Here is a 71,140-nt window from a genome sequence, read left to right as displayed (position 1 = left end):
GTATGAATGCATTTTTTGACTGATATGTGAACTCAAAAACCAGCTTAAAACTTTTTGTTGGACAATACAATGTCGCTTTAAAAGACAAAGTTGAAGAAGAGTCTGCAGTAGATTTTTTGTCACTTTCGTTTGAGCTTGAATGTGTGACTCCATTAGAAATTAAATTACAAATGAGTAGTATTTACACACCTGATAAATTTAAAGATTTCCAAAAAGAAATGATTGGAATGATGGCATGTTACGTGGAAGAAATTAAAGAATTTGGTGAAGAATTTGAATATGTAATTGTAGAATGGAAGAAGATTGGGGACTCTGAAATCAGAAAAAAGTTTGCTTACAATGTTTTGTATCATCCGCGTGAATGTGATGTAAGATGTCGATGTCATTCATTTGAGTTTAAGGGAATATTGTGTCGGCATTCACTTATGGTATTGTGTAGAAAATGAAATGAAGGTAATACCCGATAAATTCATCCTAAGAAGATGGAGAAAAGATGTGAAAAGATCTCACACCAAGATTAATGTTAATTATGGGGGTTGGGATACTACAACGCATCAGAAACGTTATGAGAGTTTATGTCAAGAGTTGACTGAAGTGGTCGATATCGCAATTGTGAACGAAAAACGTACAACTCATTTGCGACAATGGATGAAAGAATATAAGTTAAAAAATAATAAAGATGATGCATTGACAAGTAAACCTAGGGATTCAGGTTATACCGTCAACTGTGAAGGCAACGCTGGTGAAGACATTCGTGATCCAGATTTTTGTTAGTCAAAGGGGCGTCCTCGAGTGAACAGATTAGAAAATAAAACATACAAATCAAAGAAAAAGGTAAAGCCTTTGGTATACTTCATTTAGGTTGTGCTCATGCTTGTAGTAGCTTATATTTTATTTATTTTTGTAGTAACTAGTACTTCATTTATGTTTGCAGTGTACCACATCTCCAATTAATCTGATGTCAACCAGTAATATGACGCCAACACATTATTCAATGCCAGCATATGACCCTAGGCCACATATGATCCTATGGCAACACAAGAAAGTGGTTTACTTCGTCGTAATTTCACGCCAAATGATGCAAAAGTGATAATTTATATATTTTGAAATTCATGTTTTAACGCATCATGATTAAATAATGATTTTTATTTATGTTTCCATGTAGTCTAACATAGATCTGTTGATGGGAGTTCATCATTGTGATTACTATCTTCATGGAGCCTATAACGGAAACGATGGATCGGCAAGTACTTCAAATTATCAGTCGAGGAATGAGTAGAAATCCTTAGTTGAATACTTTGGATGAAGACTGCTTAATTTTGTGACTACTATATGTTTCAGACTATTAGTAGCTTATTTTAGTTCATACTATTATCAGTTTTAGACTATTTGCAGTTTAGGTTCATTTTGTTTCATACTATTTTTCATTTCAGTCTAATTGTTATTTAGATTTGTTTCAGTCTTAGTTGAATACTTTGGATGAAGACTATTTAATTTTGTGACTGTTATTTGTTTCAGACTATTAGTAGTCAAGATTATATGTATTTTGATGTCAAACAATTTTAGTTTCAAAGTATTTGCAATTTTTTTTGTTTCAACTCAAATCTTTCGAAAAATTTCTTTATTTTCCAAATCACCCACCATTCCAATTCGAGAAACTTAAAAATTCAAATAAAAACAAAACCTACGACCATATATGAAAATAAAAAGAGGAGTTGACTATTAGAGGTTCATACGAAAACCAATTTTGACTGGGGTTAAGACCTAGGCTCCCGTGATAAATCAACACTCAAGATTAATTATAAATATGAAGACTTGTTTGTAAATAAAGATATACTTTAGGAACCAGAAGTAGATAACTCAAAGAAACACGTACTAATCTCGTGGTTCCGTCTCTCATTGTGTTCCTTACCCCATGTTAATGACGTGGCAAAGCCACATAACTCTGTAAGTTTATACCTCTTGGTTGTTAAAATACCAAATTGCAATTATAAAATATATATACTTACAGAGTTATTATATCAATGTACCTTGGGTTACATTAAGTCATGATAATCTATATTATCTTGTTGTAAGTACATACATGTTGGCATAACTTCTCATCTGAAAGTCATCCTAGAAGTCCAAATTAATTTACTTATCGCGACTAATATGAGGTATTTTTTTTATATCATTCATGTTATAAGTTGACAATACTTGTGAAGTGAACACTACTTTCTCACATTTTAAATAAATATTAGATTGCGTAGTAACAATGTTTATTTACAAGAAAAGAAGACACATTTTTTATTTAACTTAAAATATATATCCTATGTAGTTTTATTCTTCTTTTTGTATTGTAATTTTGTCTTTCTCCAACAAAACGTCTCATAGAATGGTAAAGATGCAAATGTTTGATGTGAAGAAACATTTGAACTTGTATCTAGAATAGTAGGAATGACATAGTTTATATTTTTCTTACGATAAGCTTGTAGGTGTCTCGTTTTTCTTTCTTATATTGTCATTGTGTCTTTTTCAGATAAATCTTACACGTTATGAATAATTGATCATTTTCAGTTCATGTATATTATTTACCACTAAATGAATTATCTCCAACTAATATATTGAATTGTTAACTTTATATACATCTAAAGTGCATGTATTTGGGAATAAAGAGATCTCTTTTCTCACATCACAGTCGTTGCTTGTTGAGTTACATTTATTGCACTATTACTTCAACTATGTTCTTTGAAACTTTATACGATGATGATTTTAGATGTTAAATTCGTACCGAGTTTGAAATTCTATGTTTCATTATTTTCTCACTAACATATATAAAGTGAACTCTTGTTGAGTAAGATATTTTTTTACTTAATTACAGTATGTTATGATAATGTCAATGATTCCGTTTAATTGAATCTTATATATTATGTTTTGTTTCATTTCAGTGTGCTACATCGCTATACGAAGGGATACTAACTTTTGGTGATGGAGACACGAGTGAACGACACCACTTTTATTATATTATTTTTTTGTTTAATATACTTAGGTAATATTCTAGTTAGTTGATACCTGAATTGACTTCTGAAATAATAGATATTCGAAATTACTTGGAAATGTGTTCTCTTTTGATATGCAAAGGAAAGAGACCATAGTTTCAGGATTCACGGTTAAATATTATTTTACATTAGTTCTTTCTCACTGTAATGATAATCTTATATTGTTTCGTAAAGTTGATGTGGATTGGATTAGTGTAATTTTTTTAGTGTGTGTACAGGTACGATAATAGGCTTTAGCCTGGAAAACTAGTATATATACGAATATTAAACGATTTTTTTTGCAATTATAGTGACGTTGTCCTACAATTTGTCCCTAATACTTATTAGTAACAACTGTAAGCGTCTCTAACGTCCATCCGTGACAATAATCTGTGTTGATAAAATCGTCACAAATACTTTTGGTGGCAAATAGTTATTGTCCTATAATATATTAGTGACAAATAAATTCGTCCCTAAGGTTGCCCCTAATACTACCAGGAACACTGCTTTCTGGGACATTTCAAAAATTGTCCCAAAAAAGTATTCGGGTCGGTTTTTTGTGTATCAGGGACTCATGTCTGTCCCTAAAAGCTATATTTTTTGTAGTGAAACACAGAAAAACAAATCATTTGATTCTTGAATATGACGTTCTATTCTTCTTCATTTGTACTCATCCTACCATATTGCGTGAGAAGCAATAAAAGATGGTTTATGTGATTTGGGTAGATAAACTTAATATTGTCAAAGAAATCGCAGTTATTATGTTTTAGAAAATATAAGTGATGGCAACACTTGGTTCGATTTCGAGAGGAAGAATCCATGGTCGTTTTGTTAGATACACAGGTTAAATTATTACTGAAAAAAATGAAAAAAAGAATAATATTTCAAAAAGATAGTATGTATTAAAAAGGAATCATAGTCTAAAAGTCTATTTCGCCTCCATCTATATGGAATTAGACCAGGGAATGAAAAACAAATAGTTTCAGTCAATAATATCTTAAAAAGAACTTCTTCATCAAAAAAGAAATATCTCAAAAAGAACTCATAACATAAAGTCATTTTCTAGACATTCACACTCTTTCAAACTCTGTGAAATCTGGTATATATTATATCAACATTACGAACTACCACAATACACTACGAACTATCACAACACATTATTTTAATCACAATGCTTTATGACGATTCATAATGCAATATGAGTAATATTTTCAGATTTTATTTTGGGAATCTTTAGAAGGTTGCCACAATGCATTATGAACTGTCATATTTTCAGAACATTCTTTTGTAAATTTTTACAGTATATTATAAACTATCGTAACATATTATGATAAATTCTTATTTTGTTCTTAAATTTTAAATACAAAATTGTTTTTATTTCATAAACTAATTATTATTCTCAAAAATATTTCACCCCTAGTAGACTAAATAACTCTCTTGAAATTGCGGTTAAGTTTTTCTATAAATTCTCAAATATCTCTTGACTAAATTGTCATGGTCTCTTCCCTAGATTGAAATCTCTTCTATTTTGTGGACCTTTTAGGTGAATTAATTGTGAGTTATTAATTTATTAACCTCCTTCTTTATAAGTTGCACTTCTATCATCATATGATGTTCATCGATCTAGAGCAGTATATTCCATAAAAAAGTAAGAACAAAAGAAGTTAGACCTAGAAGAACAGGTCATAAAGGCATCCCTTCTCCAATAACCTATTGTAATTTTGGGAGTGTTAATTTTCCATTTATTGTGTAAGGAAATTTAGGCGCCCCAATAACCACAAAATCTTATTCCTTGGTAAAGGCAACCGCTTTCAACATGCACCCCGATAAAGTCTCACGTACGATTTTCATGAGAGGTGGAGTTCATGGTTACTGAATTTAGGTTATTACAAAGGTTCAAATAATAATAAGAGTTAATTCTTATTTGGCCCCCTACTTTGTGACCAACTTTCTTTATGGTCCCCTATTTTTCATAAATTCAAATATGACCTCCTTTTTGTGTAAATGTCATGACTACCCTTCCTATATATGTGTTTTTCAAAATAAAATTATTTCTAAAAAAGAAATTTCACCTCACATCTCTCTCCACCTCACATATTTCTCCACCTCACCTCTCTCTCTCCAACTCACCTTTATCTTCTCCGACGAGGTCACCGGGCGAAAATTTTTTCGGTCGGCGACCTAAACATTTAAAAAAAAAAACTCTTATCTCTCTGTCTCTAAACAACCCGGCAAAGGTCGCCGGTCAGAAAATTTTTCGGGCGGCAACCGAAACATTAAAAAAAAACCTCTATTCCTTTGTAAAGACAACCCCTTCGCTTGAGTGCTTAGAGAGAGAGACTTTTTTTAATGTTTAGGTTGCCGGAGTGTTTAGAGAGAGAGAGAGAGAGGAGAGGTCTTTTTTTTTAATGTTTAGGTAGCCGGCCGGAAATTTTTTCGGCCGGCGACCTTCGTTGGAGAAGATAAAGGTGAGTTGGAAAAAGAGGAGTGAGTTGGAGAGAAAGAGAGAGAGAGCTGAGGTTGAGAGATATGTGAGGTGGAATTTCTTTTTTGGAAATAATTTGATTTTGAAAAAACATATATAGGAAGGGTACTTATGACATTTACACACAAAAAAAGTCATATTTAAATTTATGAAAAGTAAGGGCCATAAAGGAAGTTGGTCACAAAGTAGGGGGCCAAATAGGAATGAACTCTAATAATAAATTTGTCTTATCATGTGATCTAGGGTTCGTGCAAAATTAAGACGGAGCTGCTTCTACAAAAGAAAAGTCTACATGGCTCGAAAATGTTACCAGACCTGAGTGATGATGTGGCATTTTGGCAAGTAAAAAATGACATATCACTTTGTCATCAATCTGGCCATGTTCAGACTATATATTTTTGGGCATGTGGCTCTATTGTTTTCCGAATTACAAACCACAAGCACGAGATTAAGTACGTCACCGGAAACCAGATCTCCTACAGAGTACTAAGTTTGAGATTAAGAAATATAATAACCCACAGTTTGTTTGTTTTTCCCAACTAAACTGACTCGAGTAAAGACTTTGAAATGTCCATTTTTGTCCTACTCACGATGCTTCTCTCATCTAAATTGTTAAATTTTATATCATTTGAATCAAATATTTAAGATTTAGTCATTTAGACAAATCAGATCAAAGACAATAAAAAAAGTACCTCTTGAAGGACGGAAATTGGTAAAAGAACTTAGTAGCAGATGCCCAGTGGTTCTTTTTTAGTTCTATTTGATCCCAGAGCATGAGACCAAATTACTGGATTAGGATAATCTCACCGACAGTGTCCACTCTTAATTTTTAATTAAAAAAGTTAAGATGCCTCTAACACATGGTCCCTAATTTAAAAAAAATACAAATTAACAGGTACCCACTAACCAATGGATCCATTTAATTATGTGGTGGTTTGAGATTTTATTTTATTTTTTCTCGTAGTTTAGATCTCATCATCTCAGTACGTAAAAAAAAAAAAAAAAACTCAACAATCGGACAAGAGACTAGCATGAACTCTACGAAAATCTCACGTGTAACTATTTGGCTTGACAACATTGTGCTCGCAAATAATGAGTTAGGTAATAAATCATTGTTACACTGTTACCATAAATGTACTTCTCTAATTGGGTTAATGCTCTAATTTCCTGTTACCTATTGAGTATAAGAAATTAACCTATAAGAAAAGAAAACTTACACGGAAGAATCATTTACAGAAGCTGAAATACCTGATTTTGCATTAATTGTTGGTTATACCTTTAAACTAAAGGGGTTTCCAAACATCATTATTTTTAAAATTTAATGGAGTAGTATTTGGTCGGTCTATCTACCATTCTATTATATTAATGAAATAAGAAATGCTTTTTTATACATCACCGACACACAAGACTGCACATTCATATCATGACAAAGTTATAGCGAGGTGTTTCGACCAATCGTTTTCCATCCACACTATGGAGTGGAATCTGATGCTTTCGCGGTTTTAGAATTTATCTCAACGCTATCCATCACTTAGACAACAAAGTGTTAGGACTCTCAACAAAAAAAAAAAAAAGTGTTGGACTTACATTTATGTGTCGAGGCTCTGATGTGTTTCATCATCAGCATGATAACATTTGAAACAGTCAAAAGTAATTTTCCTACTAGTCACTTATATCATTCTAATTAGAACATGTCATACATTCATCCTGAAATCAATCACAATTAGAGAAGAGATCTCAATTATTTTGTTATTGTTAAGTTTTTCTTTCTTCTTTTTTTGGTTATTTTTCGTTTGGGTACCTAAAGTCTGACCAACTTTCAATGTGGCCCCCAAGTTTACATATATGCGAGATGACCTCTTCTTGTGTTTTTATGCATCGACTTATCAGTCTAAATTACACTTTTAGAAATTGCTCTTCTTTATTTTTTTTTCTTCTCTATTTATGTTTTTATCTTTTATGTTTCTCTCTCTTTACCATGTCAGAAAATTAAAAGAAGAGAAATTTTGGGAGAGAAAATTTGACTCAGACGATTTTTTGACGGTAACGACAAAAAGAAAGTCATTTGAATATTTTCGATAAATTAAGAGACTACGCGGGAAGCTGTTCATAAATTAGGAGGCCATTTAAAAAATAACCCTTTTTTATCGATTTATGGTTGAACTATGTCATCACTAGTGAATACAACTCAAGTTAGTGGATTCAAGTCAATTTAATCTTTCATTTGTATGAATTTTGGTTCAAGACCACCAATTTTGAGATGTCTATAACCATAGACGGTCAAACTAGATTTATCAAGTCAAACACGGGATGGGCGCTCCGCAATTAATACTATCTGTAGGCACATTTTAAAACTTCCCATGCCCTAAATGTCTTATAAGTCATTTAAAGCGGTCCCCACCGTAGTCAAACTTTGAAAAAATCTTGTCTTTTAGTGATTCCACATCAGCTGGGCATTTTAATGGGATAAAAACTGGGCACTCTAGCATCTCCCATAAGTATGAACCACAATATTATTAGTAGGGCCCTAGAGTAAACTAACCCATTAACCAGGTGGAGACCACTGATCTCTTACTGTCAGAATAATAATTCTAATACAAATTGAGATCTCTGTTAAATCTACTTGCTAAAAACTATACTATAATTCTAGTGACATAAAGTGATGAATACTAGTCATGAACCTCATAATTTGCACAAAAGATTGATTAATATTGAAACTGATCAAACCAAAATAAAAATTATTAACACATGATCATAAGAAACAAAATTATCGAAAAGAAAATCACAATCAATTCATTATTGGGTAATTCATAATCAGTAAAGAAAACCCATAATCATCAACCAAATTCCTGCAAATCCACCCAACCCCATATTAATCTTCATGAAACTAGCTGAAGATGAGTCACTTTTCGCGGTGGCTGGTGCTGTAGCTGCTGGTGTTTTCTTGGTGGAAGGGGTGGTGGAAGGTGGTGGTGGTGGTGATGCTGGTGGCTTAGCTCCAAATAGGTCATACGGCAATAAAACCTTATCAACTTGATAAACTGCCAATGGAAATTCTTGTCTAAGTGCATTATTTAGTTGCAATTCGTTGATTCCGGTCGAAACATTGACTTGATTAGCAGTAGTAGTGAAGTTAAGACCAAATGCACCACCACCTTGACCAGTTGCTTGTGTTCTAACTGGATTACTAACAGTTTCAAACCCATCTAAACTATAGTACTTTGGTAAGATATGAAATAAAATAAGCTCAACTTGTTCTTGAGTTGATAGCCCATTTAAGGTTCCAGGCTTTAAGTTGTTGAAGGCATTATCGGTTGGGGCAAATACCGTTAACCCTTGATCGGACGAGTTGAGTTGGTTTTTGATCTGGTTATCAATCTGGGTAACACCCAAGAGACGGATTAACGTCGAGTACTGACTGCCTTTTTCAAGAATAGCAGTGAGGTTCAGCGGGCCAGACGAGCCTTTCGGAGATGCGGCAGCTGGTTGGGCTTGAACTTGGTGGATTAGTAAGAGAGATGAAGCTATAAGAGCAAGAATCAAGAAATGGGATTGAGAAGCCATGGAGTTTGGTGGTGGTGGTGGTGGTGTTTGAAGAGTAGTACTAGTAGTAAGTGCTTGAATCTGTGGAGGGTTGGGGTTGGTTTTAAGGGAGGGATTTGTGGGGTAAGAACATGTTGGAAGGAGCTGGCTTGAGGAATTGAATCAAACCAGATCTCAACAAAACCAATAAAATAAATTTGTTAAACAAAAGGGAAAATGTCTTTTAGGGTTATTTTACTAAACAGAGTTATGTTTTGTATTTATCTTAAATTATTATATATTATATTAGGTAGATTTAAAATGTTGCACTAGTTACTCTAGTTTGCAATTTGTTTGTTGATATAATAACTCTCTTTAATATCATATAGTATTAAAGATTATAAGACCCGCTTGATGAGCAAGGAGCACGTTATATGATCGTTCATCCTAACAAAATAGTCATTAAACAATTACAATGTATGTTATATTGTGTATAAGGCTTTCAAACTGAAAGTTTTCACATATATCAGGTATGAGCAGTTTTTTTCTTATTCAGAAGACAAATTTTATACAACTATATTTATAAATATCGAGAACGTAATGTAAGCCGTCAATTTCTGCAGTAAATAACACTGACGGGTATTAAAGAGTGGAGAGTCGATAATAGAAATAAAAATGTCCATAAACAAATTTACCCCTTAGGAATTGAGGTGCAGAGAGATACAGTATAAGCAGGGGCGGATCCATGGGGGTGCGAGGGGGTGCGGCCGCACCCCGTGGATCCACCCGAAAAAACATAACAATAATAGTAAATTTTATTTTTTATTTATATGGGTATATAAATTATATATCTTCTGATGAGTTATAGTGATAGAAAAGGCAACATGGCCTAGTGGTTAAAGTGTTGTCCGGATTGCTCTCAACCTTGAGGGTGTGAGTTTGAATCCCGCCACAACCATTTTAAGTGTTTTTTTGTATATTTCTATATCTGTCTATGACTTTAAACATTGAAATTATTCAATTCAACTATCCTAAACCTTATAAAATTCAATTCATCTATAAACCTTATAGGGAGATTTTATAGGGCCTCCCTATTTTTGTTAAAAGGCCCCCCCTCAATGATTATTTCTCAAGTGAAATAGTTCATGGGGAGGCTTTTAACAAAAATGGGGAGGCCCTATAAAACTTCCCAACCTTATAAATTTCAATTCATCTATCATAAATTTCTGTAAACTTCAATTCATCTACCATAAACCTTATAAAATTCAATTTATCTATCTTCAACTCTATAAAATTCAATTCATCTACCCTAAATCCTATAAACTTCAACCCGTCTACCATAAATCCTGTAGATTTTAAAAGAAAATTTTCTTTGGATTCATCAAGTTCATTACCAGAAGTCCCAGACTCGACTCCAACGTTATTTTTCATTCCAACACTGTCAACAACTCTAATTTATCATCTTTGCCAATTGATCATGGACTACCAATTTCAAATTATGAATCCAAATACATAGATGAAATTCGTAGATACTATTTACACAACGTTGTCCATTTCAACCAAAGGACCATATTTTTCCCAAAAAAATTTTTAGTGGAATTGAACTCTCATAGAAGTCAATGCGATTGTAATTGTTGATGTAATAATATAATTAATGAATATAAATATTTTGTTAATTATGTGTTTGAAAAAAAAAATTAAGTATACAAATCCGCACCCCCTAAATGAAAACTCGGGATCGGTCCGTGAGTATAAGTGTGCCCATAATTGTGTGAAAAGTTAGAATTTAAAACAATCTTTTCCTAATTGAGAAAACTGAGGTAGACATAAATGAAATTATTCTCTCACTCTATGTAAAAGTTTTTGAAAGGGTGGTATGTCACTGTTTATAGGCAGGCTGGCACCACGTGGCAAGTGGGTGGTGGGAGAGGACCCCACAAAACATATAAGGTAGTTTACTGGATACAACCAAATGTATAACAGCTAGGAGTGGAAGAGTAATAGACCCCACCACCATACTCTGTTTCTTTGATGATCCCACATTCTCTATACATAACTATGAGAGTGAAATGATGTAGCCACAAAAATTGCAGATATATTTGGGAGGAAAGTTAAAATAACGACTGAGGTAATTCCTCGACTGCTTCTCAATTTACCGTTTCAGAAGAAAAAAGAACTTCTTTTCAATTTGTGTATCAGATTGCGAAAAAATTTAAATCGTGTCTGAGTAGAGATTCCTTCCACATCTTGGGTAAGATTTCAATAGTTCTATAACTTTTATCACTATTTATTGTACTACAAAATAATTAATATGGCTTTCTTTACCTAATGCATGCCCCCGACACCTGCCTTGGTCTATACTTGGTATTATCCTCTTTTATTCTTTTCTCTATGTCTCTATTTATTCATAGGTTTTTTTTTCTCCCTTATTATATATTCTTTTCTCTATGAATCAATCTCTTTTGTCCTAAGAATTAGCATTTTTAGAATGAAAGAGTTGTTGTAGATGGTCCACATAATACAAGGAGGAGGATAATCTAGTTTTAGGGTTTATTACTAATATTGCTTTTTATCATGTAATTGATGTATCAACTACCAGTGCATAGTGTTATTTAGTGATTCTATCACCCAAATTAGTGGGATTCATATGGAGAGTTCTTACAAATCTATATAATAAGGAGAGGGATATCTTTCCCCCTCCTCCCAATGGTTTTTAATCTCCTATGTTTGTCTCTGACGATTGAGATTTACCCTCTCAAAATTTGAAGGTTCAGATTTGACCAAAATTCATCCGAGGGTTGAGATTATAAGAAACAGTTTTCTTTTCAAAGATCTCATTTTTCTTTGGAAAAACTTAAAGGTACCCATATTATTATTAAAGGCGCCTCATTAACATATGGATCCACTAAAACTTTAGTCTTTGAGGGGCGCCTATAGCTGCAATGTGGGGTCGTATAGATCAACCTCATTCTTTCTCACGCCCATTCCCTCATACATCTCATTCCCTTTCCTCCTTTGAATTGATGTTGTATCTTCCTATGTCTGTATTAAGTTATAGGGATTTTGAGTTAATCCAACAATGATCTTCAAGCCAACCTCACGTGACGCATTTGATAAAACTGTTTGTGTCCGACGGGCACGGGTTATACTATCGTCAAAATATATGGCACACATTGCATATGTTTCAAACCCATAAACTCAAAGCCAGGGCCGACCCTGAGATTTGGGAGGTCTTAAGCGAGTTTAAGAATGTTGACTACACTTGTTTCACAAGGAAAAAAAATTGTGTATCGAAACCTTCAATTTTTTACGCATAATGTGAGGTTTAGACATAACATTTATGTATACGTTGCAATCTAATCGAAGATCTGATTACTCGGAATGGGGCTCGGGTTCGGGGAGAGCCCTCGTCTGTCCTTCGCCGATCTCGCTATCAAGTGGTTCAACGAGTCCGAAACTCGGTTTGAGTCAGTAACTTGTTCGACGTTCTTTTTTTAACCGAAAAAAAATAATTAATAAAAATGATTCTTTGAAAAAAAGAACCCAACGAAATTTTAGTTTTTTTTGTGCTTATGGTGATAGTGTTGGTTGTGGTTTAATAGTGGTGGAAGTTTAGTAATGGTGGTGGTTGTGGTGTTGAGGTTTAGTAATGGTGGTGGTAGTGGGGGTATGGTGATAGAGGTTTAGTGATTGTGGTGGTGGTAGTGGAGGCACAATGGTGGAGGTTAAGTAATCGTGGTGGAGGTAGAAGTATCAACCAAAGTAATTAAAAAAATACAATTTAATGATGGTGGTTGTGATGTTGAAGTTTAGTAGTGCTGGTGGTGATGATGATGGTAGTGAGTGTATGATGGTAGAAGTTTAGTAATTGTGAAGGTGGTAGTGGAGGTTTTAGTAGTAACTAAAGAAAAAATAAAATTAAAGGAAAAAATACTTATGCTTGGGTTTGAACTTGAGTTGTTTAGACCCTCAAACATGTTTTTTACCAATTGAGCTAAAATAAGTTAATTATTTTCCTTGGTAACTATTTTATTAAATAAAAGAAATTGGGGTCCCTTAGTTCTTACTTCTTAATCTACGTATGAGACCCTTTGGCTCTATAGATCTGAAGCGAGGCTTTGCCCACTTGCACCTCAGACCGGCTCTGCTTAAAGTTACACACTTGCACCTTTGGGCAAGTTGTGTTGTCTGGTACATGCTAAGTGACATATTTGTTTCTAAAGGTTTAGGTGCTAAACGTAACATTATTTTTTTTGAAAAATACATACAAAAAAAGTTGTTAGATTCAATATAGCATAAATGCACCATGATATATGATATGAATTGAACAAGCTTTATAACTACCATCGTCAGATACATCTTGACCTCAAAGACCATATAAAGACTCTTAGGCTATTTGTGGTACGCGAGAATCACATTCTAAAATATTGTTTGGCGCGCGGGAATGTAAAGGAATCCATTGGGTGGAAGACGACGATTTTCAGATTTTTGTTTTGTTTATTCAGGTTGTGTTTGATAGCAACTTTCTCAGGGAAAAAAGAAATATTTTCTCTAAAATTTTAGTTTTTCATGTGTTTGGTTGACAATAAGAGGAAAATGGAAAAATGTATCACGTGACCTTTTTTTCTCCTTTTTCTCCGAAAATGGAAAAAATGTTGACCCACCTTTTTTGGGAGAAATTTTTTCTTCCTTGTGCAAACGTTAAAACTAGAAGATATTCAAACGAAATGTACCTTGTACTACATTTACTTCATGATGACTCTACTCCCAACATGATCACATCTCTCTTTAACTCTCTCTCTCTCTAAAACTCTCTCTCTCTACTTCCAACATGATCACATCTCTCTCTAACTCTCTCTATCAAACTCTCTCTCTCTCTCTCTGTACTCTCTCTCTAACTCTCTCTCTAAAAATATCTCTCTAAAACTCCCTCTCTCTAACTCTCTTTCAAGCCAAAGTTAAAAAGTCTCACTCTCATGAAATGTATATATCTTGTAGTACTACACCTATATATCCTGTTTTTGTCCCTCTAAAATTGAGATGACTTGACATTCAAACTCCAACCATCATGTGTAAAATTTGTCAACTATATTACAATAAGCAAATCATTCACTTCATGTATTTACAATCCCATAATCCCATTTTGATTCAGTTTTGCTCTCTATACTAAAAAAATTGACACCAATAGTCTTGAAAAAAATTGATTCACTTGTTTTTTATTCACTTCAAGTAAACCCACAAAGGAACACATGCTTTAAGAAAGAATTGATGAAAACCATTTTCCAGTGAACAATCTTGATGAGAAATAGACCGAGTTGGTCGGATTGGTGACACCTACCGCGGTACCGCCACAAGACAAGAATGGTCCAGATTACTCCACTGATGGATATTCTCACACTATTACCTAAACAAAATGTGTAGTTTTTGTTGGAAAATTTCATACACAAGGCAGTTATAGATGTACACACCCGGTGTGCCTAGTCGTGGATTCATGTGATAAATGGAGAAATTGGAAAAAAATTTCTCTATACGGAACCAAACAGTGGAAAATGTAGAAAGTGTTAAGGAGAAAATATTTCTTGATGAAAAAATTTCTCGGAGTAAATTTTTCTCTATTTTTTTTCTTTTCCCCGAGTTGCTATCAAACACAACCTCAATTGATTTTACTAACTTAATATGTTGTTTTTATAGTATCTTTACTATTGCAGACTGTTATTGTTGTTTAAGTAGTTCAAGTAAAAACATAGTCGAATTTATATTAAAATTTACATTCATATTCTTTTACGAACAAATACCAAGTTAAAAACCTGTCACGAATTGACCATACATGAAACTAAAATAATTTTAATTGCAGGAATCCCATTATGAGAATGTGATTGCTGGGAATCGCATTCCATTCAAGCACGCCAGACATAGGCTTAAGGCTATTCTAAAGGCATGAAAGTGTATTTCTACCTTTACTTTATCTATACCCCTTTACGCAAGTCAATAAATGACGGATTCCACTTTCACTATGATAGAATTTGACATTTCCAAATGTAATGGAGTAGATGCAAAATTAACTGAAGCAATTTGTTGGCAACACAACGATCTATTTTTTTTTTTTGAGAATTCGACTACGATCTACGTTAATCGTTACAAGACATTCATACATCATGAAGATGTGATAAGCTCGATAACTGCCTAATTTTAACCATGAATGAAAGAGGCCTAAAACCCAACAACATGAAATAAGTCTAAAGCCCGACAAATTCATTATATTATTTGCTTTATTTGTAGCCTAAATCACATGGGATAAATCTTAATAACAAACTGCTTCCACCGAGACTCGATCCCGTAACTTCATAGACTTAAGATGGTTGTCCAAGCACTACATCAAAGGCTGGTGGACAAGTAACATACATACTTCTATAACTCCTGATTAGAACCGTTTTCTCTCTCCAAGAACCACATCTGGTTTTCTCTCCGTCTTCTTGATCTGTGGCTCTCCGGCGAAGGGTTCTCCCTTCGCCGGATCCTGATTTTACTAGCCTATTAGTAGTTTTATTAGTTCCTAGGGTTTTCGAGATTCATCGCTATAAGGTTAGGAATGCTGCGAAATCGGATCCAACAAATTTTCAAGATCGATTAATGGGTATCTCTTCACTCGATTCCCTCTTCTTAATGGCGGCGTCAGGTTCGGATTTATTGGTGGAGCGACTGGTTTATTGGGGGTGTGGTGGTGACGTGATGGTGGTGGTGGTTTAGATGCTGATGGTGGGTGGTGAAGGAGAAGAGGGTTGTGGGTTTTTCTGTGGTGGTGCTTTATGACGGTGGCGGGTGTGGTGGAGAAGAGGGTTGTGGGTAGCTTCCGTGGTGGTGCTTTCATGATGGTGGTGGTGGTGGTGACGTGATATCAGTGGTGATGTGATGGTGGCGGTATTTTGGTAACGGTGGCGGTTTTCCGACGACAATGGCGGTGTTCCGGTGACGGCGACGGTTTTCCGGTGACGGAAACGGTTTTCCGGCGACAACGACGGTTGTTCCTACGACAACGGCGGTGTTTCTTTTAATTTATTTCCAGTTACTAGCGAGTGATATTTCTATATTTTAATATATTAGTACAATACAAGAGAGAGTATTTAGTATCTCCATATACTAAGTATAATAATTGGCGGATCCTCAGTGGTGGCGACGACTTCCTGGTTATGGCGGAGGCGGCTCGCTCGGCTAGGTTATTTCAGCCTCAGTTATGCGCTTGTCGACCTTTAGGGTCTTTTCATTCTCGGCCTTTAGGGTCTTTTGTTTGTGTTTGTATCGTTCATTTTATCGAGTCGGTGTCTTGTCCATTTTCTTTCTCTTCGTGAGGCACTTTGCATTTAAAGGTATGTAACTCTCATGAAGTTTTCAGAGGAGAGAAATTAGAATGATCTTCCATGTAACATTGTGATTTTATCACTTATGAATGTAATGGTTCACATGGCTTCAAAAAAAAAAAAAAAAAAAAAAAAAAAAAAGGCTGGTGGACAATACAACGATCTATTATTAATTCTAATCTAGGGAGGCAATTGGGCTTGGGCTTGGGCTTGGGCTTGGGCTTATCCGTGGCAAACTAACGGCCCGATAATATAGACATAAGTTCCTTGCCTTTTCCCGCCAACAATTCGAACATCTGTTATTGGAACGAAGTTTGGTTTCCCCTTGGAGAAGCAAAGAAACGGTTGGCCTAATAAGATATCATTTAATTAGGGTTTGATGTCGTTTCCCGAAAAAATCAAGAACTGAAGAAGAGAAAAAGAAGAGCTGAGGAGTTAGCTAGGGTTTATCTTTCATATTCTGGCGTCCGTTCTCGTCAAATCTCTTGATATCTACTTTCCTTCTGAAATTCTTTGTTCAGTAACCTAACCAAAGACTAGTTCGTGGAAGGGGAAGTGCTTAATGGTAAAATCTAATCTATTCTTACTTTTATCTTCTTCATTCTCATCTATCATTAAAGTTTGAAGCCCTAAAAAGACATAATAAACTTACTTATACTCTGGTTGCAAAATCAATTTTGTTGAGGAGTTTTTTTTTCTTATATCAATTGCACCCTAATTGTTTGATCAAATGTTCTAAAGATATGGACTCAGTTAGTTCCCATTTCACATCTTTGGTGTAATGATTATGATGAGGCTTGTCGTCCGCTTACCTTCTCCATCACTCCATGCCTTAGAAATGCTTAACCACAATTGGTTCTTCCATTGGATATTTGTGTGAGAATAGTCCCCCATGGGAGATGAGCGATCTAGCAACCAAGAAAATAATGTCTAGATCCTCTCCACTCATTGCCAATTGGTTTTGAGTTAGATGACCACAAACTTAATATGGTATCAAAGCTATGCCGACACTTGACAGACTTAAAAGCCATACGTGCTCCATGTCATCCGAAAACAAAACAAAACACGTGTTAGGCTCAAAAAACGCCACACGTTAAGGGGCGCGTGAGAATAGTCCCACATGGGAGAAGGGTGATCTAGCAACTAAGAATATATTATTTAGGTCCTCTTCATTCATTGCGAATTGGTTTTGAGTTGGATGACCACAAACTTAACAATTTGATGGGCGAAACGTCTCAGAGCTTATCTTGACGGACATCGATACTCGATTATTTGTATTTAATACTTTTGCTGAATAGATTGCAGGAACAATGACTATGATAAATCCATAAGCAGGAATATAGCATTTCAGACTTGATAACACCAATAACATTATGAGGTTGTCATAATGCATGCTCATGTGCGCATGCAGATTAGGATTTTCAGTTTCTTGAAAATGTTGAGTTACTTCTCAAGGATCTAATCAAGTACGTGCTTTCCTGATATGCTTCTTGCATAGCATTGCTTAGCAAAATTGATGTAGATGGTACTAATTCTCTTCTGTTATTAGTTCTTAATCACTCGTATTATGTAATGGTTAGTCAATGCCTTTTTTTGGTTTATGTAAATTCCGTTATGCACTACAATAACAATGGCTAACAATTAATACGACATGTGTTAAACTCTATCATCTAGCATCCATGTTTTAGAGTTGAAATCTATAAACCAATCATTTCCTCCATTCGAATAGTTGGGTTCCTATATATAGTGGGTAAAACTTGCACTTTTGTGTTCTGTTATTTTAACCATGAAGTTAGACAAGTAGTTGTGGTACTTTAAAGGATGTGCATTTGGATTACTATACCATGATACTTTCTCGTTCCGACCCTGAATAATAACTAGAGCATTGTTCTCCCTTCTCATGTAGTTTCAAAGATCTCTTTTTTTTTCATGTAATTGCGATAAACTTAAGATGGTAGTCTGATTTATGAAGAAATTTCTACTGTACATGGTACTTCCCCTAACAAATATGAATCATGCAAGGTAGCAGTGTAAGTAGTGAGTTCAGCTTATATCCGAGGCGATTTCGTCAATCTCTGAAGTTATATCTGCGATGAACTTCCTATTTCCCAGTTCTTTCCAGGAGGTCCCGAAGGATATCTCTCCATATGTCTCTCTTGTAATTATCATCTGTTTTACCATGTCTTCAGTGATTTTTGGTGTTTTTGTGAGTGAAAGAGGAGGAAGGTGGTCGTGATCTGGAGAGTCCAACTCCTTTGCGTCAGAAAATGTGGTTCCTATGGGATCAGTAGGCAGTGAGTCTCCTGCTTTTGTCGTAGATAGGGATTTGTTCCTAGAGAGATTTTGTTGTGCGAGGCTGTGCCAGTGTTTGAGACCCTTTGAGATACTGTCAGTGAACACTTCTGACTTCATATCAGTGCCCATCTGTTGAACAAAATTATAAACGAGATCAGCGAGAAAAGTACAAAGAAGAAGTTTTCTGTTCTATGGTAAATCTTGATATTTTGACGTAGATCAATCTCTATGGATAGATATAAATGTTTGATTTACCTGTGTCACAAGTGCATAGAGTGGGAGGGTCACATAACCGCAAAGAAATTGCACAAGCACACCCATGATAATCCTTAATACAATTTCCTCCGTCTCTCGATGGAAGCAAGATCTTAAGCCATACTCGTACTGTTATAGCCACAACTCAAGTCAGATTTAGTGCCGATAAAATCCAATAAATTTATAAATTGCAGAAACCTACCCATGTCCAGGTGAAAAATGCCAGCTGAAAGGAGTTCTGTGCATCAGAAGAAACACTGTCATTATGATTTACAGAGCTCGTCATACACACAAACACAATGATGACATGAATAATATCCCAAGGTCTGTCAATTTATCTAATGCTCTAGCTGTCTGTTTCTTAATTCCATGACTTGATTAATAGTTAATTGATACACATGGATCTAGGTTTCTAATTTTTTTGTGTGCTAAATCTTCTTGGTTGTAGTATAGACGAGTAACTACTAACTAGAGTCTAAAAGATGTCTTTCCATGATTTCCTTGACTCGACATTTAATGTGGGCTGACACAGTAGTCACTCATCAGTGTAGTTGTTACGCGATAATCACATATTGTATGCATTTTATGTAATTTTGGTTTTATTGCAGAACCGATGCGTGTATGGTTGATTCAGTTCTACGGGACTATCGCGGACAAGGTAATCCTACTTTTCTGATTTTTGTTTAACTTTTCATGAATGTATTAGTAGTAGTACCAGACACACATTCATGTAACAAATTACTTGAGACTTTTTTTTTTCTTGCTTACCTGGAATAGGATGAAATGAATGAGATATAGAAGCCAATGAGGTCGACCGAACCAGAAGAGGTTGTCTTTTGGCTTAACGAGGACAGGCCCTTGAACCACGGTTGTCTTGTTAGGACTCTCAAGACACATTCTAGTTATGATAACTTCCAACTTTGTTCCCACAATCAAAGTCATCTGTATTGGAGAGTGAAAAACACAAAAAATAGAAAAAGATTAAGAACCAGTAAATAAAGAGGAAAAAACCTGACCCAAAAACCTAAGTAGCTTCTTTGCTTTACCAGTAATGGAATAAAAGGTAGCCAGAAGTGATTATAAAAATCTGCATTAATTAAATGAAGTCGAGTGAGTAATGAGAAATAAGAGAAGAAATAATCAAATAATAAATCTATAAATGTTAGTTGGACTAAGCACACAGAAAAGAAGAGAATGTACCTACCTTGTGCACTGAAAAAGATGAACAATATGGAGAACATCCAGATCCAGAAGCTGTAGAAATAACCATTTCCAAATCATAAGTATCGCAGATATCATTTCAACCCGAATGGTCTCAATCTAGCTTCAACTCTTCAACTTATATTCTATGAAACGTTACACAATTTGATCATCTTAGGAGAAATCAGAACTTTATATATATATATTTTTTGTGTAAGTTTGATTTACCTGATTACAACAACTTTCACAAAATCACGATCGAAAGCTCTAGCAAGGAACTTTTGGAAGTCATAATCGCTCTCTTCAGAAAAATGTGCCTTTAGTACAAGAAAGACATAATTCTGATAAATCTATATGCATTTATAAAGATAAAATAGTAGCATATTTGATGTTCTTAGCGATTGTTAAAGCAAATACGTAATCGTTACTTACGATTATGAATCCGTTGCGTAGAGTGAAATAATCAGCTTTAGTGACTGAACCGGTAAATTGACGAAGAAAGCAAACCTACATGTAACATATTTGGTTTTAAGTGTTTTTCTCTTTGTAATCTGTAATTCGGTCATTCAAAGATTTGTCAATGGTGTCTATATTATGAGCAAGGATTCTGTTTTTTAGTTCAGGTAAAGTGACTAATATGAGCTAGTATGGTATGAACTCATTGATCAGTCTCCGAATGTGGTTGGGCATAATGGCACTATGACTTACTGGCCAAAGCAAAAGGTGATGATCACTCCAAAACTTAAGGTGTCTTCGTCCAAATGATGTCTGACTAGTTAGACGGAATCTCCGTGGATCTGCAGAAGCATGAACGAGTCAGTGAGTAATGGAAATCTCTTATATTATTTTATACTCAAACCATTTGTATTATCACATACTTCCATTTTGAATCCACAAAAACGTAACAGAAAAAACCGAACGAGAAAAAGGAAACAAGAGATGTAGGATTTACCATTTTCAATTTGATATTCTAGGGTCCGAACCTCTTCTTCCCAACGTTTCCATCGCCTCATCTGTTAAACATCTCATATTCATATCTATTATGCATCTAGAAGGGGCATCGATCGGCTTGAAAAATTGAGCTGATGAATCTATGTTGTTGCTTTTTAATATTATTATATTCATATTTTTATTGAATTTTTTAATCTTTATCTTTACACTTGGATTACATCTGCATTTGACTTAATCTAGAGATATATCGAAGGCATAATTATCTCATTATAAGTACAGTGTAAAAGATCATTTAACATTAATTCTCAAACACGTTTAAGGTTTTTTTCTAGACTAAAAATACGTTTAAGATAGGAACATAAATAGTATTACTATTACAAATTCTTATTAAGCAAGCGATGTTAATATACATGCTTTTCAAAAGGTTGACTTTGTGATGGCGTAGTTAGCGATGGAGAATATTAGCAAACCGATTGCCTAAATATATAAATCAGAGTGGTAGGTACCTAGTTGGTGGCCTTGAGACGTATTTCATTTCATTCTTCTTTTGTTTTTAGGGTCTTATTAGTTTATATAAAGAAATTACTAGTACCTGTTTATCCGTCTTGCTCATGACAAAGGAGTAAATATGAATTTATTTTTCCTTCTTTTGAGCCAGGACACTGGGCCCTCGAAATCTCAGCCACACTCCTAGCCAGAAGCTGTCTATTTCTTTTCGTGGGAACCGAATACTGGTATACTACCCAAATTGCTTAGTTAAATTTACAATTTTTTTTCCTGAAATGTTAGTTCTTATGATATTCGTTTCTCAAATACTAATTTTGACCAATTCATTGTTCGATTGTCCATTGCCATATATATATATATATGTGTGTGTGTGTGTGTGTATGTGATAATATGTCTATCTATAAGTATAATGTAGTTGTATATATGTATAAATACCTGAGCTGTCCCAAGAAACATAGTTAATAGACAGTAGAGAACATGAAAGGCTGCCAATACAAATATAAAGATCTGTAAATGCATAGTTCCTTCTCTTGACACCAATGATACCATTCCCTGCATTCCCTTAAGTAACTAGTGAGGTCTTCAATAAAGTGTTATTTCTACCTAGATTAATTGAAATGAGATATGCTTTATATATATATATATATATATATATATATATATATATCGATAATTACCTTTCCTTCACACGAAGAAGTATCTTCAATACCAGATCCTCCTGATGATGTGTTTGTCTTCTTAGTGTCCACAGATACACCGTGTCTTAAAATATCATCGTCGATAATGTATTTGCAAGGAAGGAACGAATTTCCTACTGCCTTTGACACACATATTTTAGATATTGGTCCTTCTGCAACACTTAGTAGCAACGACATGAATCCCATTATCATTAATTCTGTTCATTTGAGAAAAAGATAGTAAAAGATCAATTAGTCTAAAACTATAAATTTCTAACCCAAAATTGTGATTCATGAACTTGAATTGTAACACTAAAGAAGCACCTGTTTCAATTTTACGAATTGCTTGATGCAAGGATTTTCTCTTCCTTCTTTTGATAAACTACTTAAAAATGAACAAAAAACGATCAGATCAAGTGAGAAAATGAACATGAGAATTGTTCGTATGTAAAATGTAAACACAAAACAATATAAGCAGAGGAAAACCTTGGTGAGAAGTTGAAGTGCTTGTTCTATGAGAAGAGAAAGAAGAATAAGAACGAAACAAACGATAGAAACTGCCCATATTGGGGTTTCCTCTAGCGATCTAAATTGTTCTTCGGCGGCCATAATTTACTTACTATTAGTTATTACTTAATTCTTTGTTCTTCGACTGTCATTCATGAACAACATAAGCTTGATGAACTTAAAGAGAGAAGAAAAATGTGTGTGTATATAAAGATTCTATATTGTACTTTGTACGGTGGCTGATATCTATAAATCTAATATTACATAAAGTTGACCTTACAGCTGCTACCGTACGTACAGATACCAACTACCCTTGAATATGAGGAAAAAAAACATAAACTATAAACCAAATGAAAATTTAATATAAATTGGAAAAGACCCGAAGTATGTTAATCAGGAAGATTGTATTTTTTAGTTTTACTTTATCTTATCTTATGATAATTAAGATGTCAATGACGGATCTCGACTGCTGATGATGATGCAGTCATATCCAAATGAAATCACTATATTAGATCGTTTCATGTAAAATTTCATATAGCCACGAATACGAAAACAAGAACAAATTCGATTCTTCATGTTTCTATATATGTAATTAGATGTGTGTATATGTATATGCTTCGGGTCGATTATGTGTCCTAAGTCAATCCGGGAGGGAGGGATTTAGGTTAGATAACGATTTTGTGTCTGTTTGTTTGTTTGTCTATTTGTTGTTTGTCTTGGAGCAAGTCATCCACGTTATTCAAATCTAGTTTTCGCTTTCCTAAAATTTTCTATTATCTATTTATCATTTTTTAGTAAAGGTTGGCGAGTTTCTCACGGCTTACCAAGCTTAAGCACAATTTTACGTGCATAAACAACATATAAAATAACTAATATAAATCAATGTTTACAATGTGATAAAAATCTTAGTCGGATAGATCAGATCCGACGTGGAAGGATGACTATACTTAGTAAGCTTTTCGAGCAATTTTCTCATGAATTATGACCACCCAAAAGAAACTTCCCCATTGTATATTCCTCTCTTCATTATTTCAGGTTGAACCTTAACCTTACTATCATCTTCTTCCATTATTTCAGATGTGGTTACTACCTCTGCTGGACTTTGACCTCTATCTTCACCCTCTCCTGGGCCTGGCGGTAATGAATAGTCGATCTCGAGCTTATCTACTACTTCATGCTCTGATAATGGAATATCAACTCTATGACGGGTAGGCGATGGCATCCTCGAAGATAAATTCGAGTTGGGTAATGAAGAAGCTACATTTCTTCTAGCAATTTTGTGCCAGTTATGGAGACCCTTTATAACCTGCTCTGTGAATACTGCTTTCTTCATCGATGATCCCATCTATATATATATATATATATATTGAGCGAGAGGTTACGATTTCTCTTGTCAAGTAATTGATTGAGCTTCTTAAGTATTAGTTTGATGATAATTTACCTGTGTGACCAAAGCGTATAATGGTAGGGTTACATAGCCACATAAGAATTGAACTAAAACACCCATTGAAATTCTTATAACTATGTCTTCTGTCTTTCTGTGGAAGCAAGATTTTCGTCCAAACTTGTACTGCCATGTTCAAATTAGTTCAAATAATAAGCATGTTTCATATGATCAAAATAATTTTATGTATATATATAATATGTTTGTTTGTATACATACCCATGTCCAAGCAAAGAATGCAAGTTGAAAGGCATTCTGCAAATGTAGAAGGTAAAAAGATGTGATGATACTAGTATAGTTTAATCCTTATCCTGACAAAGAAAACTACCTATGACATCGAAGAACAACATTCTAAACTTCTAACTCGAGGAAGAGAAGTATTAGGAAAAAAACCATAGTTTGTTATACAGTCTGCTCAACCCGAGTTTGTAGGGGCATGGGTGCCCCGAAGCCCCACATAGGTAGTGTTAGAGGCTTAACGCCTAATGCTCAAACGATGTCGTGTAATGCTAATACTCTCCCAGTATCAGGGTTGGTCTCACTCCACTCCTCCCCTCTGTGCAGAGTAAGGGTACGAAATCCTGACCCATCTCTGAGACACTAGTATTTTATACTATGTTAGAGTCTATTGGCCTTAACTCTCATTGAAAATCGATTTGCATGAAAAGAATATCCAAGAGTTGAGTTGCATAAAAATTCTAATGCGCAGGTCATGCAAGATGATTCTAATGGGTAATACCCGTAGACAACTCTTTTAAATGGGCCAGGTTTAGGTTCCAAAGTTTGCTAGTAAAATGAGAAGATCGATCAATACATACTTGGAATAAGATGCAATGGATGACATGGAGAAGCAATTGAGGTCTTCTAAACCAGAAAAGATCGTCGTTAGGCTTCACAAGAAAAGTTCCTCTAACAACGGTTGATTCATTACGGCTTTCTACGAACATCTTAGTTATTACAACTTGTAGTTTTGTTCCAACTATCAAGAGCATCTAAAATTAAGCACAAATTAACCATAAATAATATTCTTCGATATTAAGTAGTCGAGTTAATTAACAAAAGAAATTAGTGAGCTTAATTACCCCTAAAGGAATAAAAGGCATCCATAAATAGCTATTGAATCCTGCACGTTTAAGTGTAATTTTATAATCTTGCAGACTTCGTGGAAGTTAATTCTTATAGATATAATTAACAAGCGAATTACCGTATGCACTGAAAAATATTATTGATAAGGAGGATGTCCAAATCAAAATACTGCAAAGATAAAAAGAATGATATGAGCATGAGGGATATGCTTATGATTTGATTAATGAGTTCAAGATAATTAAATCATATTACTAAGGCAATTAAATAGAAAAAAAGTTAGTAATATGAGTTTTAGATGGATTAAGAACACATCAACATTACCTTATACCAACTACCACTTGAAAATCTTTATCAAGAGCTCTTCTAAGGAACTTTTGGAAATCAAAATGGTTGGCTCCTGCAAAGTGGGCCTAAAAGAAGATGAAATAGAAACAAATTGTATGTGTATCTCTCAAATGCTGAAACCCTAATGTACCTAAGTATAGGGGTGACACTATGATGTGACAGTTCCCCCTGGCTAGAGGAAGTCTACCAAGTTGACCTAATCCCTTTTTTTTTTTATTGAAAGGCCAAGTTGACCTAATATTTTTTTTTTTTTTTTGTTGAAAGGCCAAGTTGACCTAATCTACTCATTCAAGTTTAGTAAGTGCCAACACCTTTTTGTGAACACAAAGAATCGTCACGCAAAACTAAACTATATGACATGGGTGTCCAAAGTAAGGAATTGGTTGCAAAAGCAAAGTGGTGTCGCCTTTAAAACTTCCTTTACGATGAATATTTGGGATTAGGTGGTCACAGACACCAAATCTGGTCAAAGTACGAGCACATGCGCATAGCTTACCTTGATGAATCCATGGCGAAGAATGAAATAATCAGTTTTAGAGATAGACCCAGTGAACTGTCGAACGAAAGAAACCTGCACTAATAATAATGTGATTGAAATTAAAAACTAATTTAACTAAGGGTCCTTTAATCAAACGAAAACAATTTTAAAATGATTGTATTGTTACGAGGTTTGAAATCTTAAAGAAAAGAAAGTAATTACGGGCCAAAGAAGCAAAGGGTGGTCACTCCAAAACTTCAAATGTCGTTTGGCAAACGATGTCTGGTGAGCAAGTATGAATCGCCGAGGATCTAAAAAATCCATGTTTGGATAAACCATTTTACCTTTAGTTAGTGAATGAAAACATAAACATAAAATCCTCCACTCAAGAGATCAAACCCAAGAAAAAAAACTTACCATTAGAGACTTCATAATCTAGTGTTCTTGTCTCATCTTCCCAAGATTTCCACGTTTTCATCTACATACAATTTTACAATTCTATGGTGTTTAATATGATTATGGGTGGCTTTGCTTTCAAATATATATTCTCTGTATCAACGACATCACAAATATACCAAAAGATTGATGCGTTCGTATATAAGCCACATATATAGTTTTTGTTTTACTTCCTTGGGTTTGAATTTTTTGCTGAAAGAAGATCTAAATCAAAGAGAAGCGAAAGAAAGGAAAACATGTTTAAATTACCTTGGCCATTCCAAGAGCAAAGGTAAGAACACAAGAGATCACATGAAAAAGAGCCAATATGAATATTAGCATTTGAAGTTGGTCCACCCCTTCTTGTGACACTAGTGATATCTTCCCCTGAAATCAAGTATATCATCAATAATTTTATTAATTAAATTATGTATTGGTAGGTAACACTTGATTAACAAAATTTTGACTAACTTCACTATTAATTATAGTTGAATACCTTTTCATGACATGAAGGTTCTTCTACAATATTCCTAGGAATGATGGTATCTTGGCAAGGAAGAAAGTCATCTCCAAGACTTTTGGGAATACAAATCTTTGAGATGGGTCTTTGTCCAATAGTTAATAGCAAAGATATGAAGCCCAATAGCATCAACTCTACAATTAATAAGTACATAAATTTCAACCATAGTTAAATCAATGAATTATTCTTCAAGTTATGTCACTTTTTTCCCCTCATTGATGTGTATAAAATATATCATGGGTAGGTAGTAAGCTAGTAGCATTTAAGTGAATGGTACATTAAGTGAATGGTACATTAGGCGAATGGTACCTTACTCGAATGAACCTTACTCAAATGAACCCAAATCTAGTCCTAATCAAGTATTCAAACAAGTAACCTCTTAATAAAAAAAAAAAAAAAGTATTCAAACAAGTTATATATAACAAAGAGATATTCTAAAACTTGACTCAGAGTCATTTGATCATAACTGGCTTAAAAAGGAATTAAACCCCAACATGCACTACCTTAGTGGCTTAGTGTGTCATATGACATACCAAAAATGACGCCTAATATGAAACAACACATACATAAAAATCATTGTATTAAGACTATTTCTTTTAATACATAAATATGACGCCTTAGTGGCTTAGTGTGTCATATGACAATCGTACATCGAAGTCAAATTCTAAAACAAAACAAAAAAATTGTATTATGAAAGGCATACAAGATACAACTGATCGATTTCGATCAAGTGGTTTTGGTTATTTGAAAAATTATTTTTTTCAAAAACAATAAATACAAATAAATTGATGTCAATTGATTTTTTTTTTTGTATTAGACTCCAAGAGTCATTACATTTGGATGACATTAATACATCATGAATATATTATGCAATACATCATGAATTTGGATGAATACTAGAACCGCCATATTAAGATGTCAACTGAAACTTGTTGTATAGTTGTTATATTACAGATATATAAGTATTGTTTTTTGTTATATTAAGAACACGAGAATTTAAATTGTATAGATTACGTTTGTTTAGGGGATGGTGAAAATTCGAGTTTGAATTAATGTATAGCTTTAAGCAACTAACATTAAGTTATCCTAAACTCTTTGTACATAATTTGGTTGGATATATAAGTTGTCTATCAAAGATATTAGCTTAGGAGTTGAAATCTGACCTGATTGAACCTTGTAAACAGCTTGATTGAGAGACTTCCTCTTACTTCTGAAGAACTGATGATATCATTTGTTCATAAAAAATTTTAATTAATAATGTAACTAGAACACCATTAATCATGAATTTATACCTAATTATATATAATCACCAATTAAATCACCTTGGTCAATAGATGGAAAGAATGTTCAATGAGTAGAGAGATGGTAATTAGAACAAGAACAATAGTAGACACTGCCCATGTCGGTGTCTCCTCCAGAGATCTTGTCACCATCCCACCTGCCTCTCTCTCTCTCCACCAGCTTCTCTCTCTCTCTCCCTCTCTCTCTCTCTCTCTCTCTCTCTCCACCAGCTTCTCTCTCTCTCTCTCTCTCTATATATATATATATATATACTGTGCTATCTGTTGGTAAAAGAGGGGAGGAGAAATGGTGTAATAAATAAAGATCACTTTCATAATATTATTCATAAATTTGAAAAAGAAGTCCAATTGGAGGTTCCGGAACACTTTAAAAAGTCATAAAACGTAACCCAAATAAATATAGAGTTGTCATCTTCTAGACATCTAGAATTCTTAACAAGAATAAGTCTCTCATTTAATAATTAAGGACAACTACTTGAAAAAAAAAGTATATATATGCACCAATTAATTGACAGGACTTCCAAGGGTGATATATCTCGTCTAATACATCAATTAATCAACAAGCTTCTTTTTTAGTTGGATATTCATCACTTTGACTCTCCCACTATGGGGTTGATTAAACCTCTTTTCAGAAGAGATAACTATACTTCCGGGTCTTGTGGGATGAAGATGACTCTCTCAGCCAAAGACAAGCTAGGTTACGTCGATATAACGATTGCTAAACCAACTTCCCCACCAATTGACACACATGGAAACGATAACGACTTGGTAGCTAGTTGGTACTTAACCCCGTCAATGATATTTGATCTTCAGTTCTCCACGCTGACAATGCCGCCAATAAATGGTGTGACTTTCATGATCGTTGTTTTGAAATGAATGATCCATAGGTTTTTCAACTCAAGTGTGCCATTTTCTCTTTGAAATAAGCGGACTTCGACGTTTCTGATGCAGCGGAAAAACTGATAAAAGCCTTAGAACTCCGTTTAAAGACTATTGAACCGAAATTGATAACAAGAATACTAAAATACTGAATTTTATTGATTGAGTGAATGACTGAAACAACTTCTAAACCCTCATTATATAGACTTAGGGTTTACTAATCTTGGTCAAACTCCAATAGAAACTCCTAAAAAAATGAAATACTAGGATAGTAGTAATACTAAGGGAGATGCTAGAGTGCCCAGTTTTTAGCCCATTAAATTGCCCAGCTGATGTGGAATCACTAAAAGACAAGGGTTTTTCAAAGTTTGACTACGGTGGGGACCGCTTTTATTTCTAAATAAGGAAAGTTGGGCAATTTAATGGGCAAAATTGCTGGGCACTCTATCATTTCCCTAATACTAAATTGAAAACAATTACCAAAAATAGAAAAAAAAACTAGTAAAGTCCGTTTTGAGGCCCTAAACGACGGAATTTTCCCCTCAAAGTGGGCCCGTTGTGGCGAAGCGACAATGAATGACCGGAACGCTATTTCGCACCATCCCTCAAAATTTCGTCCAATTTCGACACCCGTAGCTTCGATTTTGGCCGTTTTAGTCTGTCACCCTTGTATTTGGCCGCTTCGATCTCATCCATGTATTTCTCGGCCAATTCCTCTACATCAGTTTCAACATATTTTACTCATCTAAAATCTCTTCAAGAAAAAGTGCAGTCCATGATGTCAACTGAACAGTGTATGTGTGGACATAGAAAGTCTTTAAGTGATTGTTCTAATCAAGAACGAGTCGCAGAGTTCCAAGAAGGTCTCCATGATAGGTTTTCGGCTATTCATAGTCAAATCCTCCTAATGAACCCTATTCAGTCAATACTTTGTATCCATTGTAAAGGTTTGAAGTCAAGATACCATAAAGTTAGGGTATGGATTGTATATATAACAGAGGGATACAATTACAATGTACACTTATACCCTTGAATGAAAAAGGAAATACAAATAAATACAACAGACTAACTAATACAATAACACCCCCCTCAAGCGTAACGTCGAGGAACTAGGCACAACTTGAACACACGTTCTTGATACTTTGATGAAGAAAGTCCCTTTGTAAAAATATCAACCAGCTGAGCATCTCCTGGTATAAATTAAACTCGAAGACGACCACTTTCCCAAACAAAATGAAAATCAATAGGAACATGCTTTGTGCGAGCGTGATGAATGGGATTCGCAGTAAGGTAAGTGGTGTTTATATTACAACAGTAGATTATTGGAGGTGTAGGAAGAGAAAAACCCAATTCAAGTAACAAATTTTTGATCCAAATCACTTCAGTTGTTACATAGGCCATAACCCGATATTCAGCGTCAGTGGAGGACCTGGAGACAGTGGTGCTGACTTTTCAAAGCCCAAGCAATCAAATTGGGGCCATGAAAGACACAAAAGCCGGATGTGGATCGTCTATCATCAGGCAAGCCAACCCAGTCGGCATCTAAAACCCAATGAGAGGCAGACTGGTGGTTCGCAGGAAACATAAGCCATTAGAGAGAGACCCTTTCAAGTAACGTAATATTCGTTTTGCAGCGATGAGATGGATAGTTGTTGGCTTGCTCATAAATTTTGATACTTGATTAACAACATAGGAGATATTAGGTCTAGTTAGGGTTAAGTATTGTAGAGCCCCAACTAGACTTTGAAAGATTTGAGGATCAGAGAGAGGATCCCTATCAGATTTCAACATTTTTGTACCAGTAATAACAGGAGTACTCACTGATTCGGAATGTAATAGACCAAATCGATGAAGTAAATCAAGAGAATACTTTTTCTGAGTGAGAATTAGTGAATCATAAGTACGATTAGCCTCCGTACCCAAGAAGTAACTTAAATCACCCAAGTCTCTCATGTCGAATTTGCTTTTAAGATTAGCAATTAGATCTTGTAAGAGAATATTAGATGGACTTGTAATGAGAATATCGTCCACATAAATCAACAAAATAACAATATGAACGGAGGATCTCTTGTAGAACATGGACGGATCATAAATGGATTGAAGAAAGGCCATATTCGGGATCAAAATACTAAACCGATGGTGCCAAGCTCTCGGCACAAGTTTAAGGCCATAAAGAGCCTTATTAAGCTTGCACACATAGTTAGGGTAAGAAGGATGTTGAAAACCCTTTGGTCGAGTCATATACACTGTTTCTTTAAGATCACCATTTAAAAAAACAATTTTAACATCAAGTTGTTTGATGTTCCAATTACTTGAGACTGCAAGAGAGAGAGAGAGAGAACACTTCGAAATGTTGCCGGATGAACCACTGGACTATACGTTTCATCATATATAGTCAACACCATGTTGCTGAGAGTACCCACGAGCCACTAAACGAGCTTTATAGCGCTGAACCGTACCATCAGATTTCTGTTTAACTTAAAAAACCCATTTGCAGTCCACAACATTTACATCAGGTGAAGGAGAGACCGTGTTCGATTCTTATGCAAAATATTTATTTATATTCCATAGCTTTTCTCCATTGTTCATATTTAGTTGCTTGAAGAAAAGTGGAAGGTTCTTCAAAAATCCGATCTGGATCAATAGTACAAGAGACTTAGAGAGTAAAACATTTGGTTTTCTGGTGCCATCACGAGTTCTCGTGAATCGTGATTGGGATGAGTGGAGGTTAATGGATTGGGTAATGGTCGTTGAGAAGAGACATTATGCTTTGGTTCTAGGGCAGAAGATGGAACATATGCAGAAGAAGAAAAAGGTTCAGAGGAAGGAGGTGTGGCAGTCATTGGTCCTCAGGAGGATAGGAGGTGACAGCTGTCAAGAAGAATAGGACAAACGTGGTCAGTGGGAGGAAGTGGCTGGTCGTTATAAACCCTAGTAGGTTTGGATATCGGGATGGCTGGGGTTTAGGAGGAGACAGTCACAACACGCGTTGGTAATTGGTCACATGTTGGGAGTGGAATGCCAGACGGATGAGAAGACCCAGGTGGTTGTTGAAGGGATGACGCGTAACCAAAACACGTAGAGGAGATCGAGTGAGATGGACGGTGGGGATTTATTGATGAAGGTAAATGAGGGACCATCAACTTTAAAGTTCGGTGGGCAGTAGTTTGAGTAGATTGGATCAAGAGAGGAAAGGGATTCTCATCAAACAATACATTTCTGGAAATGAAAATTTGTGAAGATTTCTCATCAGGACACTTCTAACCTTTGTGATTAGGGCTATAACCAAGAAAGATGCAAGGTTTGGTTTTGATATCTAATTTAGAAGATCGATATGGTATTAGAAGGGGAAAACAACGACATCCAAAGGATCGAAGTTCATTATAGTTTGGGTTTTGATTTAATAATTTCTCAAATAGAGACAAACCACTAAGAACAACACTTGGGAGTCGATTTATCGTATAGACAACAATCTAAAACGCCTCGGGCCATTACATAAGAGAAAGAAAAGCCTGATGAAGGAGGCACAAAGAAGTTTCCACTAGGAGTCTGATTTTCCACTCAACAACTCCGTTCTTCTCAGGAGTGTGAGGACAACTCAGACGATGGTAGGTACCATTTTTAGTAAGAAAAGCAGAGAAGTCACAGATGACATATTCACCACCACCATCAGACTAAAAAGTTTTAATTGGTGTACCAAATTATTTTTTCCACAAAAGATTTGAAATTTTAGAAATGTAAATTAACTTCTGATTTAGCTTTTAAGAAATGAGCAGTTGGAGAAAGAAAATGCAGAACTCAAGAAAGAAAATGCAAAACTGGCAGAAGCTGTTGAGGAGAGGGACGAGGCATTCAAAGGTTATTCTGATTTACTGGCAGAGGGAAATGTTCTAATGAAGCATTATGTTCGATCAGAGGATGGGATTTAGTGCGTGCAGATGATATAACTGCAAAGAAAGGAACAGTACAACAACAGGAGGATCAGGAGAAAAAAATGAAGGAAAATGAGTCGGAAGACAGTAAGGAAGAAAATGAAGAAGAAGGTGACGAGAGTGAGGAAGAAGAGGATGACAATAATGCAAGAAAAGATGAAAGAAAGGATACAAGCAAGGGTGCAAGCAAGGGTGCGAAAAAAAGACAAACTCTAATTTCAGATTAAGAATTTATTTTTGTTTTATCTAATAGGGTTATTTCCCTAATGGCCCCCTACTTTGTGACCAGCTTCCCGCCTGGCCCCCTACTTTACAAGAAATACCCATATGGCCCCCTTCCGTTATAACACTGTTACTCTCTCTCTTCCATTTCTTTTCTCTCTCCTCCAACATGTTTTCTCTCTCTGCCACCTTGTTAAAACCAGCCACATCATCGTCTTCACCGGCAGGGTCGCCGGCCAGCCAAATTTCCGGCCGGCGACCTTCAAACTTTTTTTTTTTCTCTCTCTCTTCTCTCTCTCTCTAAAAAAAAAAAATTTTTTTTTTTGAAAATCTCTCACCTCTCTCTCTCTAAACTCCGGCGAAGGAAAACTTCGCCGGAGTTGGGTCTGTTCATCACGAACAGACCAGATCGTGGTCTGTTCGTGATGAGCAGACCTCTGTTCATCACGAACAGACCACGATCTGGTCTGTTCGTGATGAACAGACCTGGGTCTGTTCATCACGGACAGACCCAGATCTGGGTCTGTTCATCACGAACAGACCCTGATCTGGTCTGTTCGTGATGAACAGACCTAACTCCGGCGAAGTTTTCCTTCGCCGGAGTTTAGAGAGAGAGAGGTGAGAGATTTTCAAAAAAAAAAAAATTTTTTTTTTTTAGAGAGAGAGAGAGAAGAGAGAAGAGAGAGAGAAAAAAAAAGTTTGAAGGTCGCTGGCCGGAAATTTGGCCGGCCGGCGACCCTGCCGGTGAAGACGATGATGTGGCTGGTTTTAACGAGGTGGCAGAGAGAGAAAACATGTTGGAGGAGAGAGAAAAGAAATGGAAGAGAGAGAGTAACGGTGTTATAACGGAAGGGGGCCATATGGGTATTTCTTGTAAAGTAGGGGGCCAGGCGGGAAGCTGGTCACAAAGTAGGGGGCCATTAGGGAAATAACCCTATCTAATATTGTTCTCTACATCTTAGTACTGTTTTAGTTTCAAATGTTTTTAGGATAATTCGAAAGTTTAGTAAACAATTGGCAAGTTTTAAGTATTAATTGACAAGTTTTTTAGGGTACTGAAATTATGTTAACCAGAATTTAGATCCTGTATGGTAAATTTTTTCATTCTGAGTATATTATTATATGTCTGGGAAATGACTTAGTGTTGTTTACACTGAAGTTATATTAGACAATAGCGATGAAAGTGAGGAAAGCGAGGCAAGGGACGAGGGAGCTGCTGAGCCTAACCAAGGCAAACTCTTATTTTACCTCACAATTCAATTCGTAACTTTACTAAATGGTCCTCAATTCGAGTCTAAACTTCTTCTTCTTTTATATCCATTTATAACAGAAGTAAGTAACGAGGATTCTGAGAAGGATGATGAAAAGGATGTTGAAATTAGTTTGACAAGTCAGGAGGGAGGTTGGGTTGCAGATACAATGCAAAAGGAAACGCCAAAAGAAATAGGTAACGTTGTCATATTAAGTTGTCCCCACCATTAAGTTTCTTCTGGTTTTAGAAATTTAATACTACACATCTAAATTTTTTACATATTATAATGAAAAGAGGATGGTGGATGATAAAGAGGATTATCCCAGTTTTAATCTCAACATAGAACTAGGGACGCAAATAATTGAGTGGACTCCACCAAAGAAGTCTGCCTTGCCGGTTGAAGAGTCTACACCCAGAGCCAATAAATTCGACTATATTGCAGAAATGGGAAGGGAATCAGTGGAACAAGTGTCTGCAGCCATGGACTACTTTGTGTCAGAAAGAATATCACCCCATGTAAGCCCTCCTAAAAGAGTATCATCCAAGAAAGGAAAAGGGTCTTCGCCGGTACCAACATCACTTGTGAAAAGGATTGAGCATAATCCAAGAGTCAGGAGACAAACGGAAAAAGGAGGTGCCAGTGAAGTCCTGGTGATTGATTTAGAGATGATAAAACTAAAGAAAGAAGCCCATGTCAAATGGAGTGACTGGAGAAAAAGAGGGTTATGGCCATAGGTGCAAGACACGGAAAAACCATCGATGGAAGAATTCATGAAACACTGATGGACAAGGTATTATCTATTCTTTCAAACTATTTTTGCATTCATAAATTATTTTACAGAGAGAAAAATTAGTGAGTGTCTGGTACACAACTAGGTTCCCGGTAGACAAGTACGAGGTTGGTAAACAAGACAGTTTCTGGTAAATTATTCTGTGGTTAATAAATTCTACTTTGTCTTGTACAGCCTGGATGTGTGGAACAAAGACCAGCAGCACTGCCTCAGAGCAAAAGATATAGACGAGCTCGTGATGAACAGAGGCTGTGACTCTCAAGCAAAAGATAAGAACTTGGACCGTGAAGTGCTTTTCCTATCATCGTTGTTGTTTGTAAGTTTCCTATCCATTACAATAATTCATTTTAAGAGGACTTTGGGAATTAACTAGTAAACTTAAATGACACAATGCAGACAATGATAAAACAGAAGCTCAGTGACCACACAACCAGAGTTAATTTAAATGATCGGATTAAACATAACTTCATAAAAAGTCATACGAGAATGTTGTGCGCGCTACTTAATACACCCTACACTGATGACTCTTTCGAGGTCCATCACTAGACTTTGTTGGTTTATGATTTTGAGGAGAATGAATGGACGCACTACAACTCATTAACTCGTGACATGGTCCTGGGTGACAGATGCAATTATAATGTCAAACAATTTGCAGAAAGGCTTGCAGCAACTTTGATAGAGATGAAGTGCGGTCGGAAAAGAAGTAAGAAAAAAAATCTCATTCATAAAAGATGTTTAATGCCCCCAACAAGGGGAAAGGTGAGCCCAGATTTTGGGGCATTACTTTACTATGTTACTCCTTACTTGAAACTAACTGTGTTTTAGTCTAAATTTAAAATCCAACAGTCCGATTGTGGAATCTACGTGATGCTAAAGTTGGAGGAAATTTTTCTCGAAAGCATCCAACAAAATTACCCGAGCAAGTGCTCCCACAAGGAAAACTATGCAGACGAAGCTAGGAGAAAGAGGGTAGAAGTAACATACAAAATTTTGGAGGAATCTAAGGACGGGTAGAGAAGGAGGATTGCTAAAGACTTTAAAAAATTTGATTATCTGGAATTTAGGTTTGGTGTTTTATATGTTTTCCTAAGAACAGATTATGGCGACATATTTATGGTTTATAACTTAGAACATTGACATAATTACTAGAAACAATTACAAAAAGTTCAGGACACAAATAGAAACCTGAACAACAATGATCCCAGATCGTTGATCATTGATTTTGTATAGTTAGGTTCTATTTCACTATGTTTTTTGAAATTGTAAGAATCGGGTATCATGCTAGCTGTTAGTTATCTAGTCAGAAGTGTGTTATCATGTCATGTCCATAATGGTGCAGCCAGTAACACGGATCAAATCTTCGTCCTCTTTTAGATATGACATAATTTCTTAGTACAAAAAATCTTGCATACACAAAACAATTCCTGGTACACAAGAAAAATTCCCAATACAAAATTGAGGTGTACACAAAAACGTTCCCGGTACACAGGAAAATTCCCTCTGCAAAAGTGTCGAGTTCATAAGTTTGAATGAGAAACAAATCACAAGTTGAGTGATTGAAATTATCTGGAAGACATAATTTGAAACTTCACTGGAAAACATCTATTACCTTGATAACCAAATCACACATACACAAAACACTTCCCGGTACACAAGAAAATTCCCAATACAAAATTGTCTAGTACACAAAAATGTTCCCGCTACACAAGAAAATTCGCTCTGCAAAGGTGTCGAGTACATAAGTTTGAATGAGAAACAAATCGCAAGTTTGTATTAAAAAAAAAAAGTTAGAAGACAGTTCGGCACGGGTTGGAAAACAAAATATAGAGACAGTACATTAAAAAATTTACTAGAAACAGTTCATTGTCAAGTACATTACCAGATTTATTAGAAACAAAATAAAAACCTGAACAAAAATGAAGCTTACACTTAATAACTAACTTATGTTCCACATGATTTACACAAAAACAGGACAACAGAAAGTTAACAAAAACACAAACTCTTTCAGAATGTGAAAAACTCCAACACTGTGGAAGCTATTCAAAATTGTAGAATGCCCGATCCACACTTTTCTCCTGCTAATATGAAGAACATGTACAATCACTAAATAAGTTGGTTGCACGAAACACTATTGTGATAATAGAGTTGTTTACATCTACCGCATATCCTCTGCCTTTTACGAAAGTTCCCGGAACTTTCAATCCTAACAGTTCGCGGTCTGCCGGGACGCTTCTTAGTTAAAGGAGGAAGTATCATGCTGGCTTTATCGAATGATTTGGGATCATCAAAAGTAGGGGCAGGGTTGATGGAATGGTTGTAAGTCTTACAATAGGCATCCGTCGTAACCGCAGGATCAAAAAATGTTGAGGAATCACCTCCATGCACTTTAATACACAAGATAGCATGCTCACATGGAATACCTTGCACTTGCCACTTACGACATGAGCAAGTCAGTTGACCAAGATCAACAGAGTGGCTGGGGTTCGAGATGACTTCATATTTGAATTCACCAGATTGAATACACTTCCAACTGCAAGCAACGTTAAATCTGGACTTCATTGTGTCATTGACCTTAGGGCATGGGAATGAGTTCCAAGAGGCATATTTAATTCTTCGATCGTTCATCATGTTTATTATTTTTACCCGCAACATATCGAGCATGACAGAAATGGTAAGAACTCTATCGTCCTTTATCCAAGAATTGAACGACTCAGATAGAGAAGAACAGATTAAACCATACCTATTACCCGGAAAATATACATCGGCCCAGTGTTCAGGATTGACGGAGTGCAAAAATGAATCCACACCATTTACGCCCATGACAACATGTTCTGAAGTGTACTTTTAAAAGTCCGATACAGTAAGTGTCTGAGCCGCTTTAAACATTAGCGACTGGAAATAGTCAGACTTCTTTGCGTCATTTTTAACACGTACATTCATATTGTTGCATAAATTCCAAACACAATATGAATGGTGGGCCTCTGGGAAAATGTTGAAAACTCCATTTATAATACCATGGTGCCAGTCCGACATAAATGTCAACGATGGCCTAATAGAAAAACTCCATTTATAATACATGCTCCAAGAGCAATAAATATTCTAACAAAACGACGGGATACTGGATCGACTTGAAGATCAATGTGACTATTCGGGTTCGAGCGAGATAGTGCATCCACATACCACTGGAGCTTCGCATATGAATCATTTTCTTCACCATATGCCAAAGAAATAGTAGCATTCTCGAGATTTATACGAATAGTAGTAGCTCAATTGTATACCATAATATTTTTTGAATGATGTTACAATATCTTTCGTACTTTTCGTAGGATTCTCTCGAATGGCATCAGCTATTAACTGGTTAATAGCTTCTGTTGACAACCTAGGTTTACGTGACAACATTACAAAATCATCACACGTGTGCAGAGGTTTGAAAGCTTTCAGAACAAACATGGACCGGGATTTCAAAGGAGCAACAACATGAATGGTCTAACCACAGGTAGGAGTTTTGCATACACAAATAGTCCGTGAAAGATCATTCTTTAGGAATTTATGATTGTACCCATGCTTTATGGAATAACCACTAAGAGCCTGTCGAAAAGCAGGGGTGCCCCTGGGGAATTTCTGTCCAATGAATGTAAACACTTTCGGCCAACTATCTGACCTTAGTGGTTCAGTCCTCACGAGGGCAGTAGATACATCACCATGAGTGGATGAAGATGGAGAGAAAAAATCTTTAGGAAAACTGCAACACGGAATAATGGTGAAGAAACGATTTTGAATACTATACTACGTGTCTGGTGCATAGTGGAAAACAACTAATGTATTCGCATTATATGTTAGGGGAACTAACTTGTTTAGAGTAAACAAGGTACTTGACCACAACTACGTGTCTAGTGCAAAGTGGAAAACAACTAATCTACTTGCATGATATGTTATGTAAACTAACTGATGTACAGTAAACAAGCCAATGTACGCACACGCATATATATGTTATCTTATGGGAACTGATTGGTGTACAGTAAACAATACAATGTACGCACAAGCATATATGTGTTATGTTATGAGAACTTACTAGTTTACAGGAAACTAGCAAATGTACGCACAAGCATATATATGTTATCTTATGGGAACTAACTGGTGTACAGTAAACTCGACAATGTACGCACATATATGTTATGAGAACATACTAGTTTACATGAAACTAGAAAATGTACGCACAATCATATATATGTTATGTTATGAGAACTAACTGGTTTACAGTGAACAAGACAATGTAAGCACATATATGTCATGGGAACTTACTAGTTTACAGGAAACTAGAAAATGTACGCACAAGTATAAATATGTAATCTTATGGGAACTAACTGGTGTACAGCAAACAAGACAATGTACGCACATATATGTTATGGGAACTTACGGGTTTACACTAAACAAGAAAATGTACTCCTACTCAATATAAATTACTATGTAATATGATGAGTACTAGAGTAGATTACCGATGTCTTTCCTGTTGAACACTTCCAGCGTGTGCTACAGTTACAGAAGTAGAGGTAGAACAGAAAAAATCGTGCTCGACCCTGAGTAGTTCAAGTAAATAAAACATTATAAAAATTCGAAGAGAATTACTAAATAAAGTAATAGAAACTTTGATTCACCAGAGAGGACGGGTTGATACAACGTTCGAAAACATTTCACTAAAACATGGAAAACAAAATAATAAAATAAGAATACGAAACCAGTTATCATCGGTGATCCAGTAATAACATAACAATATCAAATAACTTCCATACTTGAATGATACAATGTTTGACGGGGTGGGTATTTGTTCAACGCTATCCATTATGTAATGCCAACAAAAAAACCTGAAATGTAAGAAAGTTGGAATACACCACAATTTTCAAACGAGCAAACACAAAGTATGTACAAAGTTTTGTTAGTTTCAACAGTAAAAACAAACAAGTTTGGCAAGAACATGAGATGCAAAATCAGTTGGACAATAACGGTAAACTGTGATGAGTTGGTTAGTTTGGTTCATCGTTAATAGCATTAATGTTTAGGAAACAAAATCAGAAACATTCAGGTGAAATATTTAGGATAACATTGAAGACAAAGGAAGATAATGGGTTAGAATAACATTGAAGAAAAAGGAATATAAATCAGAAACATTTCACCTGAACGCAAGAAAACAAAGTCAGAGGAAGATAATGTTTGAAAATTTACTTCCTTGTGATGTATAAATAAGAAGGAAGATGGAAGCTTTCCAAATTATGGGCGGGATGCAAAATTTTCGGCAAAAAATTCTCCAAAATTTCAAAATTTGAAAGATAAGTTGTCTTGATCTGATTTTAGATAGAGAAACAAGCCGAGAAGAGAGAGATTTAAAAGAGATTTCCCGAGACTTGGAGATATTTAGAGAGATGGAATCAGAAATTAACGTCCAATCTCTGCCGGGAATTAAATGTTCCCTCTCCATCACGCTGACACTTCAGGAAACAAGACAGTTTCCAACGGAAGGAAAAGAGGAAGAAATATATTGAAAACCAAAAAAGTGCGGGATACCCCTGACGAAAAGAATTAAATCGCATTTTTGACCGAGTTTGGACAGCAAGCGAGTTTCACCCCAAAATTTTAGACAAACGATCATTTTTTGAAAAAAAAAAAAAAACATGGCCAACAATCCCACCAAAATAGTGGGATGATAGTCCGTGTTCACGGCACTCTGTACCTTTATTTTCACACATAATTAGGTCAGTTGTTAGTTGGTGGTATCAAATGCTAGGTGCAGGGCTTTGAACAAAAAGAAAATGCTAGGTGCAGGGACTAACTATAGCTATTTTTTTTTGTTGACAAGGACTAACTGCAGTTTTGTCCGTTGAGTGGTTAATCACATTTTTTCATCTTTACTCAAATATTGATTTGACGGTTCACATAGTGCCACGTGGATTTCAAAAGATTGAAGGACTTGAATACTTGACCATTGGGTGTTCCCAAGTGGGTCTTCATGTGTTTCTGGTTGTTGAGTACAGTTGTGTTTCTGGTTGTTGAGTACAGTTGTGTTCATTAATAATACACAAGTGATAGGGCGCTTTGCTCATTACAAAAAAAAAAAAAAAAAAAAAAAAAAAAAAAAAGGATATTTTGTAAAAGGGGCAAAGTAATGTTCCAAGTGATGAGTTTGGAGCACAAATTTGATTTTTTTTTAGTTTAGAGCATTGACTAACTTTGACTTATTTTTCTATCCAAAGATAACAAAAACTAACTTTTTAACTTAACTTTCCATCCAAAGTTAACGGAGACTAACGGATGTTATTGTCAATTTTTCATTACTGTTAGTTCTAGCATCGACGACTCACGTTATTTTACATCAAATGGTTAACTCATAGTTTACGACCAAAACTTTTTCTTCTGTAGAAGAAGTCCACTTTTAAACCAATGCAAACTCCAATGAAAAATTATGAAAAATTGACAATAACATCCGTTAGTCTCCGTTAACTTTGGATGGAAAGTTAAGTTAAAAAGTTAGTTTTTGTTATCTTTAGATGGAAAATTAAGTCAAAGTTAGTCAATGCTTCAAACTCAAAAAAAATCAAATATGTGCTCCAAACTCATCACTTGGAACATTACTTTGCCCCTTTTGCAAAATATCCCAAAAAAAAGTGATAGGGCGCTTCATGGCCATACTCCATGGTGTGGTACTCCTAGAAAGAGAGATATTTTGGTCTTTTACATTATTAAAAGACAAAAATACCCTTTATCTATTAGCCAACTTAATTATGGAGTATGTCAGGGAGTATGTTTAGAGACTCTCTGAATCATTTTTGTTAATAATATCATGTCTTTTCACCCATCTCTTCGTAACTTCATTTCACAAAAATTATAAATTAGCCGAAAATCAACGACAAATGAGAACCAAGTCGGTCATGGACGTCCAAGATTTCTAGCCATCTTAGAAAGTTACAGTGAAAATCATGTCGTCTAAAATGATTCGAAGTACATCAGCGAGAGTACACCAAAATGACCTTGTCCTGTGAGGGGGAGTACACCAGGGAGTCTGTTCCAGGGAGTCCCCAAATCATTTTTTTGTGTTGATTTTGATGACTTTCCACTAGTGCATCATTATTGTATATTAGCTTTATCCTCTTTCCATAGGGTTAAAGAGAAAAACAAGGTAGAATTTTTTTTTTCATTATATATAGTGAGATAGGATATACTCACTTTTCATTCTACTTTAAACAAAAAAAAAAAAGACAATGAGTAGCAAAAAAGGATCCACATTTCATGTTGCCATGCTCCCATGGTTTGCAATGGGTCACCTTACTCCTTTTCTTCATCTTTCTAACAAATTTGCAGAGAAAGGTCACAAAGTTTCCTTCTTTTCTCCAACAAAAACTATCTCTAAATTAGAACACCTTAATCTTCATCCTAATCTCATCACCTTCTACCCTATTACAGTACCTCATGTCGAAGGCCTTCCACAAGGCGCAGAAACCATGTCCGACGTTCACATTTCCATCTCTCATCTTCTTACATTCGCATTTTATCTCTCTAAAGATTACGTACAACCTGTTCTTCTAGATCTCAAGCCAGATTTCATATTCTACGATTTCGCTGGTTGGGTCCCTTCTTTCGCCCGTCCCCACGGTATCAAATCTATTCACCACACTGTTGTTAGTGCAGCTTCTGTTGCTTATCTTTTAGTCCCTTCACGAAAACTTGATTCGGGAAGTCTTTCTGTTATTTCTACTTATGATGATCAACAAAAGAATATAGAGACTAAATTGATGGGACCTCCTCCTGGTTTTCCACTTACATCACCCTTAATGCTTCATGTCCATGAAGTTCGGACAATTTCGTCTTTTGTTGCTCGAAAGGACGAACTTATAGGTCTTTCTTTTTATGAACAACTTACTAATTCTTTGAAAGAATGCGATATTATTTCTTTGAGAACATGTAGAGAGATCGAAGGTATTTACTGTGACTACATTGAAACTCAATATGGAAAGCCCGTCCTCTTAACAGGCCCGGCATTACCCAAAATTGCCACACAACCTTTCGAGAAAAAATGGGAATGTTGGTTAGATGTATTCAAAGAAAAATCAGTTATATATTGTGCATTTGGAAGTGAATGGCTTCTAAGAAAAGACCAATTCCAAGAACTGGTTCTTGGTTTTGAGCTTACGGGTATGCCATTTTTCGTTGCTTTAAAACCACCAATGGGTTGTAAGACGGTTGAGGAGGCGTTACCGGATGGGTTCAAGGAAAGGGTTAGAGACAGAGGGGTGGTTTATGGAGGTTGGGTTCAACAACCACAGATATTAGCCCACCCATCTGTTGGGTGTTTTGTGAGCCATTGTGGGTTTGGGTCAATGTGGGAAGCTTTAATGAGTGATTGTCAAATAGTTTTGATGCCTCATTTAGGAGATCAATTTTTGAATACAAGAATACTGGCAGGGGATTTAAAGGTTGCTGTGGAGGTAGAAAGGAGAGAAGAAGATGGGTGGTTTACTAGGGAAAATGTGTGTAATGTGGTGAAGGTAGTGATGGATGAAGACAGCCAAGTTGGGCCTCAAGTTAAGGCTAACCATTCAAAGTTGAGAGAGATATTGTCAACTGAAGGTTTTGAGTCTTCTTATACTGATGTTGCCATAAACAAATTGCATGAGATGGTGAATCTCTCCTAGTTCATATATTCTAGTTTGATTTATTTTCATCTTTCCCTTTTATTATCAGAAATAATATAGGATGTTGCCGTACATGTTCATGATTGATTTCAGTCTATGTTTGGCTTTGATTTTCAGCCCTTTTATTTTTTTTCTTGTTTTTGTTGTCTCGTAATAAATGGATTGTATTCGGAAGTTTTGGTTAGTTTCATGTTACAAGTTTATCTAAGGGCTAAGGCTGTCTTTTTTCTTTTTATTTTGGGTTATTTCGCAAATAACCCCCAACTTTATGACCAACTTCCTGTCTGGCCCCTACTTTATCAAAAATACCCAGATGGTCCCCTTTTTCCATTACCGTTATAACTCTGTTGACTAGTCATCACCTCACTTTCCTCCATCTGATCACCTCTTTCTGCCACCTCATCTTCTCGCCACCTCATCTTCTCGCCACCTCATCGTCTTCACTGGCAAGGTCGTCGGTCGACTGACCAATTTTTCGTCCGACCTACCAATTTTTCGGTCGGCGACCTTCAAACATTAAAAAAAAAAACTCTCCTCTCTCTTCTTGCTCCTGTTTTCTCTCTCTTCTTTCTCCTGTTTTCTCTCTCTTCTCACTCTTTCTCCCTCTAAAACAAAAATCCAAACATTAATTCCATAAGTATAAACCCTAAACCTAACTTCTTCTTTTTTTAAGTAAAAACTCTAAAACCTAGAATGAAAAACTTGGCTTCAAACAAAGAAATAATAGAAGAATCACTTGATCCTATCGTGTTAACAAAGTATTAAAAAAATAGAGAGGGTTCTGATCGACTTCAAACAATCTTAGAAGAAATTTCTGATTTTGATGTCTGAAGGTCGAGCTTCGAGTCGGTCAGCACAACCGTATGGTCGGATTATGCAATCTCTGAAACGTCGTCATATGCCGTCTTCATCGGATTATGTAATCTTTCATTGATCTTCAATGACTTGATTAATGGGTTCTCCAGGATATGTAGATCCATTATATTTAAGAACAAGAATTGCTTCAAAGAAGAATGATGTTTACAGTTTTGGAGTAATAATTTTGGGGATGATTACAGGACTCGAGGCATTTAGCTAGGAAAAAGAAGAGATTTTGACTTGTGTAGCAGAGCCAATAATTAAGGATGCAATTAGAGTGGCAGAAATGGTGGATCCTATAGTACTGAAAAAGGCAGGGGATTTGGGTATTATTGAAGAAGCTAAAATCACGGCTTCAATATTAGCTAAATGTTTAAGAACACAGTCTAGCTTGATGCCTTCAATGTCTGAGATTATCAGAACCATTAGAAAAATTCAATCTTGAACTAATTGGTAGAAATCAAACCCAAACTAGGAACATTGAAGAACCTACAAAATAAAAGTATATAGTGAAAAGAAAGCTCACAGCAAAAGATTTAACAACAATAACCTCAACTTCATGATCATCAACACATTTCAAGGATCTTCCTGGTGTTATCAAGCAGGTTGACCCCACCTCTCTCGCTCCTCTTCTGGGTTTCGGTCGTGGTGTTGGTGCCGTCGGTGGACAAGGACGAAGATAAAGATGCGGTTTCTATTGGATCAATTTCCTTTTTGTTATGTTACTACTATTAATCTTAATTGGATCTTGAGATATTTTAGTTTTATTTAGATAAACCTTGAAGTTTACTTTAGTTGTTCAATGGAAATTTTGCTGGTTATAATTTTATTAAACTGTTCTTACCCAATTCTTGTTTCTCTTTCAAACCAATTTGGGGGGTTTTCGATTTATTTGGAGAGAGAGAAATTAAAGATGGCAAGTAATGTGTTGTTATACCCACTTATTGGGTTTGCTTCTTGTTTTGTTCTTCTTTATATAACAACGGATGATTTTAGATCAACTTATAAAGAAGCAGAGATGAGTTCTTCATTCTAAGTTTAGATTTTACTTCAAAAAAAAGAATTAAGTTTAGGGTTTATACTTATGGAATTAATGTTTGGGTTTTTGTTTTAGAGAGAGAAAGAGTGAGAAGAGAGAAAATAGGAGAGAGAAAAAAAAAATTTAAGGTTTGAAGGTCGCCGGCCAGAAAATTGGTCGGTCGGCCGACGACCTTTGCCGGTGAAGACGACTAGGTGGCGAGAAGATGAGGTGGCAGAGAGAGGTGATGAGATGGAGGAGAGAGAGGTGATGACTAGTTAAAGGACTTATAACGATAACTGAAAAAGAGGTCCATCTAGGTATTTCTTATAAAGTAAAGGGCTAGGCAGGAAGCTGGTCATAAAGTTGGGGACTATATGAGAAATAACTCTTTTATTTTTTGGGGGTGGATATTATGTTGTAAAACGTTGGATCTTGTTTTGATGTTCTTCCAGTTTGGTCCACAAATTTTCCACCGACAAAAACCTTGAAGAAGGCTTACAACATTTATGATGTTCTTAAAACATTTCTTCTTTTCCACACGTTTTATCAAATGATTAAAGCAAAAAAATAAATCAAGTCAACGAAGAAGTCGAACTATTTTTAGAATTTTGAAATCGGTGTTTTCTAAAATCTTGTTATTGCGTCGAACATATCTTATGATGTTTTATGTAGACAATGAAGAAATTTTTCATCTTCTCGCCCTACTAAATTTTGTAACCCGGGAACTTTTCGGGGAATGAATAAATTTTTGGCTACGAGTCAATTATTATTTTTTTTTGTTGAAAGGCTACGAGTCAATTAGACTAGAGTCAGAGCAAGTGAAAATTGACTCGAGTCAGACCAAGTGAAAAAGCAACATCAGTGGCCATAGGTCTTTTCTTCTTGGAGGTCTAAAAAGCAAAGATAATGATCAAGCAAGATTAACTAGAGACAGAACAACTACACTTCCTCGTAAACTCCACTCTCACTCCATGCATCTATCTCTTTAAAACATGTATTATTTGGCCTAATCTGTCACTTTCCAGCGACAAACTCATAAAGGAAAGTTATATATTTAAAACCCTAGGCAAACAGTTACATGTAGTGAAAGGAAAGTTATATATTTAAAAGGTGGTCAATACGTGGACAACCGTTTTTTTCGATGAACAACTATGTTCCGGTTCGGTGCGAGTCAATTATGTTTGACTTAGTTGTCTTTGATTTAATAAGGGGGCAACTCCATAAAGTCTTAAATACTAACTTGTAGACCATTAACAAAATAATGTAGTTCAAAATTGAAAACCTAAGTTGTCTTCTTCTTCTTCTTCCTTTTTCTTAGTCTTATTCTTATTCTTTTACTGCTACTAAAAGTAAACTATAGTTTCTACCACTTCCATTTGTTTTTTATCAGACCCTAGATGAATGAAGAAGATAAAACTCATCAATCTCCACTTCCCTTGGTTTTTAGTAAGCTATAGTTTCTACCACTTCTGTTTGTTTTTTAGTGAACTATAGTTTCTACTACTTCCCTTTCTTTTTTATCAAATCCTAGATGGGTTTTAATCAAACCCTACATTGATGAGGTAAAACTCTAACTTTTTTAATTTTATTTTGTATTTTCGTTTGGGTAGTTTGAAAGAATACAAAACGATTTCAAGACAAAAATTCAAAGTGAAGAAGAAATTCTCAAGTGAAGAAGAAATTCTCAGAATTTCGTGGAAAATTCTGTCTTGCCAAATTTTCGTGGGAGATCTACGAAATTGGCAAGTTAGAATTTTCTTTTACAAAAATTCAGAAGTTAAGATCTCTCGTGTTTTGTTGATTTTCCACGAAGCACGAGCAACTCTATTTGTTTGTAAAAAAAAAAAATCTAGAGTTTTGAAATTTTTGATTTCTAGGTTTTAAAAGTTTTAGGGTTTTTAGATCCGATCTTTCTAGTCGGGAATATCCTTCAACAATTCCCTTCCCTTTGTTTGATGTCATAATCTTCTCCAAAAACTCTCTTGAATTTTGGGTTGATGATGAAGATGAAGTAGTAGAAGAAGACCAAACTTACTTAGGGTTTATGGAAAAAAGAGGGAGGTGTTAAAATAATACATCTAATTCTAAGAGGACTTGAGTGAAATAATAGAGAATTGTCCCCTTAGAAACTGGTGTCCATATAAAAAAATTGATTATTTTGATTGTCCACACAAGATAGTTGTAGTGATCGTGCATTGTGCCCCACATCTTGAGCTTATATCACCTGAAAGATAGTGAGAGTTCTAAAGATTTTCAACCGAACATGATACACGCTTATTCTACTAAACTCTAGCATTTCAATCAAGAGGGGGAGAGAGATCTTGAGGGACAGAAAGAGAGATCAGAGAGAAAGATTCGAGAGATCTAAAAGAGATTAGAGTCCAAGAGAGATAGAGAAGAGAGCGACTAAAGAGAGAGATAGACATGAAGATGGAGAAGGTGTGTTTGGAAGAAATTTTTCATCTTCTGACTCTATGAAATTTTGTACCTCGGAAACTTCTCTTGTTTCCCCAAAACATCGACCCACCGACCTTTTGGATATGTTCTGAAAAGTTGTATTTTTTGTTTGGGGTGATTTTGTTGTGTGAACCTCCGTCCTTAATAAATTGCACGAACACGTCCTGACAATTCACAGACAAGACTAAAATCCGACATAGTCTCCTCTGTAAATAGAACCGGTCAAACATGTGAAATCTGTCATGCAAACCATACATTCACACACATAATTATTACGAAGCGGAAGCTAAAACCAACTTAAATACATGACTAACAACTCTGGTCTAACAGAACCACCAGAACTCTGTTAACCCATCCTTTAATAAGAGTCCCAGTTTAGTCAGATTCCTATTGAGTCTAGGTTTAGGAAGTTGTTATGTTTAAGTATTTTGATATTTTAGGAATCCTAGTCTGAGTCTATCTAGAAGAGTCTTAATTCCTATAAAAGGAGGTTCAGTACTTCTTTATTATTTACATATTGAAGAGACAAATAAATCGAAGTTTAAGTATTTTCAGTTATTTTAATCGTTATTCGCTTTAGTTTATTATCTCCTTTATTTTCTGTTGCGTTTACATCATGTGGTTTGTTGAGTTTCTTCTTGTTTAACCAACCTATGTATTTTGAGAAGAGATGGAAAAGGATCCATGATAAGAATTTGGCTACGAATGGCCGAAAAATGGTCATGAAGTCCTTGAAGAAACTCCATTGCCCGATCTTGATTAGTTCGGTTAAGTAATGATTTTTCTTGACCACATTGACATGGTTCGAGTACCATGAGAGATTGAAGTTCGTCTTGAATAGTTTTAAGCTTGGTGAAATAGGAAGATACGCCCATTCCATCTTGCTTAAGGGAAGAGATAGCACGCCCGAAAATCCGGAACCCGCTCACGACCGTCCGAGTCCGAAAGGTCCGTGACCGTTCGATGCCCGAATCAGTCCGTACCCGCCCGACCGAAAGAGTTTAAGCGGACAGGGGCATAGGTCCTTACCCGGTGTTCCGACCGGAACCCGTCCGCTTATATAGTCCGCCCGACCAAACCCGTCCATACCCGTCCGTTTATCCTACCCGTTATACCCGCCCGCCTATATGGTTGATTTTAAGCCTTTAGATTTGTAGAGTTAGCTACAATCGTTAGATTTCAAAAGTAAAAATATATAATCCTAGAAATCACTTTTCTTAATCTTGTCTTCGTCTCACTCTCCATAAAAATCTCAATATGTCATTAGTAACCCAAGAATCCATAATACCCCGATCATAATCCATGAGAAGAAGAATAAAACCGATCTTAATCCATGAGAAATCTCAATGATTATTATTAATTTTGTAGTCATTTACTTTCTGGAATTGTAAAGTGGAAATTTAGAAAGTTGTATTTATACTAAACAATTTTAGTTTCGAATAAAAAATTCTTTATTTGATCATTAGTGACCGGTGCCCGACCGACCGATATCCGGTTTGCCGACTATCAAAACATTCACGGACGGGCACTTTGTTGAGAAAAATCCGAAATGTCCGCCCATTTTGTCCGGATGGCCGAGTGGACACTTAAGACTTGTGCCCGTTCCGCCCGGATCGGTTGCGTTAGTGTCCGTTTCCCGCCCGTCCGGACCGTTTCCCACCCTGAATCCGGAGTAACGAATTGACCAACCAACTTGCTACGAGATCATTGCAACGTCCCCATGCATGCAAGTTGGTGGAAGTTGATGGTTTTGGGATTGATCCATCACGAAACCCGAATTTGTCTTTAGCTCGTAGAGCCATCTTCATTCCACGTGACCAAGAAGCATAGTTATCTCCGTTTGGAAGTGGAGTAATGAGAACAGAAGTTGGGGAATCCGAATGGTGAACATCAAAGATGGGATTAGAAGTAGTTGATATGGTTTCGGAACCGGTATCAACTTCGGAAGCCATATTTAGGGAAGTAGAGAAAAAAAATACTAAACCAAGTGATTAGTGTCTAGCTCTTATACCATGTGAAGTTCTCACTCACGTAGTAAATACCGTGAGAGAGGGAGATGGACGAGAGAGAGAGAGTCTCGGCCGAGAGAGAGAGAGAGAGAGAGTCTCGGCCGAGACAGAGAGAGAGAGGTGGGAGAGAGAGAGACAACTTGGTTAAAATATTTAGTTGTGTATTAATAATGAGGTTACATCCCTATTTATAGTAATGGGAGTTTAATCCTAATACAAACACTATTAGTAGTTTGATAAATACAAACATTGGCTTGATGGTTATCTTAATATTGATAACCATAATGCATGGAAACTAACCGACCGGGTCGGTGGACCCAGTCGGGTCGGATAGGCATACCGCCTATTCTAATAGGTTCATAGACCTTTAAACATCCGGCCAGGGTTCAATCAAGAAAACCCTCGCCAGGGCCGACGAGGCTTAGAATGAAATCCTTCATGAGAATGAGAGAGAGCTACATAGAAAGATCTCCAGAGAGATAGAAAGAAGAAGGTGATGGCGGTGGTTCTAGTTGGTGGTGGTGGTGGTAGTTGTTGTTGACTTGTTGTATAAGAAGATAAAAGAAAATTCCAAATTTCTTAGGGGCATATTCGTCATTTGGTTTATTTAAGATGTTGGGCTCTAATTTCAGACTTGTTCTAAAGTTTGAAATGAGTGGGCCTTGATTTAGCTAATTCAGATGTTAAGCAAATTCAGTCAAGATTTTAGATTTTCTTAAAGAAGAAAACAAAGAGCTAAAATCTGAATTGGGGTTCAATTTAGATTTCAGATCTGAAAAACAACCACAACCTTCGAGAGAAAGTTTCTGCGAAAATCCCTGTCGTCAGATGACTTAGGTATCGGGTGGGTTTTGATTATGTGATTTAAGGTATTATTTTTGTTGGCAACAAAAGGTAGAAATTTCCTCATTGTATATAATGAGATAAAGTATTTTCACTTTTCATTCAACTTTAAACAAAAAAAAAAAGGAAAGACAAGAAAAATGGAAAGAATGAGTAGCAACAAAAGATCCACATTTCATGTTGCTATGCTTCCATGGTTTGGAATGGGTCATCTTACTCCTTTTCTTCATCTCTCTAACAAATTTGCAGAGAAAGGTCACAAAGTTTCCTTCTTTTCCCCAACAAAAACTATCTCCAAATTAGAACACCTTAATCTTCATCCTAATCTCATCACCTTCTACCCTATTACCGTACCTCATGTCAAAGGCCTTCCACAAGGTGCAGAAACCATGTGGGACGTTCACATTTCCATCTCTCATCTTCTTACATACGCATTTTTTCTCTGTAAAGATTATGTCCAACCCGTTCTTCTGGATCTCAAGCCAGATTTCATATTGTACGATTTGGCTAGTTGGGTTCCTTCTTTTGCTCGTTCCGTAGGTATCAAATCTGTTCACCATATCGTTTCTAGTGCAGCTTCTATTGCTTATCTTTTAGTCCCTTCACGAAAATTTGATTCAAAAAGTCTTTCTGTTATTTCTACTTATGATGATCAACAAAAGAATATAGAGACTAAATTGATGGGACCTCCTCCTGGTTTTCCACTTACATCACCCTTAATGCTTCATGTCCATGAAGTTCGGACGATTTCGTCATTCGTTGCTAAAAGAAATGAACATATAGGTCTCTCTTTCTATGAACAACTTACTAATCCGATGAAAGAATGCGATATTATCTCTTTGAGAACATGTAGAGAAATCGACGGTATTTACTGCGACTACATCGAAACTCAATACGGGAAGCCCGTAGTCTTAACGGGTCCGACATTACCCGAAAAAACCACTCAACCTTTAGAGAAAAAATGGGAGTGTTGGTTAGACATATTCAAAGAAAAATCAGTTATATATTGTGCATTTGGAAGTGAAAGGCTTGCAAGTAAAGACCAATTCCAAGAACTAGTTCTTGGTTTTGAGCTTACGGGTATGCCGTTTTTCATTGCGTTAAAACCACCAATGGGTTGTCAGACGGTTGAGGAGGCATTTCCGGACGGGTTCGAGGAAAGGGTTAGAGACAGAGGGGTGGTTCATGGAGGTTGGGTTCAACAACCACAGATATTAGCCCACCCATCTGTTGGGTGTTTTGTGAGCCATTGTGGGATTGGGTCAATGTGGGAAGCTTTAATGAGTGATTGTCAAATAGTTTTGATGCCTCATTCAGGAGATCAATTTTTGAATACAAGAATGCTGGCAGGGGATTTGAAGGTTGCTGTGGAGGTAGAAAGGAGAGAAGAAGATGGATGGTTTACTAGGGAAAATGTGTGTAATGTGGTGAAGGTAGTGATGGATGAAGACAGCCAAGTTGGGCCTGAAGTTAGGGCTAACCATTCGAAGTTGAGAGAGATTTTGTTAAGCGAAGGTTTTCAGTCTTCTTATATGGATGCTGCCATAAACAAATTGCATGAGACGGTGAATCTCTCCTAGTTTATAAATTATAGTTTTGATTTATTTTCATCTTTTCCTTTTCTTATAGTAAGAAATAATATAGGAGTTCAAAGTCAAATCCAAAATCATTTTGAATGGCCGGACTGATGGAGTCAACAGTGTCTTTTTAAGATGGTCCAAAATCATGTATGTTCATGACCCATTTCCGTGTTAGTTTGTTTTCCTCTCATAAATTGGTAATATTTGGAAGTCTTCTTTAGTTCTTTCTTAGACGTTTATCTAAAAGTGTGGTATTTGATTTGTTCGAAGTACTATATTGTTCGAGCAACTGTGGAAGTTATTTTTATCCCTCACTTATGTATATGGTTGGCTAGGGGTGTACATTTAGTATCCGAATCGACCAAACCAATCCGAGCCAAACAAGATTCGGATACTAAAAGGTCAAAATCGAAGGGTTTGGTTCGGTTCATAGATTTGTTTGACGGATAACCGAAAAAACCGAACAAACCATCTATTATTATCTTCTATATATTATATATGTAAGGATATTTGATTCGGCATGATGGATGGTGGAGATCAATTATTTATCGTTTTTTTCCTTCCTCGAATGTTGATAAACTATGTTGAATTAATTACGTACATGTAGACTTAATGGTTTGTGAGATAACACTAATTTTTAGCACGTTGTAAGTATAACTGTAGCACGAAAACACAAAAATTTCTTGTTAACAAAATCTTAACATGTGGTTCGGTTGGATGTTCGGTTATCCACCCGAACCAAACCGTTCATGTATAGTTTGGTTCGGATTGAAATTTACAATAACCGAACAAGAGTAACCCCAATGAAAGTTCCTTAATCTTCCACCTGTAGAGAGGAATCTGTATTTTCATGTTTTTACCAAAATACACTTCTGATTCAAAATCTAAAATAGAGAAGGCCCTAGGACTTGACTGAGTGGGCCGAATATGCCAAGAAGAACAAACCGACTTATCATCGGTTTGCATGTTATGCATAGCTTCTCCATCATGTAAATCCTTAATACATTTTGTTATTGTCTCTCCTAATCATCTCTAGAAGAGGATCTTACTACGATCTACGTATGTCGTTACATTTGACATTGATACATCAACGATGTGATAAGCTCGATAACTGCCCACTCAAACTCTAGCAGAACCGGGCTTATAGTCCAATTAGACAATGGCCTAAAGCCCAACTACATTATTTATACCCTAATAATCCCAATTCAGATAACCAAAGATTCCACCTTCTCTGGGATTCGAACCTGGGACCTCCAGGACTTTCTGGAATTTATGTTAACACCTTGCAACCACTTGAGCTACCAACTGTTGACGGCATCCAATGTTATAATGTGTTGAAAGTCTTTTGAGTATGGGTCGATATCTAGCCGGTATCCGACCTGCAAAACTACATTCAGGGCAATCTTAATTGGTCGTCCAGACCACAAGCCCAGACACAAAATTTTTGGACCGACACACGACTGATCTTCGTTGACTGCAAGGCAATTAGGCAAAGACTGTCGTTTATAATGGGTAATTATGTATCTTTCAGAATTAGAAAGAGATGCGGTGGGAGTAGGGTTTCCAGTGAATTATATAAACTGAAACTCTACAGATATTTTTGTATGTAACTTGTTTTTCATGAAAATCATTGCATCATTATTCGCAGTGGAGTAGGTCTCACAAACTGAACCACGTAAGTCTCTTGTCTTATGTGTGATTATTTACTGCTATTTTTAGTTGTTTGTTCTTCATCATAGCACAATGTACAATCTTGGTTGCTTCCTTCACCAATCCGGTATTGTTGCTAATAATTGAATTTTCTCCATTAATTCTAACACCATTAAAAGACTAAAATTTCTCCAAGATTCCATTCACTCTCGGAGAAAATTATAGTGTCGTCCACAAATTGAAGATGAAAGACTCTCCTTTACCAGCTTGAAGCCCCAAAGCTGAGTTAGATTTACTACATCATTAATGAGAAGAGTAGGTACTTAACCTATCAAAGATGAAGATGATAGATGACAAGGGGTCTCCTTGCCTAATGCCCTTAAAGCTTTGGAAGTGACAACTGCCCGACCCTTAAGTAAGACAGCATAAAAATGACTCTTTTCCAGGCTATAATCCCATAGAGATTTCTCTCCAAATTCTGCCGGCCACATACCCCCGTCAGGATTCAATGAGGCCAGACAAAGTAATATCGTTGGACAATGACAAGGGGCCTATGTAACTTACGCATGAAATACTTCTGTTTTATGATCTCCATCTCGGCATTCCTTTGGCACCACTCAAGTGATGAACTATGAAGGCGAGCTATGCTCCTCTGACCTACACAGATATGTCCCTGCCTACAAAGTGAAAGTTCTACTGAAGGAAGGGCCAACATAATAACTCTAAAGGGACATTATACCAGTAAAGACACTGAGATAAATAACATGGTAAAATAACGTACGGTTATTAAAACAACTGTTTAAATATCAATCTTCAGGAGTAGATTAATACAACGTTACAAACACATAGCCTTTGAAGGATAATAAATCAAACTAGAATTTATGAACTAGTAGAGATTCACCATCTCATGCAACTTGTTTATGGCAGCATCCATATAAGAAGACTCAAAACCTTCACTTGACAAAATCTCTCTCAACTTAGAATGGTTAGCCCTAACTTGAGGCCCAACTTGGCTGTCTTCATCCATCACTCCCTTCACCACACTACACACATTTTCCCTAGTAAACCATCCATCTTCTTCTCTCCTTTCTACCTCCACAGCAACCTTTAAATCCCCTGCCAGTATTCTTGTATTCAAAAATTGATCTCCTAAATGAGGCATCAAAACTATTTGACAATCACTCATTAAAGCTTCCCACATTGACCCAAACCCACAATGGCTCACAAAACACCCAACAGATGGGTGGGCTAATATCTGTGGTTGTTGAACCCAACCTCCATAAACCACCCCTCTGTCTCTAACCCTTTCCTTGAACTTCTCCGGTAACGCCTCCTCAACCGTCTTACAACCCATTGGTGGTTTTAACGCAACGAAAAATGGCATACCCGTAAGCTCAAAACCAAGAACTAGTTCTTGGAATTGGTCTTTTCTTAGAAGCCATTCACTTCCAAATGCACAATATATGACTGATTTTTCTTTGAATTCATCTAACCAACATTCCCATTTTTTCTCTAGAGGTTGAGTGACGTTTTCGGGTAATGCCGGGCCTGTTAAGAGTACAGGCTTTCCATATTGAGTTTCGATGTAGTCGCAGTAAATACCTTCAATCTCTCCACATGTTCTCAAAGAGATAATATCGCATTCTTTAAATGAATTAGTAAGTTGTTCAAAGAAAGAAAGATCTATAAGTTCGTTCTTTCGAGCAATAAACAACGAAATTGTCTGAACTTCATGGACATGAAGCATTAAGGGTGATGTAACTGGAAAACCAGGAGGAGGTCCCATCAATTTAGTCTCTATATTCTTTTGTTGATCATCATAAATAGAAATAGCAGAAAGACTTTCCGAACCGAATTTTCGTGAAGGGACTAAAAGATAAGCAATAGAAGCTGCACTAACAACAATATGGTGAATAGATTTGATACCAAGGGGACGGGCGAAAGAAGGGACCCAACCAGCGAAATCGTAGAATATGAAATCTGGCTTGAGATCAAGAAGAATGGGTTGGACATAATCTTTAGAGAGATAAAATGCGAACATAAGAAGATGGGAAATGGAAATATGAACGTCCGACATGGTTTCTGCACCTTGTGGAAGGCCTTCAACACGAGGGACGGTAATAGGGTAGAAGGTGATAAGATTAGGATGAAGATTAAGGTGTTCTAATTTTGAGATGGTTTTTGTTGGAGAAAAGAAGAAAACTTTGTGACCTTTCTCCGCAAATTTGTTAGAAAGATGAAGAAAAGGAGTAAGATGACCCATTGCAAACCATGGGAGCATGGCAACATGAAATGTTGATCCTTTTTTGCTACCCATTGTCTCTCCTTTTTGTTTAAAGTTGAATGAATAGTGAGTGTGCTCTATCTCATTATATATAATGAAAATTTCTAGCTTGTTTTTCTCTTTAACTCTTGGGAATAGGATAAAGCTAGTGAACAATAATGATACACTAGCTAAAAGTTAGTAAAACCTACCCACAACCTAATTTTTCTCACTAGACCTGAGCCGGCGGCCAAGTACCCCGGCCCGGATTCGGCCGGCATAGGATCATTAGTGAAATTAAAATTACCCTGGGTAGCAAAAGTAGTTATTTTTTATATTCCCAAACTTCAAGTGCAACTGACGCAAATATGTACATGTTATTTGTAGATGCGTGTGTGGAGGCCCTTCTCTATCCATCTTTAAGTATTTACAATAGGTTGTCAATCAACATATTATATCCAGTTACTAGTTTTTTTTAGTAATCCAATGTGGGACTATTAAGCGGCTAGTGGAGACGGCTTTAAGAGACATTTCCAGTTTTCCACGATAAATAGTGATCTCCACTATGTGCACAAAAAATTGGTGGATCCTAAGTGGATCCCAAAATTTGGGTAGCTAGTGAAGATATAGCTCTGTGTGGAAGCTAGGGTTTCGGCTGAAAATAAAAAAGGGTTAGAGAGTTTCTTACACTCTGCCAAAAAACTGTTGCTCGTTAACGCATACCCTTTCTTGGTCCCCAGGCTCTCCCACACAAACAACAACCGACAAAAATAACCTCAAAGAAAGTTACTTGTGATTTTCTCTATTTTTATTAATGACTGCCAATGTCCTGAGGGAATCAAATCTCAACGGCCGGTTGCACTTTATTTTCTTTTTGTAAAAGCTGAACTCACATAATAGGGTTGCTCTGCTCACTTCTCTACTCATTCATTAAGTCTAAATCGATCGTCTAATAACTGGTATAACATTGGATACATACTATATAAGTTATTTGGAGACTCCCAAATCTCGTTCGGTTCAAATTTCCCGTTGTAGTTCCTATCTCTTTTGACATTCTTTTTATTGTGTGTGACACAAAAGTCAAAATTTAATTGCGCACAGCTGCAACTTGCACACATATAGAGGAGGTGAAAGTATAATCTTCTGGGACCAAATCTGACCAAACATTGCATATTTAATCATCATCGGAAAAAAAATTTATTTTATTTGCAACTTTTTATTTTTCATCCAATTCTTTCACACGAGCTAAACGAAACAATATGCTTGTGAATGGGAGTTAATTTTTCCACCAGCTAGGACAGAATTTTCACACGACCTTTTGGTTATTACAACCTTCTTTCTAGGCCAGCGCTTGAGGAAATCAAAATATTTTCCGAGGTGAAAAATTTTAAAGAGAAGAGGCGAAATTTTAGAATTTTCCGGGGAAACAAATTTTATGAGAAAACAAAACATTTCTTCTTCAATTCCACCACCATTCTCACTTCTTTGTTCTTCCTCCTCTCTGTCTCTCTCTCTTTTCTGTTGGTCTCTTTCTCCCTCTCTTGCCCTCTCACAATCCATCTCTCTCTCGCTAGTCGCTTTCCCTCTCTAAATCTCTCTCTCACTATCTATCAACCTCTCTCATTGTCTATCCCTTTATCTCTCTCTCACAACCTATATTATATCTCTCTCCCAGTCTATCTCTCTCTTTTGCATACACAGTTACGGGGATGGGAAGCATTCCCTTCGCCGGAACCAGACCTCGAGGAGGGTTACCAAACCTTCCTCGAGAGTTTCGCGACTGGTCGACCGCGAAACCTTTCGTGGTCGACCAGCCACAAACTTTTCGTGGTTGAGCGGCCACGAAACGTATAGTGTATATCGTGGTCGGTCGACCACGAAGCGTTACGTGGATGCCTGACCACAACGTCTGCGAGATGAGCGAGAGTGACAGAGAGAGGCAGTAAAAGTGAGAAAGATGCAATGGGAGAGAGAAAGAGCGATAAAGAGAGAGGGAAATACGGTGAGAGAAATTGAGAGACAAAACAAGAGAGAGGTAAATGATGACAGTGGTGGCCGGATTTGGTAGTCGGAAAAGTAGAGATGAGAGAGAAAGATTTGAAGAAAAAAAAAACTAAAGTTGCCAACGATGGCAGTTTACCTGTGATCTTTGCATGAATATAGAAGAAATGGTCAACAAAATTTTTAGCCTCTTAACAATTAGAAAATAAACTGGTCAAACCACGGAAAATATTCTGATTTCCCAAAGCACTAGCCTTTCTTTATCTTTTGACTACCCGCAAATTGTCATCCAATCTTAGTTGTTCTCAACAAAGATGGCTAATGCCCTATAAGGAGTTTTATCTTCCACCTTTGGAGAGGAATCTGCATTTTCATGTTGATAAGGGGTCTCCAGTCTAAGGCCCTTAAAGGTTAGCTTTTGAAGTCACAACTGCCCAACCATTAACTAGGACAAGGGAAAATGACTCCTTGCCTGGCCACAATCCCAGCTGAATCTGTGCTGAAGCATGTCAGCTCACAAGCCTGCCGGCCACATACCCAAGTCACTATTCAATGTGGCCAGGCAGAGTAGCATCGTTGAATAAAGAAATGGTGACAAGGGGTCTCAAAAACTGAAGCATGAAATACTTTCATGTTACGCCATCCATTGTGTACTCGACGTTGCTCGCGCATCACTCAAGTGAGGAACTGTGAAGGCGAGCTGTGCCCCTCTGGCCTGCATAGATCTATTCCTGTCTACAAAGTGAAGCTCTACCAAAGAAAACGGCCAACATAATAACTCAAAGGACTACAAAAAAGAAACTGAGATAACTAACATGATAAAATAACGGCTATTAACACGACCGTTTAATAATCAATCTTCAGTAGTAGATTAATACAATGTTACAAGCCCGTTGTCTATGAAGAATCATTTGATGAAAAACAAACACATCGTTGACAAGAGTCATAGGAAAACTAAAACTGCAATTTTCAAGCAAGAATCTCAGAAAGAGGAAATTACAAAACATAATAGAAGCAGAAGCGAGGTTATATCAATACAGAGACATTACAGCATAAATTAGAAAACTTCAACATACCATTAAGACACAGATTATCCATCAGAGCAACTACGTAAATCGCTCCCATTTTCCACGATAACTCCACTTCGTGTGTATATCAAGATCTTGGATATATTGTTGCAGAATTCCCTGATTCATAATCAAATTCAAGAAAGCTTTGAAGTTTTATTGATAAGAATAGTAAGAACAAGAAAGGATGATAATAGTATAGAACTTACGGCCATGGACCATCTCCGATTAGCATCATTTCATCTTCGTGATCGGTATAAACAACTTGCCAACCTTTTTGGGGGTCATTTAGAAGGCCTTCCATATCAAACAGCCGTTCCAACTCGCATATCAAATCAGCATAACCGTCAAGCTTTTTGAGGTCAATTGTCTTGCCAACAACACTACCTTGTCTGTGAACCTGCAATATTATCTCATAGCTTCAGTATAATATGTCAGCTATATTAGTCATAGGACTTAACAGCAATATTGGGAGCGCTTACCTTAGTGCAACTTGCCAGTTTCTCAGGGGTCAAATTCTCAGTTGAAGGAGATGTAATTCGAGCTTCGGGATTCTTTTCATTTGCTTCATGGGTTTTATCAGTCAAAGAAAAACCGAAGAGTCTACAAGTGCTTCTACTGCTAGGAGCTTGTAGACCAGGTAAATCTGCTTGAGAAACGACCGCGCAAGGTGGATGAACCAAACCCATTTGATTCTGTTCTTTCCATAGTTTATGGGGAAACATGCCCCATTGATCTTCTAGATTATAATAAAATAGCACAGGGTGAGTACGAGTATTAGTAGCTGAAAAAAAAAAGCAAGTGTCATTCGTCAAACTGAAGCTCTTACCCTTCTCCTGATTATCGATGCCATAAACAAGTTGAGGGTTTGTGACCCGAGTATTATTCGCTTGCTGAAACATGAGAACGGAAGACGGGGAAGAAACCTTTACAGGTGGTGTGCTTGTTTGTGAATAACCATTATACCCCTGCATGATTTTAGACCATCCAGTCCCAGCACTAGACATATGGACAACATCGAGGAATCCAAGTCCACCACTCTCATGAGCCCGATTGTCGACTGGGGCCCATGGGCTGGGTGAATTTGGAAATATTTCTTGACCTTGCAAGACCTTATGGAATCGAACGGATTCTCCAAAGCCTGTGCCTCTGTTGGAAATGTCGGAATTTCCAGACAGGATGGTGACCCCATTTAGTACTCCAGGCATTCCGGATCTGTTTGAACCAGGATCAGTCCTCCTGATGTCATATGGTCGATGATTTCGACCACTATCACCATCATAAGGAGTGTTTAGACTGAAAATTTCTTGACCTTGCAAGACCTTCTGGAACCCTAAAGATTCACTGAAGTCAAACAATCCAGCTCCATCTGTAAGATTATAGGAGCAAACACAAATTCATTATTGAGATGGAAAAGACAAATTATAAAATTATTGTGATCGCATCCAAATACACTGAAAAGAATTTCTCTATTTGGACATACTAGGAACAGGAAAATCTTGTTTTTTCGTAGGCAGGCAGTACTTGGCTCTCTTTGAACCAGGTGGAGATAAATTGCCGGACCCTGACATTGATCCCGATGGCTCAATCTCCCATGGGGATACTCTATTGTGCCGATGCAAATCCCCATTATCATCCCACCTTACCTGTTGAATGGAGTTACAAAAGATGATTAATCACTTTAAACAATAAAGGCATAGGAAGACACTTTTTTTTGGAAATGGTAAGAATTGAAACTTAAGTTGGCTTCACGAAGATGCGAGACTGAAACTTCCTAATCTAATGAAAGTAAATGAAGCAAACCTCTAGCATCAAAACTTACCAACAAGCATCTCCATTTTGAACTGGGCCATCTAACAGGATCAGAATCACTAATCCCAGCTATCATTCCAGTATACCTGCGAAAAACAGAACAATTAATTTTTTTTTTTTTTGTTCTTGATTTCTTAGAATATTTTTCGTAAGTGCATAAAGAATGTCAAACCTTCGTTCAGCTGCTTCTTCACTTTCAAATCGCATTTTAAATCTCATACCAAGAGAAAAGGAAAGATTGAAACCCTTCGAGAATTTAGTGAAAGGTATTATAAACTCCGATGGACTCACCCTGCAAAAGAAAACTCAAAGCTCAAACAGATTGGACTAACTTATAAATCATCGAAATAGAGCAATGGCATTATCACGCCATTCTTGTTCAACTAACTAATACGGAATAAAATAAAATATGTTTCCATTGGTTCCTCCTATTAAAGGAAGCCTATATAAGGAGATAGTAAGCAAGATTACTCTAAGACAGATTGGAGCTTTTTCTTACTAAACAATTCAAATGGAAGATAAGAGTACATGATTCTCTATGGAAATTAAATACATATACTCGGTGTTTAATAGTTACGTGTCTATCCTAAAATACTAATTGTGGATAGACTAGTATTTCAATCATGAAGAAAACTAAATATTTGAGTGAATACGAAATCAACAATTGAGAAGTACCCAAGTGACTACTTTTAATGTCAAAAAAGATTGTCGTTTTAATTAACTCGTAATCATAACGACACGAGATGGAATCCTAATATTTTTGTTAGTTGACATGATCAATGAAAGCCTAATAAAGCAAAACCCAGATAAACCCAGTCCCACGGGAACGCCAGGGGACAGTTTTAGGAAACCAGATAAATTATTTGTCATGCTAGTGCATTTATAGTTGATATCAAACATCAGACCATGTTGTCGGCACCCGCCGTATCATATCACTTATAAAACACTGTAAGACATGATGGGAATATAAACAACTCTATCAACTATGTACATTTTCACATATATAGGAAATTATCTTTATATCGTTTAACTTCTTTCGACTTCCAAGAGATTTCAACAAACATTTGCAAGTATTGTACAAAGTTTAGCTGAAACTGATGATGATTCATTTTCTGGTTTGGCATACAAAACCAAGAGAAATGCTAAATCTCTCAACCACACCTCTAGCATCTAAAAATGTGTATTCGGAGACTCGAGTAGTACCTTGGAGTATAATTAATATGAAAAACAGTCCTCGAAGATACAGCATTGGCAACAGATGTGAGAGTACTACTGTTAATGCTCTGGCTGCAGAGAAGTGAAAATGGAACACTGCCTTTAAACTGAGAGGCCCTCCGAATACCCAACCTTAATTCTCCATTATCACCCCTGTACAAGCACCGTATTTCAAGTTATAAAGGAAATTCACAAAGGATGCATCTTCATTTTTGTTTCCAAGCATAATAACAATATTCCGGTGATTAGATTCTAGTACCTGAGAAAGAGCACGGCATCCCCCGAGACAAGCTTCTTCTTATTAACAAAAGCACTCCACCCAGTTGTAAGCAAATGCCTTCGTGGTTGCCCTGTTCAGTAAACCGATAAGTTCAAACCGATGCTACAAAGTTCATCGTTATTCGAAATAATGAACCTTAAAACAGAACAAAGAAGCACATTTTGTTCAATCAAGACATACCCCTGTAGATGTGCCGAAACTTCCAAACCATACCATGTAAATCCTTTGCAATTAGCTCTTGTGAAGGTCTTTGCTGAGCATAATCCTAAGAAATTAGACATTTTATCAGACAGCAGAACTCACTGTACAAGAATCTTGCTCCAAAAAGATAACTTGAAAGAATTGGGTAGGCAAAAAAACATACCAAAGGAGGAAAACAATCTTCAGCAGCACGGCGAGGAACAGAGAAACCACCATGGGTGCTTGTATCTGAAGCAGTAAGAGTCTTACAGAACATGTGAGGTGTGGTGGTAGTAGTAATGGAGTTGTTACCAATTCCACCCTCAATTTCTTCTTGTTCCAAAAAAATATCTTTCCCCATCTTCCCACCTTCCCATTTCTGTTGAATCTGGTTATTATACAGGAAATTTAGGGTTTTAATGATTAAAACCAACAACCCAAATAATCAATCATTCCCAAAAAAGAAGAAACATAAGAACCAGTCATAAAGAGAGAGAGAGAAACCTACCTCAGTTTCTGGAATCAAAGACACTTGAGCATAAACCTCATCAGTTGCCATCTCTGCCTGTAAAAGAAATTTCTCCAATTTTACAACAATTGTAGGAAGATAAAGGAAAGAAAATCAAGGACTTTTGAGTCCCTTTAGTCCTTAAAAAACTTTACTTTTTCAGGAAAAGATAGAAAGAACCAGAAAAAAAAAACTTACATGAAGAGAAACATCAAGAACACGACAGAAGACATGAGGAGGTAAATCATAAATCAAGGAAGGTGGGAGTTCAGAGATATGTTCTAAATGGCCTTGAGGCAAGTAAACAACAATACTTCCTTTCTTTGGAAGTGAAATCAAAGGTCCAGCACAAGCATGCCAAAGCTCCAAACAAATTGATGAAGAAGAGGGTGGAGAAGATGATGAGGATAAGGAAGAGAACAACAATGTAGTAGTAGTATCATCTTCATCTTCATTGATGGCGTTATTAAGGTCTATTAGTTCTCCCATTGAAAACCCTAAAATTGATTACTGAAACTGAAAATGGGTATGGGTAATTAGGGAGGGAAAGGAAGAAGAGAGTGAGATATTGGTGGTAGTGGAAGGTGGTGGTGAAAAAGGGTTTTGAAGAAAAGAAGGAGATGATGAAGTAAAAGAAGAGGAAAGGTGAAAAGAAGGGAAATTGAAAGGCATTCATATGCACATTTCCAAAGCTGTGGGTTGTGATGGAGAGATGGGGGGGGTATCTGTAAACAGAGTAGGCTTTCTGAACCCTCAGTTTTTCCTAAAGAAGATGGGTCAAAACTCAACAGACTCTCTCTCTCTCTCTAAAACTCAACAGGTCCACACAAAGTCTCTTTCTCTCTCTAACCCATGCGCACCGCCCGTACTTCCTGGCTTCGTCCTCCCTGATGATATTGTTGTTGTTGTTGTATTTGTTCGTCTTTCTCGCTCTCTTTATCTGTCTAGTCCTTCTCTCTCTCTCTCTTTCTTTCTCTCTCTAAACCAGACACACTCTTTTTTTTTTAAAAAAGAAGAAAAAAACCACATCAAATCAAAACCCAATCTGTCATTTTCTCTCTACTTCCTTCATTCACTTTTTCTCTCTCTCTACCCATCTCTTATCTTAAAGGAGGAGATTTCATTTCATATGTTCTTCTTCATCTACTTTCTCTCTCTAAAAAAAGAAAGAAGGGGGGATGATGGTGGTGGTTGTGGTGGCCTGGTTGGTTCTGTGCTGCAGCTGCAGCTGCAGCTGCTGATAACGCTGCTGGTGCTACTAACTTAGTTTTGTGGTGTCAGAGAGGTGTAATAAAAACACTATTTATATATTTGTCTTTTTATTGAGACAGAGACCAATATTATAACACTGTCTCCTCCCTCTTTAAAATCGAATAGACAGACAGAGGTCGTTGATTGATGAGAGAGATATATATATAGAGAGAGAATTACTCCCTGTATTTCCGGGATAAAATAAGGGTTTTGTACTTTTATTTTTCTTTTCTTATTATTTATTTCTCTTTATAATTTCTTACAAACAAAAAATCCTGAAATTGTGGGACCATTGGTATTTCAGAAAATCTTTTCAAGGACCAAATATTAATGAGATGTCATACCATGGTGCAGACCGGCCTTATGGGCTTATGGGCTAGTGATACTGCCCGCTTCGGCGATTCGGGTATCGCGGTTTTAGAAGAGCACATTATGAAAAGGTGTTTAACCTCTTAAGAGGAGCATCAAACTTCGTCTCACCACCAATGTGGGATTACCGTCACAACATGAGAAAGGTCTTAATTTTCAGATATGGTCTTTTTTTATTTTTATTTTTTTTGAGATAGACTCCAAGAAACATTTCATTTCAAAGACATTAATACATCATACTAAATGGCGTGAAATTATCTGTCCCTGAATCTATTTTATTTATTGTCTTAATTACATGGGATAAATTTTAAAGACCACCTGCTTACACCGACACTCAATCTTACGACCTCATTGACTTAAGAGACAATGTCTAACCACTGCACCAAAAAGTGGTCGGTGGTCCTTCTCTATTTTATCTCCCTCGTATACAAAATTTCAAATTTATGTGTTAATCTTAAATTATGTCTTCATCAACCTTCTTGTTCACTCGTAACCCCAAACTTTAAACTTCTTCTTCATCAACTACTACTATTCTTCTCCACCCAACTTAGTGATATTTTCCCTCATCTTTGACTTTTCATTTGGTTAAGACTAACGCAAAGAAAGTCAAACAATCAATTTCTGAAGATTCATCAAAAGAAGAGTGACATTTCCAAATTTTATGGACGATCTTTAAAATTTTCTTCCAAAATTCACTCAATTTGTTATTTGGATTCAACAAATCCGTTATTTGAACTTCGTTACCTTTATTTATGGATTCGACAAATCTTCGTCGACTAGTTTTAGAAGAAGAAGAAAACAAACATAATTTTTATATGAATGTCGCAGGCAAAAAATCGTTGGCCGGCGAGCAATTTTTGCCAGTGAGCGACCTTCTTAGTGGAGAAGAAGAGGTGAGAGGGAGAGTTGAAGTGGAAGAGTGAGAGAGTGAAGTGTAGGCGAGAGATAGAGATAATGTGAATAAAAAAAATCATTTAATGTCACAAGGGTGTTTATGAAAAGGAAGAAACTTTATTTGCCATTTAGACCAAAAACTGCGGTACACTTATGAGAGTCAAAACAAATCAGTTTATCACAAATTGGGAGCCAAAATGGAAGCAACTCTACGAACTATCAATATGAAGACCAGCAAAATTTTGAGGAGAATCTGTCTCTCTAGCATTTGTATAACGAGAAGGAGCATATCTAAAACGACATTTACTTGCTTTGTGACCCCATTTATGACATATACCACAAGGAATTGACGAAAAATTAAAGTTCTCAGCCTTTTGATTATATGTTTGATGATTATTTTGTGAATTTTGGTTTGTACCTGTTTGATGTGATTTGGTTGCTTGATAATCTCTCTGTTTTGATTGATTTTGAGTAGTATGTTGTTGATCTGAGACAGATCTATTGTTTTGGCTGAATCTTTGTTGATTATTTTGCCTTGTATTCTGATTATACCTCTGATTTTTGGATGATTCTCGTTTGACATAATAGGCTTGATCATCTGCCTTTTCATGAGATGATAGCCACTGTTCGTGATGAAGAAGACGAGATCTAAGTTCAGGAAGAGTAATTCGAGACACTCGATTATCTATATAGTTACTACGAATGAATCAAATTCTCTGCCTAAACCACCAAGTATGATGCGAATCATTTCTTTATCTTAAATTTTATCATTTACAGCTGTTAATGCATCAGAAAGAGATTTAATCTTTCTCAAATACTCATTCACAGTTGCTGATCCTTTCCTTGCATTCTGAATTTCTCTTCTAAGTAGATCTTGTTTTGCCTCAAATTCCTCAGCATAGATCATATCTAAATACTTCCAGATCTCATGAGAAGTTTTCAATCCTAATACATCAGATGAAATTGACCTAGAAAACGTAGCTTTTAGGCATGATTTAACAAAATTGTCTTGTTTTCGCCAGATCTGATAATTTGGATTCACTATTTCTCGTCCTTCTTCCATAATCAGCATCGATGGAGCTGTGATAGATCCATCCACATATCCTATGAGATCATTACTGATCAGAATGGTTTCAAATTGATCTCTCCAGAGTAAGAAATTGGTTTCATCGAGTTTTTCAGATATGAAATTTGTAATATTCAATGTTTGATGATGATTTTGAGATAACGATGGAGAAGAAGCAGTATTCGAGCTTGAATCCTCCATTAACGAAAATTGAAAACCCTAAAGCTCTGATACCATGTGAGATTTCGTAATGAGCAAAATAGTTTGAGTGATTTTCATTAATCCAATTATGAGAATACAATCAGTATTTATACTGTTTAGGTAGAGAGAGAAAGAGTTAGTTAATCCTAACAAACTTGTCTTACAAAAAGACTAATCTATCCTTAGTATATAGACACCTCTCCTCTCTTTTATTCAATCACTCTTATTCTTACACCATAAGAACACCATCAGAATGATAAAAATCGATTGGTTAGAGAAAAATTGTGAAAACGGAGACACACTTTGAGAGAAGAGGGAAGACACGAGCACTCGAAAAATGTCACTTGAAAATTTAAGGACTTTTTTTTGCTCCTGGATCATACGTGCTCGAGATAGATTTAGGGCATCCTCGCATTACAAAACATAATGGAATATATTAACAAACAAAGGAAAGAAGATAAAAACAATTATGAATTAGAATACAAAGTTGAAGAGTGGGCACAATCAGTGCAGTTTTCAGTAGTAGGGCCGTTTTAAAAGAACAGAATAATGGAAAGATCAATCACTGCAAGTGCTCACCACATGGACAATGCACACGAGTCGTTTTATTATTATTAAGTCGAAACAAAGTATATTACTTAACTAAGTTGTGTCTATGTAATTTGAGATCGACCGAGAATGTTAACAGTCAAAAAGAAAATATTGCCCTATGTGATGGTGCATCAATCGTTAAATATTTCAATCTTTAAAATGACAAAAGTTCATATTAGGTTCTTTACAATTTTGCAACTGTCTGTACACAAAAGAATGGACACATGAATTTTTTCTAAAACAGTTGAACTATGAAGCTAGTATTGATTTGACCCGAGTTTCTAAAGAACGAAATTCCGAAATTTTCACTCTTTTCAATCCGGACTTCAAAGACCAGGGACTCGACCGATGAAGGAGGAAGATACACTTAGTCCTGGCCAAATAACATATCAGAGTAACATTCAGCACAATGGCATTGGATAGGCATCAACATAAGCGTAGTACGTTTACCATTTTATTCAAAAACTATATACACTGTAATTAATTATGTTTTAATTCATATATTTTTCAATTGAGTGGTAATATATGTGTTTCTTAATTGCACAAAAATGTGTATCAATCTTAATGTTAAAGAAAAAGTTATATATTTTTTTTATTAAATATCATTTATTATTGGTAGTTGAGTTCCTTCCACAGATTGAATGAATGAAAGGATTTCCATTTAGAAAAAAATAATGAGTGAATGATGAATAAAACTCAATTTTCTCTTTTGCAACTCATGAATGATTTATGCTTTATTTTCTACAAAGACATTTGCCATTTTAAGCACAAGAACGGATCACCTTCTTTAATATTTTTGTCATAGGCATGTAGGTACCTTGGAAGTTTGACTACTTGACCCTGAGGGGAAATAATAAATGTTAGGGGTTCAACATTTTTAGTAGGAAAAAGAAATGGTTTCTCATTTGTTTTTCCCAAACCTCCTCCCACTTTAAGGTTTCTTTCTCTCACACACACAGACAAACAAACACACTCGACAACAGGGGTACGATCGTCGACGGGAGTGAAGTTTCTGAGAAAGTGGAGGTAGAGAGATGGATATTTATACGTATGCATATGCATATATGGAGAGAGAGAGAGAGAGAGGGGGAAAACATAAATTGAAGAGTTTCTGATAATGAAAGTCTTCAGGCCACCTTTGTCTGCGTGAAGAGAATAAATGGTGGTGGCTCAAGAGAAAAAAATTATTTTTGTTCCAAAATTTTGAAAGCAGCAAATTTTTTTGTTTTTTTCCGAAATGTCAACCGAAAAAAATACTAAATGATATTATTCATTCCTTATTTAACTTATTTAACTGTATATTTTAGCAGCATATATATATATAAACATGAGAGTCCTTAGGTTACACATTTTTGAATGTCCAAAATCACCTCACACACCCAATCGAATGATCACCTACAAATTGCCAGATAAAACTTTAAGAAAATTATACTTATAGTAATCCCATTTTGGCCCTCATATAGGATTCTAAAAAGATTTTTTGTTTGAATTATATCAAAATTTAAATAGAATTAAACAATATTGTATAGGTTGAATTATTCCTAGGTTTACGTAGTTTTCTCACATGTAAGAAGTATCATATGAATTACTATAGTTAGAGAGAGGTTGAGCACTTGATCCAACTCTAATTAATTCCTGTCAGGAGTTGGTAAGAGCAAAGAAGAATTTATGGATCGGCACCAAACAAGAAGAATACTATAATATTTAAAAAATGTTGCCTGCATAACAAAGACCTTGGTTGTACTTATCTAAAACCCTAAAATACTTAAAATATAGGTAAACTCGAAAGAACTATTAATAGAAATTTTAGTTTGAAGAGAGGACCGTTTGAAATTTGTGACAATTCTTATTCTAAAATGGTGTCTAAATTAGTCTAAGATCTACTTAAAATTAAAAATCATTTTTAAGTCCAAATGATTTAAGTCTTACTAGTTCCTAGTGAATGGTGCTTTCCAAGAGTAAGAAAATTTGTCGATAGGCAACACACCATAATCGGGAGGTATGTCTAGGGGTGTACTCGAGTCGAGCCAAGCCGAGTAGTAAGATGTTCGAGTTCGGTTCGTGTATTTGACTGTCGAGCTCGAGCTCGAGCTCGTTCGAGTAATTGTCCACTTGTTCAAGCTCGAGCTCGTTTGAAAGAGCTCGAGCTCGAACTCGAGCTCGCATTGTTGTAAGCTCGTTTATTAAAATACTTCAAATTAAAACTTTCTAAATCATCAAAATACTTCAATGATCATTTGTCACATACAATAATAATGATTAATGATTCATATTCCGATAATTTTTTAATGGTTGATATTTCATGTACAAGTTTCAATACTAATACGTAATTATGTACTATACTATTATAAGAGTATGTTAAACGAGCTGTTCACGAGTAGCTCGTGATACACTAAAGAATGTTCAAGCTCGGCTCGTTTATGTAAACGAGCTTGATTTTGAGCTCGTGTTAAGCTCGGGCTCGTTAATATTCGAGTCGAGCACGAGCAATAGTCGAGCCGAGCTCGAGCAGCTCGTTAAGAGCTCGGCTCGTGTACACCCCTAGGTATGTCACCTAGCTAAACTCATAATCAGGAGGTTGGTAAGATCATCTAAGGAACTCAAGCCCCACCCTGCCTCAAACACAACCAGGGCTGTCTGAGATTCGGGAGAAGTATAGGTGGCCCACGTAATCCAGGTTGATGCCTTACACCCTAAACATGGAAGGCAGAAGCGCGCCGCACACTTACTGACTTATTCCCGAATCTTAAGTGTTTAACTAACTTGAGCTTCAAGAATCTCAAAGGAGGAAACATCTCCTAGAAGATCTATCAACTCGACATGATATCTAGCAAGGATCCTTGATCAAAGGAACTTCTAAATATCTAAGATACGAGATAAACTCAAA

The 71,140-nt window shown here is 36.2% G+C and overlaps 6 protein-coding genes, 1 long non-coding RNA gene and 1 pseudogene across 10 annotated transcripts; 3 read left to right on the top strand and 5 right to left on the bottom strand.

Moving 5' to 3' along the window:
- Window positions 1-8,190: 8,190 nt before the first annotated feature.
- Window positions 8,191-9,245, bottom strand: LOC147555607 (fasciclin-like arabinogalactan protein 6 pseudogene; annotated as a pseudogene). The gene has a single exon (XR_015234920.1). The product of XR_015234920.1 is annotated as a fasciclin-like arabinogalactan protein 6 pseudogene (transcript).
- Window positions 9,246-17,491: 8,246 nt separating this feature from the next.
- LOC147555606 (uncharacterized) lies at window positions 17,492-21,125 on the top strand. 2 transcript variants are annotated; one of them, XR_015234922.1, is made up of 4 exons: window positions 17,492-17,803; window positions 19,124-19,253; window positions 19,538-19,587; window positions 20,753-21,125. It is a non-coding gene; the product is annotated as an uncharacterized LOC147555606 (long non-coding RNA). The 2 variants fall into 2 exon arrangements; XR_015234921.1 differs by having other exon boundaries at window positions 20,748-21,125.
- LOC147555605 (MLO-like protein 6) lies at window positions 18,285-22,996 on the bottom strand. Its single transcript, XM_086663233.1, has 14 exons — window positions 22,751-22,996; window positions 22,589-22,646; window positions 22,265-22,482; window positions 22,023-22,139; window positions 21,082-21,142; window positions 20,838-20,926; window positions 20,562-20,636; window positions 20,358-20,446; window positions 20,134-20,183; window positions 19,976-20,016; window positions 19,698-19,871; window positions 19,132-19,167; window positions 18,930-19,058; window positions 18,285-18,803 (listed from the first exon to the last, which is right to left on the bottom strand). Exons 1-14 carry the CDS (start codon window positions 22,871-22,873, stop codon window positions 18,423-18,425), a joined length of 1,641 nt encoding a protein of 546 aa, XP_086519359.1. The 5' UTR covers window positions 22,874-22,996; the 3' UTR covers window positions 18,285-18,422.
- A 621-nt stretch (window positions 22,997-23,617) lies between these two features.
- On the bottom strand, window positions 23,618-28,691 carry LOC147555604 (MLO-like protein 12). The gene is made up of 14 exons (XM_086663234.1): window positions 28,402-28,691; window positions 28,243-28,297; window positions 27,056-27,213; window positions 26,830-26,946; window positions 26,542-26,602; window positions 26,347-26,435; window positions 26,143-26,217; window positions 25,623-25,711; window positions 25,420-25,469; window positions 25,298-25,338; window positions 25,034-25,207; window positions 24,435-24,470; window positions 24,213-24,341; window positions 23,618-24,116 (listed from the first exon to the last, which is right to left on the bottom strand). The coding sequence occupies exons 1-14, from the start codon at window positions 28,510-28,512 to the stop codon at window positions 23,751-23,753; spliced, it is 1,551 nt and encodes a 516-aa protein (XP_086519360.1). The 5' UTR covers window positions 28,513-28,691; the 3' UTR covers window positions 23,618-23,750.
- A 13,924-nt stretch (window positions 28,692-42,615) lies between these two features.
- Window positions 42,616-44,321, top strand: LOC147555603 (UDP-glycosyltransferase 79B9-like). Its single transcript, XM_086663235.1, has one exon. It carries the CDS (start codon window positions 42,707-42,709, stop codon window positions 44,135-44,137), a length of 1,431 nt encoding a protein of 476 aa, XP_086519361.1. The 5' UTR covers window positions 42,616-42,706; the 3' UTR covers window positions 44,138-44,321.
- Window positions 44,322-51,427: 7,106 nt separating this feature from the next.
- LOC147555602 (cyanidin 3-O-galactoside 2''-O-xylosyltransferase FGGT1-like) lies at window positions 51,428-53,174 on the top strand. The gene has a single exon (XM_086664546.1). It carries the CDS (start codon window positions 51,466-51,468, stop codon window positions 52,903-52,905), a length of 1,440 nt encoding a protein of 479 aa, XP_086520672.1. The 5' UTR covers window positions 51,428-51,465; the 3' UTR covers window positions 52,906-53,174.
- A 2,146-nt stretch (window positions 53,175-55,320) lies between these two features.
- LOC147555601 (cyanidin 3-O-galactoside 2''-O-xylosyltransferase FGGT1-like) lies at window positions 55,321-57,121 on the bottom strand. Its single transcript, XM_086663975.1, has one exon. The coding sequence runs from the start codon at window positions 56,870-56,872 to the stop codon at window positions 55,442-55,444; it is 1,431 nt and encodes a 476-aa protein (XP_086520101.1). The 5' UTR covers window positions 56,873-57,121; the 3' UTR covers window positions 55,321-55,441.
- Window positions 57,122-59,635: 2,514 nt separating this feature from the next.
- Window positions 59,636-65,373, bottom strand: LOC147555600 (auxin response factor 3-like). 2 transcript variants are annotated; one of them, XM_086663228.1, is made up of 13 exons: window positions 64,080-65,373; window positions 63,882-63,938; window positions 63,558-63,761; window positions 63,374-63,458; window positions 63,173-63,263; window positions 62,902-63,066; window positions 61,871-61,990; window positions 61,709-61,784; window positions 61,370-61,532; window positions 60,716-61,255; window positions 60,369-60,625; window positions 60,096-60,286; window positions 59,636-60,006 (listed from the first exon to the last, which is right to left on the bottom strand). In XM_086663228.1, exons 1-13 carry the CDS (start codon window positions 64,368-64,370, stop codon window positions 59,910-59,912), a joined length of 2,337 nt encoding a protein of 778 aa, XP_086519354.1. In that variant the 5' UTR covers window positions 64,371-65,373; the 3' UTR covers window positions 59,636-59,909. The 2 variants fall into 2 exon arrangements, with proteins under 2 accessions (XP_086519354.1, XP_086519355.1); XM_086663229.1 differs by having other exon boundaries at window positions 60,369-60,622; window positions 64,080-65,325.
- Window positions 65,374-71,140: the final 5,767 nt, after the last annotated feature.

Source organism: Eschscholzia californica, unplaced genomic scaffold (genome assembly GCF_041429995.1).
Source record: "Eschscholzia californica isolate CP2 unplaced genomic scaffold, dmEscCali1.0.p SCAF_2, whole genome shotgun sequence".
NCBI lineage: Eukaryota > Viridiplantae > Streptophyta > Magnoliopsida > Ranunculales > Papaveraceae > Eschscholzia > Eschscholzia californica.
This window is presented reverse-complemented; position numbering and strand designations above follow the sequence as displayed.

Coding starts and splice junctions, on each gene's coding strand:
- LOC147555605 (XM_086663233.1), bottom strand. CDS start 22,873: ATGGCCGCCGAAGAACAATTTAGATCGCTAGAGGAAACCCCAATATGG. Junction 22,140..22,264: donor CTTCTTCGTGTGAAGGAAAG/GTAATTATCGAT, acceptor AAGGGAATGCAG/GGAATGGTATCATTGGTGTC. Junction 18,804..18,929: donor TCTATGCACTTGTGACACAG/GTAAATCAAACA, acceptor TTTGTTCAACAG/ATGGGCACTGATATGAAGTC.
- LOC147555604 (XM_086663234.1), bottom strand. CDS start 28,512: ATGGTGACAAGATCTCTGGAGGAGACACCGACATGGGCAGTGTCTACT. Junction 26,603..26,829: donor TTGCTCTTGGAATGGCCAAG/GTAATTTAAACA, acceptor AATTGTATGTAG/ATGAAAACGTGGAAATCTTG. Junction 25,339..25,419: donor AATATTTTTCAGTGCATACG/GTAATTCGCTTG, acceptor TTAAACGTGCAG/GATTCAATAGCTATTTATGG.
- LOC147555603 (XM_086663235.1), top strand. CDS start 42,707: ATGAGTAGCAAAAAAGGATCCACATTTCATGTTGCCATGCTCCCATGG.
- LOC147555602 (XM_086664546.1), top strand. CDS start 51,466: ATGGAAAGAATGAGTAGCAACAAAAGATCCACATTTCATGTTGCTATG.
- LOC147555601 (XM_086663975.1), bottom strand. CDS start 56,872: ATGGGTAGCAAAAAAGGATCAACATTTCATGTTGCCATGCTCCCATGG.
- LOC147555600 (XM_086663228.1), bottom strand. CDS start 64,370: ATGGGAGAACTAATAGACCTTAATAACGCCATCAATGAAGATGAAGAT. Junction 61,991..62,901: donor CATATTAATTATACTCCAAG/GTACTACTCGAG, acceptor TTTCTTTTGCAG/GGTGAGTCCATCGGAGTTTA. Junction 60,287..60,368: donor AACTGGCAAGTTGCACTAAG/GTAAGCGCTCCC, acceptor ATAATATTGCAG/GTTCACAGACAAGGTAGTGT.